This window comes from Lathamus discolor, chromosome 5 (genome assembly GCF_037157495.1).
Source record: "Lathamus discolor isolate bLatDis1 chromosome 5, bLatDis1.hap1, whole genome shotgun sequence".
Taxonomy (NCBI): Eukaryota; Metazoa; Chordata; class Aves; order Psittaciformes; family Psittacidae; genus Lathamus; species Lathamus discolor.
Genome location: NC_088888.1, coordinates 75,424,301 through 75,496,389, shown reverse-complemented (window position 1 = coordinate 75,496,389; position 72,089 = coordinate 75,424,301). Strand labels below are relative to the sequence as shown.

Here is a 72,089-nt window from a genome sequence, read left to right as displayed (position 1 = left end):
AATCTCTTTGTCCTTGCTTGCTTACGGTCACTGATACACACATATTCATGCAATGCATTCAGAAAGGAAGATTTTGTCCATGGCTGTCATGAAGTCACCCACCACCAGTCCTCCAAAAAGCTGTGACAGCCATTGCGTATGTCGTACTAATACTTACTTGGCCTTGCATCCTTCACTTGTGCCAGGTCTGTCTGATAGAGAATTTTGCCTTTTCTGAATCTTTTCTTCATTATTACAGCCTCCAGAAGTTGTCAGAAAGACGTAGCAAACTGTATCCAAGCAATGGACTTTATTTTTGAAAGCTAGAGCAATGGATTTTTTTTATAATTTTTTTTTTTTTTTTTTAAGCCTCTGAATCATTTTCACTTAATCAAATAAGCTTTTGAAAAGCAGTGGTCATTTTGCTTTGGACACCCATTGTTGCTGTTCAGAAAATCTCAGCCCTTTTCTCTGTGTTTGGGTTGCAGACTACCTCAAGGACCTCCAAAGATAATAGCCTCCTTCCTAGGAAAATCTTGCAAAACTCCAAGGGCTTGTGATAAGTTAATTTGGGTATCTACCTACTTCTCCAGTAGTACAGAAATGGTTGCCTTGGGTCCAGATTTTAAGTTTCCTGTCCAGCTGATAACTGGTGTTTGCTCTTGCATGCCTCATCCATAGAGAATGCTGGACTTCAACTCAGCTGACCATTTTCAAGCTCAGAAGTTTTTCTCTTCCATTTCTCACTTTCTTTCTGTCCAAACATGCTTCCCATGCAAGTTACATTTACTTTTTTTCTTTTCTTTCCAAGTTATAGTTGTAATTTCCATTGATCCTTGGGTTACTGTTTTTACCTTTTTTTGATAAAGTTCTGTAGCATCCAAACTGTGTAATGCTCTTTGGAACACTTCCATGCATCATGAGTTTGGAAGAGGGGCTTTATCTGACTGTTCAGTTTGCTTGCTTTTTTATTAATTTCTGCTTTACTCAGGAACTTAAGAACTGGGGCCATATTTCAGGTTTCTGACAGCATGCTTTGAAATGTCAGAAAGCCACTCTCTGAAATATGCCAGATTGACAGCCACGAGATTGCTTATCATGTCTTCCAAGTATCATAAATTTTTAGTCAGACTGGTACACTTCTGTCTACCTGAAATCTTGGCTGCAATTGGGAATAAGTTATCACCACAAAATATTATTACATTGTACTGAAACAAACCCACTTGTTCACAATCCGGCATCTAGTTTGCTGTAGTTCCTATCCAAATAGTATGGATAAGAACAGTGATGAAGAAATAGGTTTCAACATTTTGTACTGAGGTTGTCTTGTAGACCTGCATTAGCATTGCTGGCACAGTCTGAGAGCCTCCCTAACATATTTTAATTGCTGTTAATTAGTTGAAAGGAAACAATCCAAACAGCAGCATTAGAAGGGGAGACCTCACCTTAGAAATGAGATTGAAAACAAGAAACTGGAGGAGGGAAATGGCTCATTCAATATGTTTGTGCTTTCTAAATTCTGGTTTCCTATGGAACCTCAGCATCATATAGACAGCTGTGGAGAGCTAAAACAAAGCAGAGCACTGAAGCTGTCTTGTGAGCTAGGGACTACCCCAAATATGACATAGCATCTCCATATCAACTGCATTTCGCCATTTAAAGCATGTAATGTATATAAGGGACCAGAAAAGTAACAACTGTTTTGCCTCTATTTTTAAGCTGCTGACTGAAGGGGATCCAAGACATCTCAATGACTCTGAATGACTTATGTATGTACTCTTCAAAATTCGTGCTGTTGAAGTCAGATTTACAAATCAACTTATGAGCAAATATCCCATCCCATTTATCAATGTAAATGTGAAGTGGTAATGCTGTAGTAACAAGCATATCTACCCTAACCACAATCATATATTCAGTTCTATAGATCAATAGCTTAGTTTCACATAGCCATATTTCATGGGTTTTAGTAGCTCTCTCAACTCAAGAATATGGTCCCTCCACACAGCTCAGGAAAACAAGGTGGGATCACGTCTGTTCCATGGGATTTGCTAGTGCGCCAATTGGCAAAATTTCTGACACCTTCCAGATCACCTCAGCCCTTATACATTGCTTCATTCCATTGTGAATAAAATCCAAGATACAAACAGATTTTGCATATTCTGATCATTTTGGACAGCAGGTCTGCTTCAGTTCTCACTTAGCAAGAGGTGCTAGAAACCTGCATTCCCCTCTGCATCAAAATAGTTGACTCCACATGGAAAACAGACACCACACTATCCTCCTCAGCAACCTAAAGTCAGAAAGAAACCATTGCTGAGAAGCAAAGTCTTGACTAAGGTACACTGCCAGTGTATTTACTGGGTTTTTTTGCTTCACAGACTAGAGGTGCTCAAAATGTTAACAAAAACGCAAATGTGGAAAACTTTCCAGGTTCATTTTTCATCAGAAATTTCCGGGCCAGGCTAAGTCTATCAATCAGAAGATTTACCTATGTTTGAAACTTTCCAAGCAAAGCCCTCCTGTAGAGTTATACATAACTGAAGAAACAAGTGAGTTCGGATAATTTTAACATAAGGAAGTATCAAACTCTGTTACACCAAAGAAACATCACTTTTCAGCTAAAAGCAAAGCCTGGTGCAAACTGGTGCATAATCAAGCCAAATAAGATATTCAAACACAACTACATAGTAAAATCACTAAGTTCTACACATATCTAGACAGTATCAGCATGCATATTGACTTTGGTAAGGACAACATAAACCGTCTTGATTATGCCAAACTGATTTCACTGGTTTGGGTTTGCCTGTTGATAAAACCATGTTTGTCTAATTTATTAACACAAAAGAAGGTAATTCGGTATTGGGGAGATGTGTTTACTTAGTTCAGTTTTTTTGAAGTGCTAGATAAGTGACAAAAATTTCTACAGCAGAGTCTAACAAAAGTCAAAACCCAAATGATTAAAACAAAGAAATGCAAAAGAAAACCCTATGCAAGGGGCACTTGAAGTACATCTCCTTGAAATTTTGCAAGTATGGCAAAAGCAGTTAAGAAAAAAAAAAAACCAAACCTGTGAAATTAGCTCTTAGGACTGCAACAATCTCTGGTCATTTCCCTTTTGCACATTTATGATCACGCATCTATGACGTGGAGGATGTCTGGGCTTGAAATACACTCTTGGTTTTCCGTGTCTAGTCCATGCTTTTTGCATGAAAAGTATGCATTGTCTTTGTAAGTGTGGGATAGCAATGGAAAGATGAATCAGGGGGAGGTAAAATGGCAAATTAGAGTTATGGGCGGTTTTGTTGGTGGGGCTTTTTTTAAACTTACTGCTTGTTTTTCTACCAAGTCTCACTGACTTGTTAACTGCTTAGGTTGCCTCAAGGGTGTCATCAATTAATTGAACTCTGGCCTTCAGGAATTTGATTGATAGGCAGGTGATTGAAACACAGACTGTCTCACCATTAATGACCCTTCCTAGAATGCTGGCTATTACTCAGCACCCCAGAAAAACTGCAGTGGTGATAGAAGAGTGGGTTTGATGTCTGGAGGTGTTGGTGTCATGCTTGCACTATGCTTTGAAAGCTTTATATTTGAGAACATAGGAAAGAGTCATAAGGCACACCGAAAGTTCCTGTCTTCAAAGAAAGCCTGTCTCTCCCCACACAGACAGCAGCTCCATAGCTCATAAGACCCTGGACTGCTTGTGATTCCTATCAGTACTTGAATATTCCCAGCTAATTTTTGTCAAGGCTTAAGGCTCCCTTTAAGGTCCTGGCTAAGTAATAATAAATTAAGTACTGAATAATCCCAGTAGGTGGGATTATCACCTTCTCCTCACTACCACTTCACAGCAAAGATGTTTATCTTGTCCAACTGTCAGAAAGAAAGTGTAAATATATATTGTTGTTCACATTTCTGGAACCCTGAAGACACCACAGGGCTACTGAATGAGACTGTGAAAATGATAGGCTCTTCAGAACCCATCTTTCTATCCTGTAACTGACCTGAAATTGTGTTGTCAAATATTGTATCACCTCTGGAGACAGACCAAAATAGCTTAAGTCAAATAAAAAGTTTTATGAGTAACGGTTGCACAAAAAAATATGTCTTTATCAACTCATATATGTCTTAGCAGCTTTACAAGTCATATTGAAAATTTGACTAGACAAGCAGAAAGAATGGAAGGATGTTCTTTCGTTAGTTGTGGGGTTTTTTGTAATTTAGTACCTACAGCTTTAAGAAAGCCATCTCCAGTAAATATTTGTACTTTGAATTACTTCACATTACCTACAAATGCCAAGTGACCTGCAGTAGAAGGTCAAACTTCACACAGCTCTCCAAGATCTGGGGATCCTGAGCAAGAAAACACTGTTCCACCCACTTTCAGCTGTGGCTGTTCCTGTTATTCTCCATGTACCGCTCAGTTGCCCTACCTGTCCTGCAACTCAAGAAGATAATGGAGATAAAATCATAGAATCATAGAATGCTTTTGGTTGGAAAGGACCTTAAGAACATCTAGATCCAAACCCCCGCCACAGGCAGGTACGCCTCACCCTAGACCATGTAATCCAAGGCTCTGTCCTTAAACACTGCCAGGGATGGAACATCTACCATTTCCTTGGGCAACCTGTTCCAGTGCCTCACCACCCTTGCAGTAAATAACCTCTTCCTTATATCTAACCTGAACTTCCCCTTTAACCCATTCCCCCTCTCCAGCATCCCTATAGCCCCCGTTCAGATACTGGAAGGTTGCTATGAGGTCTCCATGCAGCCTCGTCTTCTCCAGGCTGAACTGCCCCAACTTTCTCAGCCTGTCTTCATATGGGATGCACATTAAAGAAATATCCCTTGTCTTCTGTGTGCATAACACAATCTCTATATCTATATTCATAGAAGTTTATTAACTATCATGAAAATAAATTCAATAAAGTCAATAGTTTATATTTTAAATTGTTAGAATGGTCTCAGGCTTGGTTTCAGCTTGTGCTCTGTAGCAGTGGGAGTCGGCATAAGACCAAGATCATTCCCAGAGAGATATTAATAATATGGTTATGGGTGGTCTGTGCCAGCTGGCTTCACAGCCAGGGAATGGTCCCAGGCATATTTGAGTTGCTAATGCAGACACAGCCAGTGAGGGCAGTCTTGACAGAAGGCCCACTATGTCCAGAAGTGAGCAGGGCAGAATGTATTACTTTAAAATTTAAACATGTATGTGCCTACCGAATAAAACCAGGAGGTATACTTCATTCGCAAACCCCACCTTATTCATATTATTCTTCAAATCCAGATAAGAATCTGCCATTTTGATTAACAGCGACACAGTGAGGCTGTTCTTAAATCGGGACTGCATGATGGTGAAGACACTAAGAAAGTGCTCTTCTACTTTCTATTTTTGTGTTCTGTGCTCTAAGAAGTAAATCACACTGTATTCTAAAACAACAGCAAGAAATATGGTACTTGTAATCATTATACCTATGGATTTAATGATTTAAGTAACTAGCCATGAGCCACAAGCAACCAAGAAAAATGTTTTTTTCCCCTACAAGAAAGCATTTTTATAACAGATAAACACTGCCTTGAGCTCAAATTTTCACACACTGAGCAGCAAATTGAATTATATAGTGCTGGAGAGATGACTGGATTTCTTAATTATTTCCAGACTTGGTAACTTTGGGAAAAATGAGAGAAAGAGAAGAGTGCATGGTGAAGGAGTGGGGCAGGTCATTCCTGGGGAGTAATAGAAGGCACCCACACATACATATAACCTTGCTTAATTTCCCAGAGAAGGATAACATGCATTTTTGCTACTGCTACTGAAACGATGGAGTTAATGTATACGGAGGAAAGGGCCTTGACTTCTCACTATACCTGAACTGTAGCAAGTCCCATGACCTGTCCTCTTGAGAGGCAGAAAAGAAATCGCTGTCTTTCTCACCTATGTGGGATAATTTGGGAAGAAACTCTATTTTCTTCTTCCCTTTCTCCTTCCCTAGTTTTTTTTCAGAAAGTACTATATACTATATACTATATTATAACAGCATCAAATGCCAAATCCCCACATTTGAAAGGGATTTTAATAGTCAGACCCCTCATCTCCAAGACAAAAGCAATACATTTCTCATCATAGATTCACATAGGGAAACTTTTGACTTACAAAAATTACTGATACCAACCTTTGATTTTATGGTTGAGCGTTCTTGATGTGAATGAGAGGTCAGCAGTCTTCTCCCCCTCATTGTTTTTTCTGTATACAAGGACATACTGAAGGTTTATGATGTCACCTTTAACCCAAGTTATAAATACACAATGCTGAGATCATAGGGGACATTAATTTCCTGCTCTGACACTCCACATCTTAAAAAATCTGGGTGAGGCATAAACACAAAAACCAAAATTCATCGCAATTTAAATCCATTTGCTCCTGAGTTAGTCCTGCCATGTTGAAAAATGTAGAACATTTATTATCAACTAACACAGTAAAACCGGAAGGCAATGTTAGTGTAAAATTCTCCTCTTAATATCCATATGGTTGATCACAACAAAACGGACTCTTAATTCTCAATATAGAGAATGTGTTTAAATGTGTTTGCAGTATGGAGCACATTTAAAGGTTGTATACTGCAAATACTTGGCATACTTTTAGGCAGGAATAGTCCCACTGCATTCAAGTAAACTGTCTGTATACGCAAATTTAGAAGTGGGGGAAAAAAAATGTTTCAGGGAACCCCAGAGCATGTGGTTTTGGTCATCCCAACTCTATTTGCAAGTTTGGGTGTGGAATGTTGAATAGATTTTTCTGTTAAATTATTTATCCTGGCTTAATTTTTGCAGAAAAGAGATAGTTGGGGTTTTTTTACACATTTTTTCCCACAGTTTTTTCCTATAGCTTACTTGTTTCCCATAGCTTACTTGTTTCCTATAGCTTACTTGCATGTACCTGAGATTTTGTTTGGTTTAAACTTAATGTTTTACTCAGTATGGGGTTTTCCAGCTTCCTTTTGAGGAAAATTTATTAAATAATAACAAAGCTATAATTTTCCGTTTGTTTACACACCCCTAATCATTACACCCTAAGTGCTTGACAGATTGGAGCCCACCTAAGTGAATGAAATGATCCAAGTGTCATTAGGTCTTGAGTTCTCACTTCCCACTGAGGGTGCCCAGCAGGTCTGAGAGTCTCTTGATCGTTTATATGCTCTGAGACTGAGGGAGAGTAGTGTTGGTCCAAGTTTTACACTAATGATGGTTTCCTGAATACAATTAAGAAGCTTTGTACTTTCTGAAAACCAGTCCTAGAAATTATTTGCTTTAAGGATACCCATACCTGCTCCAGATGCAAAGTTTAAGAGATTCTGTTTTCTTTCCTGCTTTCAGATTCTTCCTTGTTACAAAATAATTCTGCAAAATACAAAAGACAGACAACCACTGCTGAAGTCTCAGGGTTTTTTTAATGTTCCATATTTTTACAGTGTCCTTGTCTCTTTTATGAGGTATTCATTTACTCTTTGCCCACTTTTCTAGTCTGTGCACATTTTTGTCACCTTGAGAGATTGTTGAAGCTGATTTAAAACACAGAATAGAAGTGGACTTTGATTTTTGTAAAGTGTTTGCTCCTCAGCCTGTCAGCAGACTCCTCTGACATAATAGCTTCACTTTGCATCAGTAACCATTTCATGGTGGTGATGAACATCTTGTAGCGGCCACAGAGAACTTGTAAGATACCGGGTGAACAGATTTTCAAACATATTTAAAGGTAAGAAGTCATGTAAAGCAGTCCTAAGTTTAGTCTTCTGTTTGGGAGATAATGTCTTACATTAGATTGATTACATGCAGCCTGAAAAGTGTGGCTCACGCATCCACTCTTGCTGTGCGCTGAAAGATAAAAATCCCATTTGCTGTATTTTATATTGGTGGTCTTTGACACTGGTAATGCAGATCTGTATGTTCCTTGTAAATCACAGATATAATGACTGCCAGATAACAACTCACTTAACTGCCGAATGAAGTGTTTCTTAGCTGGAAACTGAGCTATGCCATGTTCATGATGTAGTGACTTAAAACAAGAGCACAGGGGGAGTCACTCATTTGTATCCCTGGTGAAGCACACACACGCAAAACTCTCTGTAGTGTGATATTGTAGCCATGATCCGACAAGTCTGGTTAGCCAAGCCTCTGTCCTGTATTCTACCTGAATTTGTTTGTTTGATCACGTTTCTCAGCATGGTATCCAAGTACTCAACATACATCCAGACAAGTTACAGCTCCTGCCTGCAACCGGAGAGCAGCACAAGACCACCTTTCTATCAGGGTTTCCATTCAAGTAGGTAGGGCTGCCATCAAACCAAGACAGTGGTCACTTCTGAGCCCACAGTTGTTACTGCTCATCGCTTGAGGAAGAGTCATCCTGCTATAGTAACAGGGCTGCCAGGGCTTCTTTCCCTGAAAAGTCCCCTCCTGCTAGCTTCCCTTTGTCCTCCTTCATAAACTATTTTGGTATCTAAAGACACAGGTATTACCATCAGGTATGTTTGCAGCACTAACATAAACCTACACAATACTCTAAATCAAAATTTTTCTTTCTGAGATCTGATATATTAATTATTTTCATCAAGACATATTCAGCCCTGCCGTATCTGCAGCACTTACACCTAGGCTCCCATCTTTGCTGAAGCCCTCACACCAGTCCTGCCAGCCAGGGAGTCAGTAGTCCTGAGCAAATACATAGGTCTCCTTCTGCAGGCTGCTGAGATGGGCTTTCCAGGTGAGCAGTAGTTCAGGCAGTGCTTGAAGTAATACTTATGTTCTGTTCTTCCTCGAAGTGCTGTATGTCCCTTTCTTAGAAGACAAGGAATGCCCCTTGAGAAAATCCCCATTCCTGCACTGTCACCCTCTCTTCCCTCTGGTTGTCCTGGGGGCCATTCTCCTGCCAAGTGCTCTCTCAGCCATAGAATCCTGGAATCATGGAATCAACCAGGCTAGAAAAGACCGTGTGCAGCTTCTCCTCAGCTTCCTCAGCACCAGCCAGTCCTGGGAAGAGGCCTAAACACAGCCATCACCTCAGCAGCACCCACACACAGCCGTCTCCTAAGAGGGGCTCACGTGCACCCATATCCCTAGAGAAGTCCAGATGTGGTTGTCTACACAGCAAGGCCCGTATGTAGCCATCTCCCCAGAGAGGACCAGACATGGCCATCTCTCCAGCAAAGCCCGGGCTGCCTCTGCAGCCATGCTGGGTACAGCTTGGCTCCGTGCGCCGCAGCACCGCTCAGGGTAGGGCACAGCAACGCATCTGGCAAAGCTTATAGCCAGACCCAAATCTGCAAGCATGCACATTTCGTGGGCTTATTTGAAACTTCGCTCGAAGCGTCACACATGGAACTGCGCAGGAGTTGGCAGCGGCGGGTTATGTAATATATAGTCGTCCATCTGCTGCCTCTGCAAAAAGCGCTTACTCAGATGTCTGCCGGGCGGCAGGCGGAGGCCGCGCTACCCAGAGGCTGGCTATTAAAAACAGAGCTATTACTTATTGACAGTGACAACAAACCAGTAAAAGCTCTCTGAACCTCCTTTTTTTCTGGCTGCCAAGCCTATCGTGACCGGGGGGAGGAGGGCAAGCCAGACAACCAGGGTAATAAAGCCTGTCTAAATGGGTTTCTTTGTATGTCTTCATCTGCCGACGGTATTGCTCGAAATGAAAGCAACGGCCTGAGCACGCCAGGCCTGTCGATGACCTCTCACAAAGCAGATCAGAGACTCTCATCTGAGGCTCTGGGGAGCTGCTCTCCCAAATCGCATGGCCACATTGAGAGATGCTGAAGCAGGCTGGGACTGTTAGCCCTATCCTCTGCAGTTCCTCTCTGCTCCCCACCTCAGCCAGCCCCTAACACAAAGCAGACAAATATTTATTTGCCTTAGGTCCTATGGTGGGAGTGTTTAGGCCCAGAAGGTGACAGATGTGCAAGTTTGTTTTTTAAAATGCCAAAATGTTTACAGAATAAATACAGCTCCTCAAGCCGAATATTTTTAAACATGGTTGTCATAATGTCACATTTGCCAGCGCTTTACTGCAGAAGCAGCACTGGGGGAAAATGCCTGTAACACTGTCCCAGTAATGGGAACTGCTTAAAGTAAACAGTTTTTCATCAGTGCTATACCAAGAACTGGAATAATAAATAGAGATAGGAGGTAGCCCCACACTTCAAATAATTTGTGGAAACCTACTTCCACAAACTCAGCCCGTTTCATATTTGTGCAGTTGCTGACCATAAGGATGGCCATAACCCTTGCTGTGTCTTGGACAAGTGCCGTGCTAATCACTCCTCACATCATCTCCAGCTTCAGGAACTGAGATCACTTGACACTGCACAAGTGTCCAAACTGTAATGAATTTCTTCAGCTTTCAGGGCAGCCCGCTCAGTTGACTGGCAGGTCAGTACAGCAACTGTCTGCCTGGGTGGCAAAAAGGGGCTTATTTCCATATCTTCTGGAAGTACCAGCACACAAAACAAGGTAACTTAAAGTTTTTATGTAAAGATAAAATGCGATAAAATACACCAAACTGGGGTTCTGTTCAGAAGAACTTTAAAGTTTACAATTGAACATACAGAGCTGAAGAACAGGAAATCAAGAGTCCTTCAAAAATTAGGCTTTTTCTGTCAAAATTGTTATTGCTTTCTCAGAAGATGTGTGGTTACTCTCTTATTTTCTGATCTTGACAACAGTAGTCACAAATCACTCTGAAATCACAAGTATGACCATGATATTTAAAAACAACCCCCCCCCAAGTAATAGTGCTTACTGTAGAAGGAATCAGTATTTGCAGTAGATTTGTGTACATTTATTTCTGCTCTGCGCATTGTTTCACAAGGGTGTATGTGAATTTCCTCGCCACACGACTGCCATTCTTGAAAATGCCATAAGCCCAATTAATTCCTGGTGAAATTTGGCTTGCTTTGATAGCAGCCAGGAAAAGCTTCTTTGGTAGCTTTGGAATCAGTCACTGAGTAACTAAAAGCTATACTGCAAAACCCACAGGAAGGATTTTTCTAAGTCTTCACTCCAAGAGGATTTCCTTGCTAAGATTTCTTATCTTTGACAAGGGTAATGCATTTACTCTCTGCTTTTTCTGCCCAGAAAAGTATGCAAAAGGAATGAAGATTTCAAGGACTTCTTGTAAGGTCATGTCCATATACATGGAGGTCATGCATGGCCCTGCAAAAACCCACATCCCTGCATCCACTCCTGGTTCCTTGCAGAGCCATCCGTGTTCCCCAGAATACCAACTCTCAGAGTCTCACGTTGTTTCGCAGTGAATCTGGGCAGCAAAGCTCGGAGATGTTTTACAAGGAAACCATATAACTTACAAGAAAAAAAAGACATGATGGATGTTATCCAAGGTGCATATTTACTCCTGACCCCACATCTAGCCTGCCTTCTCCTCCTACTTTGTTTCTATTATGTGCTAATGATCTATTTAAACAGTGGCAGTAAGTAGCAGTACCTAAGAGAAACAACAGTAAGCAACAAGCTTCTGGCACATCCCGGAGACAGTTCTCAAAGGTATGTGAAATGCAGACACATTTGAGCCCCTAGCCTGGGCACAGAAAATCTTGGAGGGTAATATTATCTTGCCATGTGTCACTTAGGAACCAAAAATGAATATCCCAAAGACTTTGATTCCTGGCACTTAGGGGATGATAAATATTATTATTATTTTTAAACTAATGTTATTATTGGAAAGACATTAATAATTTGAAAATAAGATTAGTGTTGAAAAGATTTCTTTGTTTTGGCTTTTTTTAACCTTTAAATCTGGATAGACTATTCCTGGACAAGTATTTCAGCTGGAATTTTATTTTTCCTCTATTTACACTGTGATCTATCCAGTACACACAGTGCAGAGCTGACTTTGCCTTGGGATACCATCTACAGTATTTTAAATTTAAAAGGTTTAAAAGAATGAAAGGTAAAAAGCTCCTACCACAGGAATACATGATGATCATATGCCATTCCTTGAGAATCTCTTACATATTCCAGTGGTTGTGGCCACCATACGCAACAGAAGTGTGGAACAGGTGTAATAAAGAAGTAGGTAACTCTGTAGACTACTCTGTATTTCTTGGAAGTAAATGTTTTAAAAATGTTATTTTCCTTTTTTTTCTAGAGTGAGTTTAAGATAGTATTTCAACACTTTGTAGAAATATCCCTGTGCAGCTTTATAATCAGTTCCTAGTCCCTTACTTGAGAAGTGGCTAATTCTTGATGAACCACACAAACCACAATAAACTACAGAGAAATGAGAACTAATTTGAGTGCCTTTCACTGGCTTTCATCTTCACACAATAACCTTTAGGGTGTAATGTATCCCAGATCTGCATGATAAGAGTAGATCAGACACCTCAAATTGCTAGAGAAAACATAATAAAATAAAACTAAGCAGAATAAAATGTGAAATATACATACAGATTTACATATTTTAGAATACTAGTGTAAGGAATATTAAATGGGATAGAAATAAAAATGAATGCAGTCCTGAGACCAGTGCATTTAGATCAGCAACACTAGTTACTCATCCAAATAAAGCCTTGTATATTGTCTTATGAAGTGTGAAGAGAAAAACAGCAAATAAAGACATAGTGGTAGATATCACAAATGAAACTTCAGAAAAGAAATGTCTACATTATAGGTTTATAGATATAAATTATTTGTTGGAGGGTTCCCAAAGAAAATGGGGCTTAATTAAATTGGAAGTACATTATTGTACACCTTAAAGACTTCAGAAATTAATGTGCTTGAAAGGTGCAAATGACAATTCTATTTTTCTCTCCTCTTCTAGATAGATAGTTCATGCGGACTGGAAAGCCTCCAGCTTTGTGGATCTCTTCTGGCACAAACATGTAGATCACAATTTCAAAGTGTTCTTGTTAGAAGTTCTATCTTCTCTTCCAAAGTATCACAGGTATGCTTTCTGCTATTTAAGCACAGAATAGAAAACATTTTTTTGTATGATTTAGGTCACAAGGGAGACCTGGAAAAGATCATTAATAGTGCTCTCTGTCATGAACACTCAGCACTGTGTCTCAGAAGCTTTTTGAAACCTAGAAAATCAATTTGTCTATCAATATGTATGTTGGGAGATAGAAATTATAGAATGATAAAAGACGTTTTTTAACTAAATAGATAAATGGATTTAGCTAGTTGAGAGGGGGTTTGCATTAGTATAAAATGAGTTTGCTGAAGAAAGCAAAGCTTTGGGCTCGTTGTGAAGGAAGCTAAGAAGGAACTGAATTCATGAAGCAATTTTTGAAGCAACTCCCCTTAACAAGTGTCATTAACCAGAGACTGGGACTGCATAAAGGGCCCACAGAAAACTAATCTGTAGCTGCCAGGATGTTGAGATGGAAGAAATACTAAGAAGTTAGGGATCCTTTTTGTTCCAGCCTTAAGGAGATGGGAATTGTGATAAAGTTTCACAGGCATGAAGTCATGCAGCAAGTATGTTCAATGGAGTAACTACTTTCCCAGCTTCTGAAACATGAAAGGAGGCATTTGGGCAGGAGGAGGTAAATCTGCTGTGGACCATCCAGCAGTCCCCACAGCCTGCTTGGCAACATCATAAGTGCATTGCTCTTAACAACAATCTTTTTCCAATACTGACTTATAATAACATATTTGGCATGCATCAGGCCTATAATGTGCTGAATACGTTCTAAAAATAAGACCACGCAAGCCTTGCCCCAAGCGGCTCAATATCTAAGATGTCAACCACTAGGTTAAGGGAGGAGAAGAGGTATAAAACCTTTAAAAAAATAGTATCAGCTACTTTGGCGTGTTATCTAACCACTATTATCTGGGAATTTCTTGCTCAGAGGCATGTTCAGTGTGAGAGAGAGCCAAGCTCCAAGCACACAGAGGGCAGCACAATCATAGTCTGAACAGCTGCACAATCTACTGTGAGCGGCAATTCATTCTGACATCTCACAGGGACAGAAGTAATTTTGTGGGAGGACCCTGAAGAGAGGCACTGTCTTTCCTTCCTGCTCCTGCCTGACCCCAGATACTCAAGCAGCACCCACATATGGCCAGCAATGTGCATAGGCCCTTGCTGGATATGGGACTTTGGCTTAGTATCTCCTCCTCTCCTTCAATGATATATGAATCGCAGCCAGAGTCAGGCAGATTAAGGTCCAAAATCTTCATTCCTCTCACTCAGAAGCTGTTCACATTTATATAGCACCTCCCTGTTTGTGATTAGGATGCTTTACTGAGAAGATGGAAATTTGAGCTCATGAAGACTGACGAGGGCACTGAACCTCCCATTCAGTTTTCTATTCCATGTACAAGGGCTGTAATACTTGAATACTTCCAAATGACAAGCCGGACTGGCAGATGCTGTCATTTTTTCAGGTACTGGGTTTGGGTGAGAGGATGCCAGGTATGCAGGTGGCCATCGGTGACTCCTTGCAACCTCCAGCCAGGCACCTACTTTCTGAAGGGAGGAAATTGTAACCACAGAGCATTGCACACTTCTCTCTTCTACTGGAAATTTCTGTACCTGACTACAGGAACTAGATTCCTCTCTAAAGTCTGGCACTTAATTTAAAAACACCTAAATATTTTATAATATCTAGCTATTGTAATTTTATCATATCTAGCTCTTGTAGTTTGAAATTGCATGCACATATTGCATATTCTGAAGCAAAACTTCAGAAAGTTTTACTGTTTCCTTTTAGCAAATCATACCTTCTAGACCATGTCTCTCAGATGTTGTTCCTAACAACATCTTGAAGTGGAAGACATAAGTGTGCCTGCAAGAAGTGTGCAGTGCTTACTTTTGCTGCGTAACACACACAGGTTGGATATACAGAACTGTGAAATGAAGCACAAGCTCCTGCCAGTACACAGAAATATCAGCCAAAGATCATGAGCTTCATAGGCGTGGGTGACGTAGTTCAAAAATGTTCAGAAATGTTCTGAGGCACCTACAGGAAGTAATCAGTTCCGTACCTTAATTCTGACTATCTTTTCTTCAGATCTGTCTTGATGGACAAATCTTACTTTAGAAAGCAAATCTTGCTCTACTGTTTTTATGGCTAGCCATTCTCAGCATTTCAATCTGAAGCACATGGGGAACATTTTGAGTTTTTCAGTATTAATTTTTAATGAGCACAATCAAAAAATCTCTTTTGACCAGGACTACATGGAAATGACCTGTGGCTAGCTAGGAGTGTTTTTGTTGTTACTATTACTGTTACTGTTACTGAAAATCAGAGAAAATAAAAAAGAAAATTAAGAGGTCTGTGCTTGGTATCTTGCCATAGATTTTGGAGAAAGCTATAATGTACATCTATACCCTAGGTTTTCAAACTTCTGGAATCCTCCTGTCTTCAGAAATAGCAAATGAACTCCAAGTATAAAACCTCGGAGTTTCAAGAAGAAGGATTAATAAAAGTAAAATTTGATTCCTCATAAACATGCCATTAGATTGAACCTGTCAGTCTTCAAGTATGTTTTTTTCTTCTGTTTGGCAGGTAGAATGAGTGACAATGAAATGTATTACGAATTTATGACCTATGGGTTTAACTGATAGACATGCCTGAGTAATTGTTTCTTACCCTTTCCTAGGTTTCCTTTCACATAGGCATGGGTGTTAAATGTTTCAGATGTTATGAAATTTTACACAGGCTGGTGGCTAATGAGTTTTAGAAGTCGTTGTATTCCTGGGTTGTCTTAAAAGCCTCATCTACCTCCTACAGTCAGTGATGTTGCGGTAGGGACTCAAAGGGAAACAATGTGAGTTTTGATGTGTGCTACTTAAAAAGAGCATAGCCATGCTAGCATATTAACATGCAAATTCTATGTGTGGGCCTGCCAAAAAACATAAGTGTTCCATCCAAAATATATAAATACATTCTGCCTCTCTAAAGAGGCATCATTTTAATCAAATGTACATTTGGAGCACTGCTCACTAAGATTTTATACTCTTCTTTCCAGTGTTTATATTAATATGAAACAAATTGCCAAGTTTTCAATAAAAAGGCAGTTATCTTCTTTTACTAATGGATTGAAAACAGGACATTTGAATTTCAGTTCCGCATCCAAGAGCATAGGTGCCCCAAGTACTTTTTTCCTATTTCAATGTCTAGTTGTAATGTCATATAGACAGAAACATATATTTCTCTCTATACATAAAACAGCTGGTGTTCACAGAGGGGATCAGGAGGATGTAAGGAGTTTGTTAACTTCCGTTTGCATTGCAATGTGGCACCTCTTCAGAGTACCTCTAATGAAGTATGTCAACCTCTCAGAGAGCTGAGAGGTTCCTCACAACTTCCAGGAGATCTGAAGATTTGACAGTAAGGCAATATATAACTTGATGCTTGTGTTTGTTTATCAAATTTGTATTTTGAGTCATACAAATCCTAACAATTATGTACTTGAATGTCCCTACTTTGCCAACTGTGATTCATGGAAGAGGTGATAGGATTCAATTATTTTGTGCTTTTAGAATCCTAATTTGTCCATGCAATTTGCTTTGCTGACTAAAGCAACCACATGGCCCTGTATGAGGTGGAAGACTGACATGTGGAAAAAATGTGGGATTAATATGATGAGTGGGACTTACCATTGTCTTTGTATTAGGATTTGTGTAGATTTAAGTCTTCCCCAAATCTGCTCTAAGGATTTCAAGACAGGGGTTCCGTTGTGCTGTTGGTACTTCTTTTTTATTCATCACTAGAAAACTGATGAAACTTCACTAGATGCAGAAAAGAAAAAAATTAGGAGTAGGAGTCAGAGAGCAACCTGGGTTTCTTGCTGCTTTATAGACTTGCTAATTTTACGCATACCCCTTTATCTCTTACGTTCTCTTTTACTGGTGCTCTTCCTGAGTTTAGGTGACAGTGCACTGCTACCTCAGGATCTGCCCAATTAAAGGACAAAACCCAAACTCTTCCTTCATATGGTCTGAGAAGCTTGCTTGCTCTCTCCCAGTTTTTCCAAGCCTGGTATGAATCAGTACATACAGGAAAAGATGCATGACCCTCCTTAAAGGTGCTGAGAATGCCACTTTACCTGACATGAAGACACTGCCATCTATGACAACGTTTGTTGAGGAAAGCTTAGCTCCCCATTGATGCACAAGAAAGCCCATATTGTTTAACGGCTTAAATAGCTGTTTAATACATTCAAGCTTGCTTTTGCTGTTGTTTGTTTTGTTCGTTCTTTTCAAGAAAGTTAGGGCTAAATTCAGACCTGGTGTAAGTGTATACAACTTTATTTAGATGCGAAGAGCTGCAGCCAAACCCAGCAGGACTGTGTTCAGTCTGTGGAACCATGTTCAGGCAGTTTTCCTTGTCTATGAGACCATGCTGTACTTTGCTTTGAAAACAATTCTTCACATGCATGTGAAAGCATATTTCTGTGATTCAAAGGGGTTTATGACACAGGGCAAACTGAATCACTAGAAATGGGAACCTGATGGCAATTCCTTCGGATATTTCTTCTTGAAAAGCTGAAAAATTGGCAAATGAACTAAAACCACGCTTAGACAGTAATGAGGGAACTATAGCAAATAAACTGCATGTGAAAATGATCCATGGTCATGCAGTGTGTACACACAATGAAAGCTAAGATTTATGTATATACATAACCATTATATGACAACACAGTAAGAGCTGTGGCATCACAATGTTAGTTATTAAATTATTTGAATTTCTGGTAGAAAAAGGCAAAGTAGTGCTGTACTGTATCGTGTAACGTATTAGGGTAAGATATGGTGACCTAAAGAGGATGAATGGCTCACAGGACAAAACATTATATCCACATAACTAGCTGCAAACCTTTGAGTTTAATTCTTATGAAGTAAAACTGATTCTCAGTATAAATCCCTATCCAGAAGCAGTTCTAGCAAATGAGACCACGTATTTTCTACACACACAAACAAAAAAAAAAAAAAAAAAAAAAAAGGACTGAATAAGTTTGGGCTGTTTCAGTTGTTTCCCTTTGTTTACCAGCAGCTCCTAGCCCTATCCATCCTCTGATACGTGCTGCTCTCAGGCCAGCCTAAGCTGCTTTTCTCTCTCTTCATCAATAGATGTCAATAGCAAGCTTCCTACTCCCAGTGACTTCAGCCATTTCAGGGCTCACATCAAGAGTAAGAAGTTAGTGACTCCCTTCCCAGCAAGAGTTCAGCTTGTTGTGTACTTTCAGTTTGTCCTCAGAAGCTTGTTTCTAGTATGACTGGGCGTACTTCTGTATTTTGTGCTCTGAGACTCTGAAATTAAGCCAATGTTTCTGAGCTTCGGTCATCTCTTGACGCGTAGAATCCCCAAATCTGACCCAAACTCAGTGAATTCAACAGCATTTTGCAGATTTGCAGAAAGATGACTCAAAGTCTCCTCTCGATCTTGATGGGTGCTAAAGAAAACACAAGCAATGAAGCTGGTCAGAGCACATGCTGACATCTTTCTCTGTTTCTCCTGCCTGTCTTTGGTTTTGGTTTTTGATTTCCATGCATAAAGCGTTCTGTCTTAAGGACAGCAATTAGCTACATGCAAAATAACCTTGCTGAAAATTACTACATTCTTCAGTCATGTACACTGAATGCGAATGCCCTTTGCTTATACATTACTGTATTTACTTATACATTACTTAAACATTACAGTAACAGTGCAGAGAGTCAGAATCTGAATCTGAAAGTCCTCTGTGGTGATGTTGCTTCTAATACCCTCTGTTTTTCCTTCCTTCCTGTCTTCCCTTCTTATGTTGCAAAATGGCAATCCACAGGTGATACTGGGCATGACAAACTTCAAGAAGCAGTCTGGTAGTAAACTGTATGTGAATCTGCTAGATAACTTGCTTTGCCACTTTCCCCTCAGTGCCAGCTAAATATAGGTAACCAAGAAGGTGGTGGTAGCAGCAGCCAAGAGAGCAGGAACAGTGATACGCTGGCTCTCTTGTATCAGCCAGGGATTAGGATTGTGAGGACAGGCACCCATCAGCTAAGTGCACTGCCTGCATTTGCCTGCCATTCACCTGCCCAAAGAGCAAATCACAATCATGCCAGTTGTTCACAAAGGCATCAGCAAATGTCAACATGTTTTAAGTGCAATAGCCAGCGGCCCTGCTAAAGCTAGCACATAGCTGTGATAGTAGGAAGCCTGTGTCATAATCTTCTTCTGAGCAGTTCCTCTTTTTTTATTATTTTTTTGGATGGGAAGTGTAAGAGTGAACTCCCAAGAGTTATGGAGAATTCAACTACTGATAAATGCTGATGTAAAAAGAGTTAATGTCTGGAAATCCAAGGAGCTCACATCAGAATAGCTCTGTGGTATCTCCCAGTGCCCTCTTCAGATGTATTTGCTTTAAATGTTTTGTTGATAGTTTATTTAGGTGGGGGGTTCCTTTAAGCAGGCAATCTGTTGAGTTCTTGTATTTGAGGTACAATGATGTTTTTTTCAGGATAGACCTTCAGGAGAACCTAAGCAAGAATTTTGCAATATATTCTCAATTTCCCTGTCTTCAAGAATTCTTTACAGAGAGGCAAGGTGAAGAGATACTAAACCCATTTGTGGCATTTTATTCTAATCAGGTATTCTTCTGGTACAGAACAGACCATACCTCAGTAAATCACCTTGCATAGATCACCAAATAAAAGAGGCACAATTTTAGACCACATGTAAGTCACTATTGTCCCCCATTTGGTCTTGCAATGCAAGCCTTCAAGAACAGACTCAGACTTGTCACAAATCCAGTCTTATCTCCCTGATTATTTTATGGAGGCCCTGTCTTCTGCAAGGAAGATCAGGCTCAAATTTCCTGTGACTTCAAAAAGTTCTTCATTTCAGTTTGATCAAGCTGATTGATGTCTGAGTGTGCACAGAAGGTTGCCATTGTAGTGTTGTCCTGGGTTCAGCAGTAGCAGTCAGTTTTTCTCCTTAGCAGCTGGTGCAGCACTGTGTTTTGACTTTCAGCCTGGGAACAGAGCTGATAACACCGATGTTTTTAGTTGCTGCTTAGTAATGTTTACTCTGACCAAGGACTTTGTGAGTCTCATGCTCTGCCAGGGAGGAGGGGAGGCCGGGAGGAAGCAGAGACAGGACACCTGACCCAAGCTAACCAAAGAGGTATTCCATACCACAGCACGTCATGCCCAGGAAGGTAACTGGGAGTTACCCAGAAGGGCACTCTCTCTTCTTGGTCGGGCTCATTTCTGAGGGTGGTATCGTATTCTCTTCCCTTGTTATTTCCCTTATCATGATTATCATTATTGGTGGCAGCAGCAGTGGTTTGTGTTACACCTTAGTTACTGGGCTGTTCTTATCTCAGCCCGTGGGAGTTACATTCTTTCGATTCTCCTCCCCATCCCTCCCAGAGCAGGGGTGGGGGAGGAAGGAAAGAAAGGGCGGGGGGGGGGAGGAATAGAAACTGTGTGGCTCACTGGGTTTAAACCACGACAAGTGTCTGAAAAAGAAGGGATCAGTTATTGTCAGGTTGATCTGTTCTCTGAAACAGAAAAGAATTGGCACCAAGCTGGAATTCCTCATTTGGAACCAGACCTCTGGCCTGAGGAGTACTCAAGCTACCATCAAGGGATTTTGAAGGAGTGGGCTCCAGATTGGTGTTTGCACTAACTGGCAGCCCTGAGCACCGGCTCAAAAGTGGGCTCTTCCCAAGAAAGTCGATTTAACAGCTGATTCTGCTAGGCTGGTTGTAAATTCTTAATCATACGTGTGACTCACTAACTTTATCTATAAAAGAAACATATTTCTTTTCAGGCCCCTAGTGATACAGGACTTTCCTGACTGAATTCTTGCTTGAAGTTCAAAAGCTTGCGTTGAATCAAGCATGTTGTAGCTAAATACCCAGCCTGAGCTTAAAATTTTCTGGAAGAAAACATTTATCACAATAGTTATTTCAGTGGTAATTTAGGTTTCTGCCTTTCAGATAGTTTTTCTTGAGCTTCCAGTCATTGAAGGATTCTGTATATTTGCATCTTTCCCTTACCTGTAGTTTCTGTCTGATAAGCTAGAAAGACAGAGCTCTAGGGGAATCTGAAAGTTAACACGTTTTCTAGATCCTAAATAACTACTGATAGAACTTTGAAGGAAGCAGTTACTGGTGGTAGAGTCTGTCTTTTCCTTCTCTTCCTCTTTCTTTCTAATATTGAAGATATGAAAATCTTCAGATTACTTTTTCATTTTAAGACAACAGGAAAAAGCAAAATATCCTATCTTTTCTCCAAGCAACAACCCAAAGAAAGTAGTATTTGATTATGTATAGTTTCACTAAAAGACATTTGCAGCTGAAAAAATCTCCTGTTTATGGCTGTTAAACAAGAACTGGTGGAGTGAAGCTCCATAACCCAGGACTTCCTAACAATTTTGGGGTTTCTCTGTGATTGACTGAAAGTTAAGCACAGTTATCATTAACATGGAACATCAGAAATGTTGGGGTCAGATTCTACTGCAGCAGACAACACTGGCTAGGAAAAGTCCAAGCCCAAACTTCACAGTGGCACAAGGCTGTGTTATTTCTTAAAATTTCCATCTCTGATGATGGTTTCTGCCACATGAGTTCTATCTTCACTCCTGTTTTGCATCACACTATTCCTTCGCATGCACTTTGGCTAGCAGGCATCCGCTGACTTAAAGATGTTCTGCAGGGATGTGTTCTGTCTGCCTGCCAGCTGAGAACTCCTTATCATCACAGCCTGTCAAAAATTCCCTTGTGTTTAGCAACAGTTGTTCTTGCTGCTCTTCTTTCTGGTCGGTAGCGTTGTTATCTCTCCTGTAAGAACAGTGTTCACGTCTGTCATTTCAACAATTCTGAATTTCTTATTTTTGTCAGGATTGATGGCAGTGCTGCTATTCCTGTTTGTTGTACACTCTCCAGAGCTGAGTCATTCCTTGTGTTCCGTGATTGCCAGGCCAAGTTCCTTTCATACAGGGGAGAGGCTTGTAGAAAGATTGGATAAGGAATATTGCCCAACTAATGCCTTAATGTAGATTTCTATGATGTGACTAAACAGTGTGTCTCAAACCATTTTGAGATATAAGATGATTTTATTTTAGTAAAAACAGCAAATGGAAAGAAACAGAAGTTTTATAGTGACCCATGGAAGCATTCCTGTGGCTTTTCCAAGAACAGGATTAGAAGCACTGGAGTGATGTGATGCAGAAAAGAAATATGAAGGTAAGTTTATTGAGCATGGAAGGAAGGATTCACACTAATTTTCTTTATTTTTCCATGTAAAAATTAAATGCTCAAGGAAATATTTGTGACCATCAAACTATTCTCTGATTGTAAATCATTATTCAGCTAAACTTACACAAGAATTATACCAGAGACACTTGCTGGGGTTCTGTTGGTTTGGGAAGGGATGGACAGTATTTTTACTTTTCCTAGCTAAAAGTTCACTTGTCCTCTGAGGTGTAACCAAGCTAACAGAGATCATGAGTGACAAATAGAAGAATGCAACTGCAGTTTGACTAAGCCACAGCAGAGGTCCATCTAACTGAATGTCCTGTCTCCAAGAGTGCCGGCAGCAGATGTTTAGGAAAGGCAGCAAGAACAGGGCAAGTCTGCAGTAATATTTCTCCAAACTACAACTTCAGTCCCCACTTACTCGTAGTTTAGGGAGCATTCTAGTGTGGAACTACTCTTTTTGTGTTTATGTACCTTCAATAGGGTTTTATTTCATTTCTTCTTCCACTAAGTTTTTCAACCCAAGTAACTGTTATTATCTGAATTACCCAGTTGCAAGGTGTTCCACAGTTTACCATTGATTTATGGAGGAATATCTCCTTTGTTTCTTTCATGCTTGCCACCCATTAGTTTCATATAAGGTCTCATTTTTCTGTTTTGACTGGCTTTGTTTTGGAAGAGACACTGGGTGTCTGTCCTATTTCCCTTCCGTAGGAGAAGCATGATTTTAGAGAACAGCTTTGCTCTCCTGCTCTCCTCAGTCACTCCTCACAGAAGCTCTGCCCTACTTTGACAGCTCTTCACCAGACCTTTTTCCAGCCCTGTTATGTCCTTCTGGAGGCAGAGAAGCCAGAACTGCATGCACTTCCAGATATTACCGACACAGACCACATTGTGGTATAATCATTTGTACCTTTTGTTCTCTGTTTCCTGCCAGTGCCTAACATCTGATTCATTTTCTTCACTGCTTCTGCACATTGAGATGATGTCTCCATGGAAGTGCATATTGTATCATGAAAGACAGTGGCAACAGACCTTGGGGCCCACCACAGAATAGGTAAGACTAGAAAGGGCAGGCTTAATGCATTATTTTACATTTATCTACATCAAATATCTTTTGCCTACTCAGTTACTTAATCTTGTCACATCCTTCCTCGATCATGAAGAGGCCCTTGTCCTTAACACCCTACATAACTTACTATCATCAGTGTACCTTTGTCACCTCATTATTCACTCGTTTTTCCATATCACTTACGAACATACTGTACAGCACAGGCCAGAACACAGATCCTGCAGAGCTTCACTCATGACTTCCCTCCACCTTTCATTCCTCACTTTTTTTTTCCTATCTTTTAATCAGTTATTTAGTCATGTGAGAGGTTTGATTTTCATCCCACAGCAGCTTAGTTTCTCTAGCAGGCATTGGTGAGGAAACCTTGCTGAAAGCTTTTTGGATTTTCAAGGGCAAAACAGCTGAACCCTCCTGATCTGTAATCACTGAATATATTAACCAAAATACAGAGCTATATTTTAAAAACTGAGATCACTTCACATACAATTCCCCTTCCCATGATCAGCTCTGCTGTGTCTGCTATTGTCTGCTTAGCTGACAGAAGACAGTGGTACTTATTCAGCTTTGGTAATACCTTTTTCTGCTAACCCAAATGGTGTCACAAGCTTGGCTGTTGTTTCAAGCTGTGACTTTTCTGCTCCAGAGTTTGATTTTGTATAAGGCAATTGATAGCATGGTTGACCCAAGGCCGAGAAGTGTGCGGTTTTGTTGTTTGAATGATACTTCCTGGCAAATAAGCATATTTTCTGCCTGTTATTTTGGCCATAAAACACACCCTGCATAAAAATCCTCATTGAAGTCAGCTTTGAAAATACACATACCATGTCATAAACATGTATTTGGCTAAAATATTTTTGACATGTATATCCAGTCAGAAAGTTATTAAGAAATATTCAACTTGATATTATTTGAAATGAGGAAAACACTGAAGCATGAATATCAGGAGTTTCAATCAAAATTCCACTGGGACTTTAATTTGGGATTGAAGCTATACAAAATATTTGCATCTGAAGCAAAATCTGCAAATATTTGGATTTTCATCAGTTCTGCTTGGATGCAAAACTGTCAGACACTGCAGTTTTGGCAGTCAAAAATTGCTTTTCCTAAATGTTAACTGTGTTTCCCACCCATTGGAAAAATTGCAGAAGACCCAGGGGGCTTCTAACTCGTATAAAGCCAAGTGCCAAAGAAAAGATCTTCTCCAGGGGTTCCTTGTTTCTCCTCAGGGGTAGTCTGTCACCTCCAAACCTATGCTTCATTTTCACAGAGGAATAATTCCTTATGGCAACTTTCCATGATTCTGCCTTGGAACAGGGCAATTCCCAGCAGCCATGGATGCTGCGGTCTTACAACTTTGTTTAAACATCTGCTTAGATTAAGAAAATATTAGCACAATACTGGGCACAATGGTCTTTCCATAAAAGGACTTTTAAATGCCTTTACTCACAAAGTATTGTTTTCCCTAGTGCACAAGGGAGGGAATCGATGGCAGGTGTAAAATTTCTCTGTGTGTATAGATTTTTCCAAAATCCTTACGAGGAAAATGTCAGAGACTTGTGTCATAGCTTCAGAGATGCAAGAACCTAATTCCTGAGGATGAATGTTTGGAAACCTTATTGCACGACAGAGATACTGACTCATTCTCCCTTCTCAACTTTTCTCACATATAAGATCTATAAGTAACCGTTTGTGCATAAAGTACATCATAAAGTACATCATGTTATGTAGGTTTATTAGCTTTAAAAACATTTTTATAACAATAAATTATTTAGTGAAGAGTGTTAAGCAATTAACAAGGGAAAACCCACCTGCTTTTCCTTTTCCTGATTTTTGTCTTTCTAAGACCTACTTTATTTATACTCACTTTACATTTCCAGACATTTAGAAATTACATCTCACTCACAAATAAAGTTTAGAAATTAGTTCGTTATTCAGTGTTGATCCCTTCAGCAAATGATCCTGTAAACATACATAGGTTGTGAGATTTGCTCACATTAACTCTGTCCTGTGACTACCATTGCAAGAACTTTTTTCTTTTCATTCACGCCTTGGACTCTTTGGCTGACTAAAACAGGAAACATTCCTGCCTCCTGCCTGAGGAGATGATTCCTGAAACTGCGGGGTTGTTTCCAAGATGATCATTCAGGAACTCAATGCAACTGTGTGTGCATTAACACCCCTTCTTCTCTGAAAATCTTCTCATTGGCACAAACACACATGGGAAAGGAGCGAAAATGCAGAATCTAACCACACACACATCTGTATCTAAAGAAATGCTTCTGGTTACTGCATGGATGAGCTATTTCACACCCACCTCTCCCCTGCAATGTCAGTAGAAGACTAAAGTAGTAGTATTGTGCAATGGAAGAAACAACATGAAGAAGCAAACGTGTAGATCCTGCCTGTATTTGCAGCAGATCTAGGCCAATCCAAAGCTGTTTCACTGGTGGTTTATTTTTTTTTTCAGGAGCTACTTGGCAAAGTGAAGATTTTGCATTGAAAATCAAACCTTATTCTCACTTGTATTTTAACTACAAGACATCCCTCCTGCTAAAAATAAGTTGACCCTGGCCTGAGCAAGATTTTGGACTGAGTTTTGTGTTAGTAATGAAATCTTATAGCCAGTAAGGTTTTAAGTTTCATTGTGAACCTTTCACTCTATTCTAACTTCATAATTCTTTGAACGCTTAATGCTGAAATATTTTTCCTTATCAGTTTATGTGTTTGTGTATGTATGTGTAAATATGTATATGTACTTATATAAAATAATAAGAAGTTATATATGTAAACATAATATATATAATATGAAGGCAAGATTGTGGGGATATTGGTATGAAGTAGAAATGACCACATTACTCATGACTGATAAAACTATGAATGCTTTGCCCAAATGAGTGCAAATACAATGTTTCAGCCAAGGAAAGTTGGTACAAGACTAAGAACATTATAATTAGATATAAAAGTGAGAGCTGTAATGGGAGTTTCACTTCAGGCTTAACTATAATGGTCACAACTGCTGCAATGTGCTTATTTCAGCATAGATAAGTATACAGGCCTGTTTAACTGCTGATGGGTTATACGACTGAAATAACAACTCTCCGCTTTACTATGACTACCATTATATTGATAACAACACAACTTTGTGTCAGTATGGAAGGGGGCATAGCTCAATCTTTTGTTAAAAAACGTCAAGAAAGAGAGGGAGAGACTGGCCCTCACCTAATTCAGAATCATACTAAAGCTCTTTGAGGTCTTTGACAAAGGAAAGGGATTTTAACTTTGAGCTGCTCTGCTCTCAGGTCTGTAAAAAGGCATGGAGCACCAGCAGGAGTCAAGGCCTGTTTTAAGAACAGAGATCCAGGAGAAGTCAGAATCATTAGCACAATGATTTTAGATGAGATCCATCCTGTCTAATTACAGATATCTTGTTATATCTGAGCTGGGCTCCCCTAGGTGCCCTTTGTAGTTCTGGGAGAGTTAGTGCTGCTGGTAGAAAGTAATTTACCTGATCTGACTTACATGCCTTCTTTGGGGAGACAAAGAGGAAAGGAAACCTAGAATTCCCAGTTTTCTGACATAGGCTATAAGGCAGTAACTAGACAATCAGTTCATGTGTTCTAGATACCTGTGAAGAATATCTACAAAACCTGCATATGTGCAGAGACTCCAGTCGTTGATAAATGGTAGCTGTTCAGTTCATGGCTCCCGGGCTGCCTTCCTGGTAGAGCTTCTGTTGTACAAAATGACATGAACACATAACCCAGGCATGATATATTCATGTATGCATTATATATTCACATTTTTCTCTATTTCTACGTTGTTCCATCCTCATTCCTCCCTTCCCCTGCCCCTGAATTCTGCCCCTGGAGGTATCTAAAAGGTGCAGGAAACATAATGATAGTGGTGCAGCTGAGCCTTAACCTTGGTTGTTCAGAAAATCACTTTTGTATGTCACTTTGATCTCTGGTTTAGGCATTTTATTAACTAAAAAGTGCAGGAGCAAAAGCAAAGGTGGCTTCTGCTATAAAACTTTACATGAGGAAAACGTTCCCTTCTACTTTTAACTGCTTTTCCATTCACACTTGTCTCTTATATTGATTCTTAGTTAAACATGGGATCCTGGACATGTTTTTGAATTTTAAATCTGAATTTCTGCAAGCATCATTATAGACAACCACAACTGTATTAAAACCACAGCATGGTTCTAATGAATTTTTTCAACCATCAGTATTTCAAGGTTTCAAAATATTTTTCTTTAACAATGCTAATCATCAAAATAAAAAAAAATAAATCTCTGCATTCACTGAAGCTTAATCGTTTGCAAAGATTGTAACTCAACGCCAGTTACAAATCTGTCTTTTAGTAGGGTTTGTTTTGGGTTTTTTAAGTAAGTCCTTTGTTTCCTTTTTCTTTTTTTTTTTTTGGCACTTTCTATTTGTGGAAGAAGGTATATGGAAGTAATGAACAGCATGTTAAAGAAAAGAAAGCAACAAGAATGACAGTTTTTTGGGCAAGTTTCAGCTCAACGGGATTACAAGTGGCAAAGATTTAGAAACCCTCCCAAATCATGGCTGACAGCAGAGAGACAAAGCAGTATCTGCTGAAATGCATTCATCTTCCCAAGACATAAGATGCTTCACATCGCAAAAGATTGCGAAGTGCGGTGCTACGCAAAAATTTTCCATTTTACTTCACTAGGATAAGACAGCACTGCTGCCAGCTAATAACATACCACATCAAATATACTCTTTTAATATGAAACCCTTTTAACATAACTTGGTCTTAACACCTGGTGCATAGAAACAGCAAACCCGAGAACAACAAGATCTTAAGAACATGTGGACAAAATCTGCTCATGTGCTGGCATTTTAATTATGTTTGCCCTGACCCTTTTCCCATGTTCTATAAAACAGACCAACGGTATGGGGGGTGGGAGGGGGGAACCCACCTCAGTAGCACCACCTCAGCTAAAACAGATGAGTGCCATGCTCAGGATATTATTACCAAATAAAACCAAAACAAAACAAAAATATACTGGAAATGAATAAGGAAGCTGGAGCTGATACTTAAAATAATGGTGTAAAGACCTGTCACATAGTTCCTCTTAATAGCTTCAAGGACACCTTCCTTTGGCTTTTACACAAGGTCACAAGTAGTGTTACATGCTTTTATGGAGTCAGACTGTTTCTCTGCCCATCTTCCACGTAGAAGGCTAACGGGGTGAAATGGATTACAGGGATTACAGATGCTTGTGACCAAACACACTGCTGAATCGGGGGAAGCAGCCTCGGAGGTGATGAATTCCATCCCCTAAATTCAAACCTGAAAACAACCCCAGTGGAATTATTCCACGCAGAGCCTGAATGAAAGAGCCAAGGTTCAGTGTAGCCAGGGCCCTACAGAGAGCCAGGGCACCTCCCCAGGCATGGACACTATGCGAGGAACCCTGCTAGTAACATGCCAACGAGGGGTTGGCACCACTTTTCTAAAGGAGAAATTGGACTGCACATGTAATGATATCACACAGCAAATAGTGAAGGTGGTTTTTCTTAGTGTTCGAGTACTTTAACAGTCAAAGTTCAGTCTTATCATTGATAGCACTGATTTCTCCTGTTGGCAGTGTTTCTTTTCAAAAACTAATTAAAACAAGATGCTAGCAAGTCCACTTGGGACATGCCTTTCTCTCTCAGTCCTATCCTTCAACAGCTGAATAAGGTTATACAAATTGCATCTAGGAATATGAAAATCAATAACCAAAGGAACAGCACAGGGAAGGCTTATTTCCTCCTACGGTAACGCTTGAACTGCACACAATGAAGGGCTGAGCAGAGAATGTGTTCACTGCCCTGAGCCTCCAAACACTGAGAGGAGGAGAAGGTTAGCTGCATCTGGTGACCAAAGCTACAGCTATCCATAACACCTTGCTTAGAGCAGTAGAGAAGGAGTGAATGCCTGAGCAGTGCTGGGAGGTTGTTTGGGGGTACCCATAGGCTCCTCAGGGATGATCTACTTCAGACTACTGTAATGACAATTTGCTCCCATACAGTACTGCAATATCCTTGCTCTCTCTGCTCCTTACCCCCTGTCAGCAGGAGCAAGGTAACACCTGGTGGTGGGGTCCGCAGAGAAAGCAGTCACCTGTCCATACCACTCTGCTGCACCTCACTTGGAGTGTGAACCCACAGCTTCTCCAGTATTAACATAAAACCCATAAGCCTGAGTGGAGGAAGGAAGCTGAAGTGGCGGGGACTATGACAGATGTTGCGAAATGTCGACTTATTCATAACAGAAAGTCAGGCAAATCTTTTGAAAGCCTTTTTTTCCCTCCCCCCTCCTTTTTTTTTTTTTTTTTAATGTGCAGACTTCAAAGCAATGAATTGTGGCATCTGTAACAGCTACCAAACCGTGCCAGTTGAAGCCAGTGGAGCACAGTCTACAGTGATAGAATGCAAGTCATGCAATTATTTGAGTTTGCAGTCCTGGTTTTTGAAACAACATATGGTCTGCAGCAAGGAAGCCAGGATATTTTAAAAGAGCTCCTACAGGGTTTCAAACTTTGATTTTACAGAGGTGTGGGAAAAGAAGCAGACTCCATTCAGCCTCTGATATTTAAATACATGTGTTGTCGTTTTGCTTATTGAAGAGAGCTGTGCTGTGCTTTTGCATATGCAGAGTGTATTCTGGGTCTCCAAGGAGTGGCAGTAACATATAGGTATTTCACACACTTCCTCCTTTTTGTTGACATTTAGGGAAACAGGGTGCAGTACTGGACTCTCAGTGAATACCAAGTCACCTGAACAGGCTCAAAAACAAGTCTAACATATCAGTGTGAGAAAATTCTCAGTAATTGTTGCAATAAAACTGTTCATCAGAGTATTCTTGTTCACTGATTATTTTACACTGAAACCCTGTTGTCAGTGCAAAGTGAGGATCTATGGGGTCCCATCAGATCCTATTGGCACAAATCCCTATGACAAAATGGCATGAAACACTCTGGTTAAAGCATCTGCCGATCAGGTCAAAATGGGTGACAAGGATTCGCGCTATGTCCTTGCCTGATCACTCTGCACCCTGGGCTGCCAGAGTTGACAGGCAAGCCTAGCCCAGTTGTGATACCATGAGCTCCAATTTCTGTGTATCAACGATTTATATGTGCACATATCCCTTCAATCTACTCATTCCCTCCCAACCATGAAGTTCCTTTAGTCCAAATTCCACCTTTTAAAAGATGTGGATTTCCAAATCAGGCTTTTGTATCAGTGCCTTTCCCCAGGACACTGTCTTTCTCAGGTTTGGTAGCTATATTTGCTTTAATGAAAAGAAATCTAGTAGCTGCTCTGTGCCATTATCTTATGGCCAGCTACCTACATCCCTTCAAAAGCCCTTATCACTCCTGGATGTTGAAAAGCTAATCCTGGACATAAAGCAAGCCTTAGAGAAAGCATAAAAAAATCAACACTAGGCACAACCCCAACGCTGGTATAGAATGTTTCTGTTTATTAGATGAATTATAACTCAGTTTCCAATGTCACTTTTTTATTATCTGCCTTTTAAATCTCTTTTCTTCAGCATATACTGCCCAAGGCTAAGCTCCCAGGAAGTGTGGGGCACCTTCCCCAGCTTTCAACACCAGAAAGTACCCGTCACATCTGGTTTGAACCTACACCTGACACAGATCAGAGCTCTGACTAGTAACTCCTGCAACAGGTCCAGATTATTTGGCTGAGCTGCAGCTGCAGCAAAGCCCTTTGACCTCAAATACAACGGAATATATTAAACCTATTCTGAAAAGGTGACTTGGTTAGCTTCAGAGTGTGAGATCGTAAGTATGTATTTTTCATGAAGAGGAAAGAAACATCAGTCAGCTCAGAAAACTGGATTTGTTCTCACCAGCAACCAGGTGCTGATACTTTATGGGACTACCCAAAGTCTTTACCCCAGGGTTCTGTAGGCTTTCACCAAGCCTCCCTGCTTGCTACTCTCCAACTCCAGCAAGTCTTCCCCTACACACAGCATATTCCTCCTTGAACTTTCTCCTACATACTGCAGGAGTGAATAGATGACTCCAGGAGTCATCTTCTATGGAGCTTCAGCAATCTTCTACACCATGCCCATAGTCTGAGCAATGCAGAAAAAGAGTCATATAGGTGGGGAGGAGCAAGCAGAGCAGTTTTCTTCTGAGAGGCTGAGAGGGCCCAATTAATCGGCTTCATATATACCCTTATTCAGACATGCAGATGCTTTCTCGACTTTTTCTTCTAGTCTTCCTGGCATCTTCTTACAAGGGAAGGTTGAGGGAATTAAAAACATATGGCTCAGCTACAGAATCACTGAGGAAAGCTATGACAATGCTTTCTAATATCTGAAGTATATAAAAATCTATGAAGTAGTGGCATTACTTAGACTCATAGAGAATGTATAACTATCAAGAATGGGATCGTAATTATTGAAGCGCGCAATGCAAGAGTGTTTCCTAACATGAAGACCTACAGCTTATGGAGTCATCCTAAAAGAAAGTCATCAGCAGCAAGGTCTCAGTCAACTATGAAGCAGAGAATGTTATTACTGACACAGAAATGAGTTCAACATGATTTTCCTTCGGCCCCCCGGAGCCCCTAGTGCACACAAACTTCGTACAGAACTGCCAGGTATTTGCAAGGTCACTCCCTATTCGTACTGAATCACTGCTTTTTAAATTGTGCCCCCATTCTAACAACTTCATGCCTTTTTCTGAATCATCGAAGATTTAACTCAATACTCCTGCGTCAGAAGCCCTCTTGCTTAGCATAGTATATTTGGGTGTAGTTGATAAATTTCATCCTCTTCTAATTGCTACAGAGAAGGAATGGAAAAGTATGCACTCAGAAGTAGTTTAAGTAAGTTCCAAACCATTTCGACAACTGTTTAGATTCTTGAATCTGGTCTTAGAGCTGCTCTATGGCTGCTTATACAATAGAAGCTAAAGCTTTGCATTTTGCAGCCTGCAAAAAGTCATGCAAAATATTCATTTATATTTGATTTGGTTTTTTGCAGCTGATAGTGATAAGTGGAGAACCTGGTTCACCAGCCATTATGTGCCTGGGAGAGATTCTGGTCTCTCAGGAGAATGATGCCACTCAGATGAGGGCATACTTTTTCTCCTTGCAAAAATTGCATGTATGCAATGTGCAGGGTAGAGATAATTTGCACAATAGAAGAAGCTCTTTGCTCGTGCATGTAGACAATCTGTGTGTAGCAGATCTTGTGTTTATACAAACTCTCAAGTAGCAAAAATCCCAGCAACTACAGCAACAAAAAACAACTAAAACACAGTCCTTCCAGATGCAAATTTTGTGTGCAGAAGCACACATGTAGTAGTGGAAATCAACCCCTCATGGCTCCTTTCAACTTCCTTTGAAGTCAGTAGCAAAATTCCCATTGAGTTCAATAAGAACGAGAGGCAGACCCTGATCTAGTAAAAAGTCCTTATGAGGATTTATAAGCTCTTTATACTAAACATTATTCCAGTTCTACATGAAATACATTTTGACCCTATATCGCCCACAAAGCTTTGTGCCTGGTTGAGAATAATGTGACACTTCTACTCGGCTCAGCTGGTGACTGTCACTCAAAGCCCTGGTTGTGCAAATGTAGGAGGGATTCCAGGTCACCTGAGCAAGTTTTGGTTTTCAGAGAAGAGCCACTAAAGAGAGGGTGACAGCTCAAGTAACTTGCATCCAGCTATTTAGGAGCAGGTTAGGTCAAAGCCATTTCTGGCCACTGATCCCGTCTCTCATGACAACAGACGCATGTCCCTGCTAATTCTGCTCAGTCTTGTGGTAGCCTTGGACACAGCCCGTCACAAGGGATTAATACCAAGACTGGAGAACCTGGCATGAGGAGATGGAATTGCATTAGAGCAGTTCTGTTTCACTCCCTTCTGATCAAGTCCAGAGAGTGGTGATGGGCAGCTATTCCCTCTGCTTGAGGTCCCTCAGCTGTAAATTCCCTAAGGGATCATGCATGTTGCTTCAGCTGTTCTACATTGATGTGAAGTCTCTCGAAATTTGTGAGACAATTTGGGAAAACTATTATCTCGGTACTTCGTCTGTTTTCCAACTGACTCAGAAACCGTAGGCACTGGGCTTAACCAGTACTGACAGGAGTCGTGTTTTAGGCAAAAGCCAGCTGGCTGAAAGTATACCCAGAAAATACGGAAAAGATGATCAGCAAATACAAACACTAGTGGGCCTGGCAGCAGCAAGAACCTCAAGATGGTGATTTACACCTCTGTCGTTTCTCAGTTTTGTGGGATCCACATCACGCTTTGGGCCAAGTAGGAGAAACTCTGGAAATTCCAGGCAGCTCCATAAAACCTGCTACTCACAACCTGGCTCTAGAGGAGGGAACCCTCTTCTGCACAAATGCCAGGGTTATGAAGATGCAATAAGCAAACAAGTCAACTCAGTGGAGACTGTGCAACACTGCATCTCAGCCCTAGGAAAAACACTGCTCAGACTCTCATCCATGGTTCACATTCTAAGCATGAAAACATAAACTTTATCTACCTGATGAGAATTTCACTACACAGTGGACAGCAGGACAGAGACCAGCAGGTAATGTCTAGTATATGGTTGATTCAGCTTCAAAAAGATGGATATTTCATGGTTTAATGAAAAATAAATTTTCTTGGATCTTTGAAAAGTTCCCCATTAAATTGTACCCAAATACTGAACAACCTACTAGAGGAAACGGATATTATCATGTTAGACATGGAAGCCCTTTGACTGAACAGAGGCAAACATTTTGTGGAAAAGTATACCTCAGTAGGCTGGATTCATTATATACTAGTTATTTTAGCTCAGGTTAAAACATATGAGCCCTTAACGGGTTCAAGGGCACAGTATTAACCGACAAAGAAAGTTTCTAATCGAATTTGGCCTTGGGAAATTCTCTTATATATGCTTTCTGGGTGATGTTATTGTTTTGGGGGAGCTTATCTATTATCTTGCTGGGAACAACTATCCACTTTAATAAAGTGCCTAAAATATTGTAATAAACACACAGCTTATATCAATAGCATCATATTTCCCCACACAGTATTTGTGTGTGGTTTAATTAGATGGAAGGATTACAGAAAAAGTTTGTGTCATAATGACTCTTTAAAGCAAAACCATAGATCAAAGTTCATAGCTGCCAAATATACAACTTTCAAAACAAGCTCAAGTGCTGCTATTAATCATGGCTGCTGGGGGATTTGATGACAAAGATTAAACTGCTGTAAAGGATACTGCTGTGCATCAGATTCTTGCAACTGTCATCAAATAGTCTGCCAACTATTAACAGGTCAGAAGACTTGTCCAGCATTTACCATGGGTGGCTCTGTCACTGCAGTTGGTGAGGCCGTTTATGCCACAGTGACAACCAGTGACACCCCCCCAGATAGACATTTGTGAGCTGTTATTTTTTACACTGTGTCTGAAGTCTTAAAGTTTGCCTGTAGAGCAAATGAGAGGGAAACTGCAGTACCTCTCACAGCACTGCATCTTCATGGGAACATTGCTTCTGTGGAGCATTTTCTCTCTTATTTTCCACATGTAGTACCTTTCCTTTGCTTACTGCATGTTAAGAGTGCCCACCTGTGGATCTGAGGTGTTGTAAATTCAACTCCTAGTTTATTTCTCAGCGACCACTCTGCATAGATAAGCCCTCAGAGAGCACCTCAAGGACCAGCTTTCGTCCCATTTCCAATTACGCCAACTCTCTCTCCTTCCACACAGGATCATATAATATCCCTGAGGGAAGCTGCAGCACTCGCTTACACAGAAACATAATATGAAGAAAGTATGTAAAGCATACTTTTCAGGGCAGGAGCCAACAACCTGTGACCCACCAGCCAGTGCTCTGTGGTGGGTCACCAATGGTCATTAGACAGCATGTAGAGAGTTGTTAACCTACAGACCTGCAATATGCTGCTGTCGCTGCTCATATGTAACAGCGTGCTTGAGAAATGGCCTTCCTGAGGTTCAACTTTGCAGAGTTTGAAACTGGTATGAGTATTGCACCGAGCTGTCGGTGTAACAGATGTGAATGGCAGTCTGATGCAACAAGCAACTGGAGATTCAAATCCAAAACCACAGATTTGACTACAGTCTTCAAAGTTTAGGGGAGTTACAGATCTGAATCCAAACTTCACAGCTGCGGCCAGCTATAAAACAAACTTATCTATGTAATGGGTTGAATCCAAACTACATTTGAATATCCTTCATCTCTGGGAAAATTTGGAGACACACACATCTGGCTGGAAATTTTTAAGCATCGTCTCATCTTTGCTAATAGTATATTTTTATTTAAAAAAATAAGAAAAAAAAGGAACAGAATGTTAAAGACTTAAGACGGCAGACATTCAACCTTAGATTATTTTAAGTAGTTCAGCCTTTAACTTACCAAACAAAGGCCTTCATTCTACCCAGCGCTTCCTAAGTTAAAGGTATCACGGATCACTTCATTCCTTAACGTAACAATTCTGTCCTCCGCTGAATGCAAGGACGTGACATCAGACAGACCATTTTCAAATGTTGCAATGGTATATTTTGCTGTCTAAAGGTTCCATGCTCACAGACCAACCCTCATTTGCCTCCTCTTGATTTAAATTTCATTTCCAAGGCTCCACTCTTTCCACACACAAATAAAAACCCTATGGGCCTGAAACATTCAATACGACAACCCCCAGACATTCGGTCCTCTTTCCCTCCCAAAATGTTCAGGAAATTAGTATACCCTTTTCAGTTATAACAAAGAGAAGTCAATGCCTGCTTAAATTAATTGCTTTTATATTCATTGTAAGAAACTATTTAATTACCACCACGAGGATGTCTGGATTGCATGGGCTTGGCCCATAACTAGTTATCCCTGAGAACTGGTCTCTTAACAGGTCTTTGGGGTCTGTTTAACACTAGTGAAGCTACACTTCTGTGTAGGATTACTAGACCTGCATAAATGGCACTTGCTTGCACATGTTTGTGTGGCACTGACAACGCCTTGCCTGAGAGGCAGATAATCTGTAGTACACACTGTGTCAACAAGGCATTTGTTATACCCAAACAGCAATCTACTTGTTGATATATCAAAGGGCTTTGTGGAAATCCCTGGAAACATTAGTGTCCATATTGCACATCAAAGAATACAAAGACTATCCGGGAACGTTTCCCTGAATAGGGACCCATTTTTCTGGTTTCTGCCATCTTATATTTAAATATGGCATCTGGTTTTCTTCTTACTGAGAACCATATACCGAGTATAGTAACCAGGAAAGGGTGGGGAGGTGTTTTCCTTTGGGTTAGTGAAAAATATTGCCTGAGGAATGGAAACACTGCTTTGATTGTGATACAGACTCTATTTTTATTACTTTTCTCTGTAAAATACAATAAAAACATTGTGGTAAATATATAGTCAATTATCTGCAGTGGAAGGGAATACACCATCCATTGGCAAGGCTTCCAGGGGAGGGAGCACCAAGTTCAAGCCTTGTCTTATCTTTCAGTGTGAGACAGACTGTGGCTCAGAAACTGCAGGAGCACAGACTTAAAAACAAAATATGAAGTGTGAAATGCAAAAAGCCAGTTATCCACCTGAAAAACACTTGAAAGAGCCAGAAGAACATCCCTGGGTGACTACAGCTGCTGCCTGGGTAAAGCACTTGGCAACAGAAAGGTATGGCTTTGGGTCTGAAAATGTGGTATCCATAAAGCTCAAGTCAGGGGCAACATTACCACTGGCCACAGTAGGGTCCAGGTTTCCTCCAATATGCTTTGAATTTACTCTTGGCTCTGTATTATAGCATCCAAAGAAAACCTGGTGATGTGCAAATGAACATGAAGGCACAGCATAGCCAAAGTGGCTATAGCCATATTCACTGCAATAGCCCAGCTTTTGGGTAGCACAATACACACAATGTTTTATATTTCTTGACTAGCTTTTGATGTCAGTCCTCGTTTTAGCCTACTAACTCCTATCAGAGGTGCACTGAGATACATTTGGAAAGAACTACACATTGTGGGTGTCATCACAGTACCTGTGACATTTCATAGATGTATGGTAGGATTACATGGTCCATTTCTGCCACTTCCATTTCTCCTGCCATTCTTTGCACAGAACTGGAGCCCAAGCATACGTCTTGAAACTTGGGCATTACCTCCAATGTTTAGAAAGGCCACAAAGGAAAAATCTGAAAATGGATCTAGCTTCTGGAGGTTTAATGTTGATTCTGATGGACTGAATGATGTGAGATATCAATTATTTAAGGATCACAAACCTTTGAACATTAAATGACAGGCAAATCAATTTCAGGAGAGTATTTCCTTTTGTATTTTATTGATAGCAGTACTGATCTTTTGACTTACTGATGATTCTCAAAAGTGTCTACTTTACAGATTCCAAATTTTAAAATTGATATAAATACCGTGGCTGACATTTAGTAGGGTTATTTACTTCTCTGTGGGTAATGAGTCTTTGCTGTAGAAGTATACTTCAGGGTAATAACTAACAGTGGAGTAAGTAGTGACCTCTTCCCATGCAAACCTGTCCAGTACTTTTGCATGCACAGAGCCTAAAAGAGGGGAGCAACTGAGGAAGCGATGACATTTCAAGAAGGGACAACCTTTCACCCAGCCTGCAGCAGGGTAAGTTTGGCAAGGAAAGACCTAGAAAATTCCTGTCTAAAGCTTCAATATTAGCCTTTTCAGATTAAGAGGATTCAGATCTGATATAAAAAAATAGATAAAACTATCCCTATTTGAGGGCTGTATCTTTCTCCACATCCATGAGATTCAGATTCTCATTTGCTGGAACAGCTGTCAGGGGTCTCGGCACCAAATTCTCTGAGATAGTTTTATGGCAAATTCAACACTGCTTTGCAAGAATAAGTGGTGACTACATAGGACTTACGTGTTTTTGGGTAACAAACACCTTTTCAAAGCATGGATAGAACAGCACTGACAAAAAGCATTTAAACCAAGGTGAATTCTCCAGAAATGTTCACTTTTTACAAGAGTGTGTCATCTTGGTAGATAAGTATTTTGAATTAACTGGGTAGCTGAGGAATTTCGTGGAACATAAGTCAGAACATGAATTTTCCTGTAGTTTTGTTGTATTAAAGGCAAAAGATTGAATCTGACGATCACATTAATGAAGATCTCAACTGACAAGTCAATATATTTTGTCAGCTGAAGTGCAGTCAGCCCTCAAAGACCATTAGCTCATCATGATACATAGCAGTTATAAAGATAAAAACTTGGGACTTTGAAGTAAATTTAAACATTAGTGTCATGAAAGCTTGACAGTGTACTCAAAAGAGTGCAACAGAATAGTAATTTCGTATGTGAAGTTGGTACATGAACTTCTACAAGCAGATAATCTTCAGCTTTTTTAAACACATCTCTATACAAACTAATTAGATATCTTTACAGGAAAAACATACCCACAGAATCTCTGAGCTACTTCTAACAATGATTTAAGTTCCTTCTGTTGAACCGCTCCCAGTACAGACTTGCTAGCATTGGTGCCAACACTGTCCATGATTTTCAAGTTTTTCCTGTTGTCCTCTGTTGAAGTAGAAATGAGCTCTCTCAAGAGTCTGATTATGCCATTCTGAAAAAAGGCTCTTCTCTTATTAAAAACAGAAGCTTTCATTCTCTCTTGAGGTCAGATATTTATGATCAAGCATTTCATGCCTACTTCTCTTGCCCTAATTCTGGTCATTTGCAACAATGCTGGTGTTAAGTGACTATGAAAGCCTAGTCTCTACAGCGATCAGATTTTCAGGCTCTGTGCCCTACATCACATGGAATCATTTAGTGCAGTACAATAGGAAATAAGACCATTATGCATAACAGTATTTCGGAGAGGGGGGAAGAAGTGTTGCTCACTGATGAGTTACAGTATACCCAGCTGATTAAAGGCTGTGAATTATGCCTTTAGGAATCAGTGGATTTTTGCATTTAGAAGCAGCAGCACAGAGAGGAAATGACCGAAGTAAGAGCACAGAGAGAAAATATACAGGGTAGTTCAAGTGCCTGGTCACATGGAAGTGCTAACTTCCCAGATCTGGTTGATATAGGGCAGCAACTGTCCTTCCAGCTGGGATAATCTGGGCTACGAGCAATCAGAAAAGTTCCCTTACTGGCTAATGAGTTTATCAAGCTGCTCCATCTCCTCTTCCCACATAAAAACCTTAGGGCTCTGCTATCAGCCTCAGCATCTCCTTGTACTCAACATCTGTCATGACCTTTGCATACAAATAATAAAGAGGTTCAACGACATAAGGTTAAACTGAACCATGTAAAAATTGTGGACTAGTGGGATCCTTGCAGCTTCTTGTGTCTGAATTTCAGAGCTTACCTTAGAGTCATTTCCTTTGGTCTTGCTGAAGATGTAGAGGAAAGAAAAAAGGCTCAAGTCCCTCAGTTTTCCAAATGCAGTAAAAAGTGTTTGAATACACACTTTAATATATTTTCTGTGGCATTTTTGTAAAATACAGATAATTATAGATATAATGCATATATAGCATTTACTATATTGATAAAAAGCTAGTCTTTTCACAATGACACACCAGTTAAGTATTTACAATATGATTCAAATTTAAAGGAACAAATTTTTTCTAACAATATTGTGTGGTTATACGATAAGAATAATTTGAGGAAAAATAAGAGACCAGTTCTAAAGAATTCCCAGATGATGAAGCACATACTGTTGCCAGGAGTACCTCCATGAACATCCATGCACAACCCTTTTTTTTCCCTTGCAGGAACAAGCATGATTTAGCTCTTCCACATTTCTACCTAGTCACATCCCTTAGGATGACATGGAAAATTATCCTTTTTCAAGTACAGACTAATTGTACTATTCTTCCTATTTGAAGATTTGTCCAACTGCAACATTTCAAAGTTTTGGCTAGAGCACACACATTTCTTGTTAATTTAAACCAATAGAGCTATGACTATTCACATAACTAAAATGTTGCTCATCTTCTACACATCTTAGAACCCTCCCACAGATCACAAGTGTGAGGTTTTTGAATAGCATTTTTAGCATCGCATGGTTTTGCTAGAAGGTCTGCCTCAAATGACACTGCAAGGCCAAAACTAGCAGCAGACCTCTTTGTTCCTCTCATATACGTACACTACCTCGGCATTCATCTGCAATGTACTGTCCACAGTACAGTAGCTGTAAAGATGATCTCCATCTTCAATGTACTGTCATCCTTTCCTGTGAGGCAGAGAAGTGCTATTACCATATTTTACAAAAGAAAAAAAGTTAGATACAGAGGCTGAGTGAATTGCCCTAGGTCACTTGGGAAGTTTGAGACAGCAAAGCAGCAAACCCACACATCAATTGCATCCTCGCCTTTCCAGCTTTGAATAAGAACTTCCTACATGTCTTCTTTAACATAAACAAAAATGTAACTTATAGAAATAAAGCCTTCTCCTGGCATAGGCTTAAAGAATGCTGTGGTTTCTCTATTGTTCCCAAATACTAGAAGAAGATAGCGAGAGGACTGTTTCTGCACTCATTATCTCCATCCCACTGAAGAAATATTAGCTGCAATGAGTCTTTCTTGAAGTGGGAGTGGTTGAGACCACTGTTTGCCGGAAAAGACACAGGAACTCTTGAGAAACATAATCCATCTTCACCAAAAAGAAAAAAAAAAATCTAACAGAGAAAAACATAAAATATGAAAGGCCTTATTCTCCTTCAATACTGACCTGGGAAGCATTTTCAACTACATTTGTACCCATTTTATAATGCCTTTCCATCACCTGCACAACATAAAGGAGACTTAGCACACTGTTGACCTGTTCTCTCAAGCATTAAAATCTGCTCCAGAACCTCCCCGTTTGAGCTCCAACAGGAGGGTAGCTGAGAGGCAGCTTTTGCAGCAGGAGGATGCACACCAGGGCTGTGCAGGAGCAGATGAGGGCAGAAATTCCACCATGACAAGTGTCTACCCATGTCCTTGTCACTCGGGAGGATCCTGGTCAGGAGCAGGTCATGATCTCTGTTCTCACAAGCACCACTGGGAAGTGAACCTTTCCAATTCCAGGGCAAAACCTTACTATGAAACAGAATAGCAGGGAGGCAGCTGCAACAAGGTTCTGCTTCCAGAAGCACTTGTGGGCAAACAAGATCATCTGCCTAATTGGTACAGGTGGTGTATTTCTGAGATACTGAGGATGGAGGAATTTTTGCCCTTATTAAAAAAACAAAATACAAAATCAAACAAAACCAAACACAACACACACAGATGTGGATAAAATCAATAATGGAACTTCTCATCCTCCTTGCCTTCCCCCGCTCCGTAAAGCAAACCTGCATTTTCCTTTAAAAAAAGTAAAAATACAAAACCAAAGATACATTAGATTATCCTACTGTCCAGTAAATGTCTTATAGGCAATATTTATGCAGGAAAAAATGCATCAAGCCCTTCCTTTGACAAAAATTAAGCACCCTAAAGTTCATTCTGTACTAAGGAATGCCTCTTCTGCTGTTGGTTTCAATTAACTCCATTCACCACTATCTGAATATGTATTATTTATCTTCAAATACCTAATGATAACTGTAGGCTAATGCTGAAAGAAAATCCTAGAGAGAATGCTGTGCCGTTGAAAAGCTGAAAACAGTGTATCATGAGAAGGCAAGCTAATCTTTCTGTTTACTTTGTAAATAATCCATTAGCTAAACCTCTATTTTAGGCTGGATGTTTGATTCTTAACACTTAAAAGTCCAAATACCCATCATATCCCTTGTAACAGAGAAGAAACTTGTAAAATGCCTTTGGTGCATCAGCTTATCATTGTGTCAATGTTTTAAAAGAAACTCACTAGTACTCTAGGAAGTGTTAAGTGGGCTTGTCTGTGTTGTTTAATACTCCAAGTGTTATTTCATTCTTTAAAGGGGTTAGAACAGAGGAGGGGGAAAGGGGAGGAAGTCTTACTTAATTTGTTGCATATGTCCCAACGTGTTATACAACTAAGGGTATTATACCAGAAAACTAAAGCAGTCTACGCCACAGCAAACTCTGTGTAACGCAAAATAGGAGAATAATCTGGCCACAAGCAAGTCAAAAATTCAGTGAAACTTCCTCTCATATTATATATACACACACACTTTACAAGCTATACCGAGTGTCCTTTCATATTGAGAAAGAAATATATTGTAGACACCAAACATACTGTACTTTTACTTAAAGGTTTCATCAAACCATATGTGCAGACACTTGAGAAGACGAGAGTGTTAAGCTTCCTAGGGTCCTAGAGTCAAAGAAATTCTGCTGCCCCCCACTGCTAAGTAAGTGCACTCCTTCCACAGGGGGCAACATCTGCCGATCCGTCATGGTTCCACTTGGCGAGGACCCCAAGAAACTTCCTTGGGAAGAAACGATTTTCTCAGGACTGGCAGCCAGTTTAGGGGATGTGGAAAAGTTATATCCATAGAGCGCACAGGGACTGTGCAGTCTAAACGTGTTGTAGGAGCCTTGGTGGGTTTGATTAGTGGTAAAGGCATTGCCGGATGGGGATGGCATGATGTACTGGAGCTGTGGAGACATCCCTGAAATCTGCATAGATAAGCCAGTCTGTGGGCAGCTGAATGCATCCCCGTCATTGCCACTCATAGACATATTCACAGTTGTGCTACTCGACACACCAACATAGGAGGGAGTCCTCGGGGGTGCAAACGTCTCAGTGGTTTGGTTTGTGAGCCTGTTGTAAGTTTCAGCCAAAGAAGTGCTGTATCTGTTCAGGGTCAAGCCTGAGCGGGCACAAGCTGTGTAGTCAGCTGGAGCAAGGCTACAGAGCTGGCTAGTGTTGGGACTGAGGTGGAAGGCTGGAGATGAGCAAGGGGAACCCGGTAAAAGGTGAGGGTGGGTAGATGGCACTCCAGTGCCAGATCCCTGGAGCAAAGTAGAGGAACCTGCGTTTCCTGGAAGAGAATGTTACAGAGTAAGAAGCATGTTGAGAAAGGTTCACTTCCTAGGTGACAGAACAAGACCATTGCCTTCTATAACAACCGTTGACATGAAACACGACTCACATTCATTCAAAAAATATTGTACACACATGGGGGGTGAGAGGGGATAGGGTGCATGGCACATGTGTATTTTTAAAGAAACAACCTGGCCAAGAAAGAGGACAGAAGTTACGCTTTTGCAACCACTGCTCAATACTGGGAGCTCCTGCCCAAAATATTAATTATTCGTTGACACTGGAAGAGAATGGTATGGCAGTTAAGATGTACCCAAGTTGAGTATCACACCACAGGTAGCCTTCTTAAAGATGAAGAATTTTGTGTTGTTTATGCCCATGCTACACCCTGGAGTGCATTTCGGGCACTATCACTGTCAGAGCACGAGCTAAGGAAGAGGATCCTTAGCTCAAGCTACCACAGTTCAACAGCTTCAGGGAAGTTCACAACTTCGGAGTAGAACTTCAGAACAAAAAACTTCCAACTTCAGATGAAAAATACTTGGGAACAAAACTTCAGAACAGCAAATGTAGGCTGAGTACTGTGCACAACTGCTTCATTTCTGGAACAGGTAGGTGGAGGTTTAGCTTTGCAGCAAGCTGTTTGCAAGCTGTTCATTTACTAATATCAGAACTTGATATCAGAATATGACAAATACCAGTGCTGAATACTCCTGAAAACACACTGCTTGCTACAGGTGAAGCCTTTGCTCGGGACTGAAAGTTTACCAATTGCAAGAAATACTTCATTTTCTTAGAGATTTTACCTCCCAAAAAAAAGAGCACAGAAAACTAATTTGGGCTTTTCATAGCCTCTGAGGCAGAAGGCACTTAACAAGGAAAACTTTCCACTTTGTGAACCACATTAACAATCAAACAGCTTGATGCTGCAAAAAGACACACACTGTTAGCAGGTTTTCGTGATAGCTGAGCTAATAAAAAAAAGAAATACATCATCAGTGAACTCTGCCTCTGCAATGTTGACAGGACACCACAAGCTCAAAGCACTGTAAGACACTGCCACATTACAGAAATCCTGGTGTAAGGCATACTTATTATTCTTCTGATCTATGTCAATGCCTCTACTACCTGAAAATGGTCACTTCCAGCACTAACAACAAGGACAAATTTCTACAAATTTCTAATGGGATCTTTCAGCAATTCTCTAAACCACCCTACCGTCCAAGATATAAATGACTAAAGATTTTGCAAGGATCCCATTTCCCATCCTCTGAACATCAATAGCAACTTCAACAAGCTCCTTAATGTCAGGCAGCAGCAGAAATGGAAGCAGAAAGTTCACGGCAGCAGTTCCTCTACTTTCGAATAGTGTTGCTACAGAGAGGGCAGTACAGCTGGTCTGTATCCTAGATGGATTAACTTCATAGGGAGTTGCATTTTAGTCTGACAAGGTATTTCAGGTCTGATGCTGACTTCTCACTACAGGCCTTTTTTATGAGGACCATCTCACCCCCAAGCTCTGACCAAAATCCTGCCAACCTTCATCCAATGTATTTATGTCTTGGCACAAAAACTTTGTAATTGCCCACACCAAGCATTGATGCTAAAGACTTCTCAAAGGAGTGGGCTATGGAGAAGTTGACAACAGCAATTTCTATGTATTACTGTATTTTCTAGATTTTTGCTCTGAAGATGTTCAGTGACTTTGCAATACATTATCAAGAAATCAGGAAGGATGTTTGTAAAACTGATAGCAGAAAATGTGAAGAACCAGGAATAATGCATCTGATTTAGTTGGGCAAAGGACAAGAGGTTTTCTATATGCATTGGGGTACTTTGGAACAAAAGTAATTCAGGAAAGAGTTCAGAGACTTCTCTGTCTGTCTGAAGAGGCCTCTTTCACAGCACTACCTGTATGATGGGGAAAGTGGAAACCAAGAGGTTACAAACTGGGGAGAAGGAAAAAGCAAAATGAAAAGAAGGTCCCATTTTTCAAGCTCTAGGATGCAGTTAAAGTTTGTTTGGACTTTACTGAACTACTTTTACGTCTTTAAGAATCAAGAAAGCTTTCCAAGAAAGAAACCCAATTAAGCTTTCTCCTATTTGCTACTATTACTTAAGAGGATATTTCTTCTCTTACTCTTTCTTTTCTCTTAAACACACAAGTAATTCCTACACTGGAGTTCGAATGTGTACAATAGAAGTGATCTATAAATAATCTTCACTTTGTGTATCTACCCACAGCATAACACTAAGGAATAGGTTATTCCATCGTTAAATAACTGGAGCTCTCCTCCACATGTGACTGATTTATCTTTAAAACCTAGTATTTTTATTGCCTCAGCTGTTAAGTTAGCATTAGTTTTCTACCTTAAAATAACTCATGAGAAGTGATGGCCTGCACTGGGGTTGGTTGGCTGCTTTTTCTCTGCAAGAGACACACTTACCTAGAGTTCTGCATAGCATAATAGGCAAAGCTTTATCTTAATGCTTTTTTGTTTTGGAAGAATATAAAAAAAGACAGTTACCTTGTTTGGGTATCCCAGGTATATCTTCAAAGGTCAGTGTTCTCAGTGAAGGCCTCCAGAATGCGTAAGACTCTACCAAAGCTTCCAGTCCCATTCTATTTAGAACAAAGACATGATGACATCATGAAAGCAAATTGTATTATGTCGTGTTTCTGGATACTTTACCTCAGAAACACTGGTAACATTTCAGGATTATTTTGATTTTTAGAAAAGAGCCTTACATCCTTATCCATGAGATCACTGTGATCTGCAGCCACTGGAATGGCAGCAAGCAAAGAGTTTTACAATTCCTCAAGTCCGGCTCTCTATTTCAACAGTTTTTGCCTTTTGAGGAGGGTTGTTTGAGCAGGGAGACTTGGCTAAAATGATGTTGGATGTTTTCCTAGTATGACATTTCCTTAAGAGCAACTGCTCTAACCGCCAGAGGGACGATCTCTTATTTCTGCCTGGAACAAATGTAATCCACTAACAACTTCTATTAAAACAGGATTCTCAGTTTTACCAACGAGTGGGAAAATCACATTTACAAGTATGGGTGTTCAGCTTTTTGCTATGAACATGTACAAAGCTGTGTTGTGACTTGATTACTATGTGCCTTTGGAAACTAAAAATTTTCTGTCATTTTCTGTCAAAAGCATTGTGAAGAAACAGAAACAACTGGGCAGACAATCATGGCAGACAGTATTTAGAAGAATTTCTATTTCCTGAAGGTAAAGGCTCATTTGTTTTCTGACATAATTTTATGAATAATGCACCTCAGAGGTATAATTCTGCTGTTATTTTTGGCTCCTGGGGCCCAAAGGCTTGTTAAGTGCCAGCATCAGGCACACACCAAATACAAGTGCTTCCCTTTGAGCAGCAGCACTCTGTAAACTCGAATTATGCAAATAGCCCAATCTGAAACTACCGACATGTTCTTCTGATGCTGCTTCTTACCCACTGCATTTCCAGCAGGATCACAAATGTACGTCAGGAAACATTTATTAAGTATTTATTAGCTGAACCTGGACTAAAAAGATAGCCTTCATTTTCGGCAGTAATGGTGAATTTTCATTTCTAGTTAAAGTGGAGATAAAAGCTACCTCCTGGAGGAGTGTAGCCAAGGCGATAATTTATACAAGATGCCTTCGAACAATTTCCACATTTTATCACCACCCTAATTTATGCTATCAAATGGCCAAGTTTATTTAAGAAAACAGTTATGCTTTTCCTGAAGTATTTAAAGGGAAAATTTCTGGTCCTTTCCCGAGTAAAAGTTTTTATAGGGTCAAACTTAAGGCCTAACTGAAGAATGAAACTATTCTCAGCACATAAATTCTGTTGCACTCTGCAAATGCACAGGGAATGCTTTTAAAAGGTGAAGCTACTGATTTCTGTAAAATAGCCTGTAGGACTGAATGGAAACGATCTGAAAGGGAATATTTTTAACTAAACAGAACTATTGCATGCAGCAGTGCTGAGTAAGGTATCTGCCATAATTAAAGCGACATTAAAAAGTTGGATATAATGGTACCACAGCACTGTTTTTCCAGTTTTGTTGCTGACTAAAATGTCTCGGTAATAAATATACCAGCTAGAACAATGAAGAAAATGGAATCTTAACATTTAATTTCAGTATTTTGTAATAGAGTAAAATAAAAATCGAATGAGTAAAACCTGTAATTTAAAAATGAATTCTGCTCAACAATTAAAACACTGAGCTGCATTCCCAAACACGCTTACTCAGTACCACAGAGACTATCAAATAAAAGAGCAATACTGGCTGCAGTAAACCAATGCCAGTTTGCAATGGACAAGAGTTTGCAGAGTTACTTCCATAACCAGTGTGTTTGTAAAATAGTTCAGAACTGGGTTTAGACGAGGTCTTAATGCTTTTAGTATAACAGAGACTGTCCCTACCTACAGGACTGGACATCTAATCCATTGTCTCTCAATTTAAATATCCTGCATTTTTTCTAATGCCCGAACCAAACATTCCTAGCAGATAAACAAAAAACCCTCTCTGGATATCCTTGGTAGAAGACAAAAATCTTACAGAGCAGCAAACGCAGAGTGCAATCTGAGAAGATACTTACAGTGAATTCCTGTAAATTTTTATAAGTACCCCAACCCCTTCTATAACTGTTCATCTTCTAAAAAAGATTACTCTAATTTGCTGTCCAGTCTCAGCATTTATGTAACTCAGGTGGAAGCACAGAGCAAGCTTTAATGCTGCAGACTCTGCTAAAAGAGAAGATCATTAAAGCAGCAACCAAAAGATACTCTCTGAACATTCCTACCAGCTTCCTTCTCTGCAAAGCTAGGTCATAAATATAGCAGCTGTAGACACTAAACATGATGTGGTCACTGGAACTGATGTATAATATGCACCACAATTAAATGCTGCTTTTTTTAGCTGAAATGATTTAACATACAATTCATAACAAGCTTAAGTATTTTGCATTAAACAGTCTTTGGATAAAATAGCTCATCAGTGCTGCCAGCAGGGACTAGATCCAAGTCTTCACTTTGCACTACTCAGATTCCCCATTGCTATTGAAAGATTCATGAATCAAGACAGAGCAAGCGATTAATCAGTCCAACTGCAACAGAAGAGGTGGAAACCAGGCTTATTTCAAGGTCATGTGTAGCCTAGTAGGAAAGGCATTCACCTAGGAAGTGGATTTGAAACTCCTTAGGTTAAGGAGATACTTGAACACAGGTGTCCCGGCTTCTAGGCAAGTGTACTGAACATAACGTTAGTGCATGACAGGACTTGGTTTCTCCCCCTTGAAGGGAAAACAACAAGCCATTCATCCATACTAAATGACACTTACATGCAAGAGAACCTGGGCTTATAGTTTGACACTGGTATCTGCAGTTTCTCTCTCTAGCCAGGAGAAAGAGGAGATTTCAGAAGCAGCCTGAAATCACAAAGCTGAGTATGCATTAATTCCATCTGCAGCCTTCACAGGATGCCGCCGCTACCACCAAAAGGAAACTTGAGTACGTAAGTCAAGCTGAGTGCCAACCCCTTCTTGACCTAGATGGTCAGAGGAGTAGGAGCAGGAGCCCACCACAGAGAACTTTACTGGGAAGCCTAAGCACTTCCTCAAGGAGTCTAAGTCCTCAGACTGATCTGTCTGTAAACACAGGTATTCTCCTCGACCAGCCTTCACAAACCAACTGTGTCAGCAGTAACAAGGCCACCTCTTTCCCCAACACCTACCTGTTACGTCCTGAATCTCTAAAGCCTTTGGCAAATGGATTCCTATCAATCTTCAGACGAGTTATCTGTGAATATGAGTAGAGATATCATTACCTGCAAATTCACCTACATAATACACAAAATTACTTTCCTGACAGAGTTAAGCTGGCAGTGGTGTAGAAGCACCTTGACATTTGCATGGTCTAAGATGGTTGTCCTGAAACACAGCAGAATAAGGGCCAGCCTTCCCATCATTGTTTCTGCAAATCCCCAGAGAAACTAAGTAAGTATTTAATGCTACCAAATGGCACATTGGAATTCTTGAGAAAAATCTTCTGGCAAATATCTTTCTTCACATAAAAGAGTACACTGCCTAGTTGTAATAAAACTATATTAACTTTTATTTCTGTACAGGTCAAGATGGAAATCTGAAAGAGATATTATCCCTAGGCTATTATCTTCCACAAAAAAAAACAGCAACCCCCCCCCAACACTTGTAATTTATTTAAATAAATGGGATAGGTGTCAAATAATTATACTTCAGTATTTACATGGCTCTGTTCTCCTTGTAAAGACAGCATATTTCCTAAAATAAAGCTGCAATCACTTCCATGGAATTATTAAGATGTCACAATGCTAACTAACTGAGATATCACTATGTATGTTAATACTTAAACAAGAGGTAATAAGGGACAAAGACTGGAGTGATACAACCTGTAGTTTACTTTTGACTTTGAATCTGTGTGAACCCAGATAAATTGCAATTAACAAAAAATGCTGACTGCAGCTAATGAAAATGACTGCGACTTTCTTTAGACCTCAGCTTTTCTGTTAAGGTCCTGGGAGTTTTGAAATCACTGGAGTCAGGAGCAAAAGTGCTTTAAAAATTGTATCCAGACATGCATCCACAGTTAAAGGAACAAAAAACACCTTTGAAAATTAGACTCCTCTTCACCCTGTGTTTCAATGTTGTATTTATAATTGAGACACTATGAACTATGTTTATGTATTAGACTGTGCAATCCCCGTAACAAGAATGACTTTTCCAATGCAGTATCTAGCCCACATGGCCTAAAGTCGCAGCTATAGCCTCCAGGCACTGCTGCAATACTACTAGTGAAAGCCACTTATAACACAAAAAGTGTTTAGACAATGCTTTTTAATAGGTGGTATAATAAAAGTATCCATTATTCTCCTCTCAGTGAGCACCTCACATTAAAAGTGAGCATCTCTCACTTTTTACCTCTTACTTCTTTGGTCTACTCTGAAAAGCCTGTAAAGTGTTAAGCAGAAAGTCAAAGTTACCTGTTGATTTTGGTACGCTGTGACAGTAGTGAAAACTGTCTCTGGAAAGGAGAAGGCTTTCACCCCTTCTCCTGAAGGGACAGGCTTGACGGGCGACAGATCATCTCCACAGTCTTTTCGGATGACGTGGACACGAGGCTGATATTTATGCATAGAGTGTAGGATAATCTATGCAGTCATGAAAGGAAAAAGATAACATTTATTAGAAAGGACACCCTGCTGTTTCAGGACTAATAGCTTTTTGGAACAGGTTATGGTATGTGTTTACCATGCCACTTACTGGAAATCAGATGTTTTCTTTAACCTCTGAAGGTTCTTATTACAGTAGTCTAATCCCTGTGCATTCATGTTATTGCCAACCCTAAGCATTTAAAAATGACGACTCAAGAGGTCCAAATTCAGAGACTGGCCCAATTGAGACTGGCTCAAAAGGAAAAAAAAAAAAAATCAGGAGTGAAGTCTTGATCCCACTGGACTTAGTAAAGTTTCGTCACTGTTTTCCACTTGAGCCTGGATGTGATTTAACAGGATTAACAGCAGCAGCATTTGCTTTACGTTTTTGGAACCTTCAGGATGTGCTCGAAGCATTTTTTTTTTATCGATATACCAAAGAGATAGCCTGGAAATGTCTCCTGTGTTGAACACAAGCTGAGACTCTCACACTCTGAAGACGCAGAAACTTGGAGTATAATAGTACTGAAATCCAAAACCTAAAGTGTTAATAACCCTAGATTTATAATACAGACAATGAGTATCAACACACAAACTCTTCCAGGCATACATAATCTCAATTAAGAATAAACTATAAATGAGAAGCATATGAACTCACAGTGCATAAAATTATACACAAAAATAGCTCTTGGTGTTGCTCTGAAATTTTAGATGAGATTTAAAATACAGAATGTTTCCTCTATTTTACTCCACTTCAGCTAACCACTACTAAAATAGAAGACTTCAAGGAAAAATAATAATTGGAAGCTCAACTATTATTGTTGGAAGGCCTGAGAAATTAGTAACTTGATAAATAAATAGTCTATGGCTACTGGCCTGTGGAACCACTAATCAACATTCAGAAGAAGCTTTTTAATTTCCTGCTCTTGAGTAGCCTCAGAATGTGCGTATACTCGGGCACTCGACAGAGCCCCCATGCCAGACACCGTGAAAGTTTATTCATCCAAATGACATAGAGGACATTACATTCATCTGGATAAACTAGAGCTTGGCTAGTTTAATACAGTTGGTCCTGGCCAGGTGACATGACCCCAGTACGGGTAAGCCAAGTTTCTGGATAATCACAGGGTTTATTAGCCTGTAAGTAAGGTTTTGACAATGACATCACAAGCTCCAATTAATTTGCTCAGGGAGTGCCCTACGGATGTTCTCATATGAAGCCTTTTCCCAGTTTCTGAAATCTTGCACAGAGCAAGATTTTTATCATGCAAATGTGTATTCCCTTTTACAACACTCCTTTCAGTTCTCTGCTGGCAAAGATCTACAAAATGAAAATGCAGAGAGGACAGCACATTCCTGACACTGTTTTCCTGTGAACACCCAGTGATACCAGGGGATATACTGGTGCAACAGGAGGAAAAGTGATCAAGGGAAACTCTGTTCTAGTGTTCAAACTCACCTCTATTCTGTGCCTTGCTATTTGCCTGGCTGCCACTGAACGTGCCATGTTCTGCTCCCAGATGGATTATGTCACCCCATCAGCTCTGCGGTGCAAACTTCCACTTGCCTACACAGCAGACTTAACTGTACACAATGATAACCCAAGCAGCTATAAACAACTCTGCTCATGTATCAGAACAAGTGAAGTCACAGCAGCACGGACATGAACACCTCCCAGTCCTTATCTGGGTGACTATTACAGCTAAACTGATCCTTGTCATCTCCTAAGAGCAACCTGGCTTGGCTCTGTGCTACACTGAAATTTCCTGCACTGACACACCACTAGATGATTAGCAGATCCAGAGCAAGAGTTTTTTGCTTCTTGATGTTGTACCACATCTTGTACAATAATACCTTTTTTAACTATCAGGACTCTGAATTCTAAATAAGTAATACATAACCATAGAGCCCTGGTGAATTAAAGAGCAACACTGTGAAGATAGGACATAAAAGGAGAGGAGATGCAACACCCTCTCCCAAACTGTTTAGCTCTATTACTCTAAGCATTACCTAAAGCTATGTGAAGAAAAAGCTAAGGAAAAGGAGAATATGGCTTTTCATTCTGTAGCGCTTGCCCATTTCACAGCACAAATGGGATTGATCAGTTTATTTGCAGAAGCAGCAATTTTCCCCTTTTACCCTTGAAAGCCAACAACAGAAAACCCCCAGCAAGTCCCACCCAACACCAAACATGAACTGGAATTACTTTCAACTCACAGTTGAAAAGCCTGCCCCTCTCTATAAATCCCTAACAGGAAAAGACCAACACATTTGTTGGGAAAATAAACCTCTCCTGCCAAAGGTAAAATTATGCTTTGATTACAGCACTTTGACCACAGCACCATTACTCAACGGAAGGCACAGGTAGGCAGAAGAGGAAGGCAACAGCCTGGCAGAGCAAAGGCGGCCAAAGTACCTGCTGGCACACAAAGGTGGGATCACCTTCAAAACATGGCTTTTCAGAGGTGCTGCTGTGATGAGACCTCAGAGCTCACCCTGAGCTTGGGCACTGCTGTAGCACTACCATCACAGCCAAAGCAAGCAAAAGTCCAGTACTCTTTCATGGGGGAGATGCCAATCCCACAGCAGCTCAGCAGCTCACGGACTACCCAGTCACCTCCCCACCACCAGTCTGATCTTCACCTCAGTGCTGGTTTTGCTCAAAATCCTTCTTTACTCTCCCTGCAAAGCCCATGCACTCCTGCTTTCTGCAGTTAGGGGAGCGTGTAGGGCTAAGAAGCACAGATTTCCTCTTCATAAAAGACAAAAACTGCAAGTGCAAATGCTGATGTTTCCCAGCTTTTCATTGTGACAGAATCATATAACTACCCATTGACTGTAAGCAAAGCTCGCTACTTGGAGCCAAGTCTGGGCAGAGTAACAGTCCGCCTCTTTTTCCAGCCTCACCCCACTTTCAAACGGGAAAAAAAAGGAAACCATACCCAACCACCAAGGAACAATTAACAGGCTAACAGACTCATTTTCACTAAAAGTTAAAAGATGTTCTATTGCATCAAAAAATACTCAGTTGAAAAGCACAGAAGAGAGCATCAAAAATATTGACTTTTCCTCTCTGCTGAAATTCAGATTAAAAACTGCATTGAAACAGAAGAATCAGCCAGCTCTAACCAGCCGGAGGGAAAGACAGCTTTTACAATGCAGCACTTACTCCACAGATGAGAGGGGAATGAGAGGCATTCACAAAAAGTGACCACACCACTCACTCTTCAGTGTCAACTGCAAAATGCAGGTTTACTTTTCCTCACCATCACAACTCAGATGAAAGACACAAATGCTACAGCATGCGTCTTAATGCCTTCATAAGCACACAATCTTTCCAAAGCAGGGAATTCACCCTGGGACTCCTTTTTGAGATCAAACGCACACAAGGAAAACATATCCTTACAAAATTTGCTTGATCTCCTCAGCCTGCAAGTGGAACCCATGCATCAGAGAGTGTCCTACGTGCAGATGTACTTCAAAATCTCCCCGCAGAACAGATCTCTAAAATTACATCGTCACAAACTCCCACTCAAAATACTGATGAAAATAGCAGCAGGCAGCAAGGAGCCCAGAAAGCATTCAAACAGCAAAAAAAGTCGTCTTGGAGATGACTGATCTCCTTTCACCAGAAGCTAATCCCAGGGCAACGCAACACAAGGGGAGCTGGCTGCCATGAACTATCACAGTATAAATACTGCACAGAAATACTACCTTAATGTCTATTTGCAAGTACTGTCCCCATTCCCTTGAACATGGGTCACTTCTCTCACCGATTCTGAAAGTTAGTACTCAGGAATAGAATCATAGAATGGGTAAAAGGGCTCTCGGTGGATCTCTTGTGAGCTCCTTACCTCAGTGCCTGCAAGATCAAGACCTAGCCCTGGGATTTTAACGCAAAAATTCTGCAAAACCTATCGCATCTGAGGAGCATAGGAAGAATAAAGGAACAATTTCAACACAGATTAAAGCCCCAGAAACAGACAGCACAGAAAGCACATCCAAAGAACAACAGCTAAAGCCTACTAGAGGAGTGGTGGCAAAGCGCAGAGACCCCACCGAGGTTTCTCTGAGCTGCTCTGCCTAAGCTGAAGAAGATGGCAAAACCAACTTCCTAATAATCTAAAATACACTCCATCACCCACACAGGGTGGCAGAGTCAGAATACTTGATGTAAAAGCTAATATTCGAGGTACAGCCTTGACCCCTTGCTCTTCTAACCCCTCATCCCTTCCCTGGTAGCCTCTTGAGAAAAATGGTTCCTTCCTGCTTGTGAGAAACAATTGGATTTTTTTTATATTCATCGCAAAATATGATTATTCATTTTCCACTATTGCTAGAGGCATTCAGAGGCTACATAGCTCTTTCAATACAGCATTCCACACTACCATAGCTTTAAAAGAAAAAATGTACCCATTGGAAGAGACACTTTTCTGCTTTCTGCTTTTGCCTTTTCTGGTAATTTTGAATGACATGTTTGCAATTTCCAAGATCTGAGAAATATGAAATTATTTTACAGTCCTCCTTCTTTTGTCCTTTTATTTTAATACTTAAATTTCCATTCTGGGGAAAAGGGGCACTGCTGTAGCTCTGAATCAGTTCAATGTGTCTCAAATCACTGTACTAGGGCTTCGCATCACTAGTTTACAAATCAAAACACTTAACTAAAGACCAGAAAATTTATATCCCCCCACATTATAAATAATGGTGTGCTGCGTACACTACACAGGTTTCAGTTCAGAATGAAAACAAAGCTAAGATCTGGGATGGAAAAAACACAGTAATACCATTCTCTACATAGCTAAGATTTTATCACAGAGCAGTTTGGGACTGCAAGTGCATGGGTGGACCCCAGTAGCCACGTATCGCCCCTCTGCAATGAATACAAAAACCAGCTGGCCTGGTCTATGTTGGAAAAGTGACATTTTATCCATTTGCATCTGCTTCACTTTTTAAAGCCCTTATAATAGACTCAGGACTAGGAGAAAGCAACTCCCACCCAAGAAGAGTCACAAATAAATGAATGCTGGAGAAACTAAGGGAACTACGTGTGATACCCTTAAGCTGAACAGATGCTGCCAAGTAAGGCTCTGTAACTATAATTCTGGAAAGAAATAGTATAAAATGTCTTTCTTACAAGCCTAAAGAAAAGCAAACTTAAGGTATGCGAATACCCCCACATTGTTTTTTTAAGGAAGAACACAAAATTGTGAACAGTATTACATGAAAGAGAGACTTATTATCCCTGTTATCTCATTCGCTAGCTCAGTACAGCCAGTCTCCTCTATTCCTGCTGCTGTAACTTAAAAGTTGTAGCTCCTGCATGATTTGACCGGAGTCTCATGTTAATATCCTTTGCAAACACAAAGGAAAAAAAAAAATAATCTCATACTTAAAGCTGGACTACATATTGACAAAATACATGGCTTAATGTCACAGAGTTACAACTACACTGAAAAATGGATGTAGTATCTCTGTACTCTGTGCCAGGTATGTTTTCTTTCACTCCCTTCCACCAAGGGGAAAGTATCCTGGTTAATAAGTCGGGCTACGCTAAGGACAATGGAATCCACATCCTGTCTCAAAACTTGCCTCCAAAGTCTTAAAACTCTACCACTTGGAATTTGTTTCTCCTTCTGAAAGGAGGCAAACATTTGCCCTTTATTACAGGATTTTGCAAAATTAAAGACTTCAGTCTGACTAAAAACAATTCTCATTTTTTAATTATTTCCTAAGGTGTTGAGTAAAACTATTCTGGGGATTGCTGGAAAGATACTGGCTTACATCTGTCATGTTTCAACAGTTTTGAACAGAAAAGGAAATATTAACATAACACATTTTGTCACATTAGATAATGTCATAACTAAACAATTTAGAACTTGCAAACAGAACACTCATACTGCATACATCTTCGCCAGTTTTTTCCAAAGTAATGAGCCTCAGCTGTGAAAGGGTCTTGCTTCATAAGGTATGTAATAAATCATTATCAGAGTGAACCCAGCTCCCATGTTGTTCGTTTTTGACTGCAATTATTAACACCTCATGGGATTTCACACAAATGTTTAGGTTAAGAAAATAGTTAAGCGTATTTTTATTCACGTGAAGTTATTACACACTATTAATGTTTCTTCTAGCCACTTGTGAATTTAAGCGTCCTTTTTGATCGAAGCAGAAGTTCCAAGTAACACGCTCGGTGGGAAAACATGAGAGCAATTCTGCCCCTTCCTATTAGGCAATTTACCCTTGTAAACCCTTACTTTGCAGAAGGAGTTCTGTTTCTGAGGAGGGAGTAAAACAGCAGGCTCTAATAAGCAGTTAATTATCAGAGCAGAAAGTAAGCAGATTTTAGATCTGGATGGTAAAGTTTCAAAACAGCTTTGAAAAGTCAAGCTTATTTCTGGCACCCTGTAGCTGTATGTCAGAGTTAGGGCTGAGCAATGCGCCTACATATAATACTGCAGAAGCGAAAGTACTCACATGCCCTTGATCATCCAGCTCGTTATTGGTAAGCTTCAGTTTGTCAAAGCTGATCACTTGTCTCATCCATGTCTCCCCAGAGGCAGGTGAATCAGGGTGAATATAAACACGAGGCGGTACCGGGGAGTCAGCATTACCAGCTACCATCCACTTGGAGCTATGATAAACATACCTATAAAAAGAAAACAAATACCTGTAACCCCAAATCTCAAAATAATTTAGCAGACCCATTCCATATTAATAACTTAGGGCCTATTCATACAGCAAGAACCCAGCAATTAACAAAACACAAAAGGACAGTAAGTTTGGGGTTTTTTTTAGCTTCAAGACATAGCTCTGGTATCTGGAAAAGTAAGGCTAAAACCCATGCTCTGATCTGACCTTAGTTTTCTTAATATCAGTAACAGTCTTAACACTATGATCCACACTGAGCTCTAAACTGGTGTCAGTTCACTGATTGCTACAGCTGTGCTCTGAATAGGCATCAGCAAACAGCAAAGAATCCGGTCCTTCATTTATCAACTAAGAGTAGTAACTCCATATTTGGGAGATTTAACATGTTGAGTCTAATAGAAGAGTCTATAAATAAAGCTATTGAAGCAAAAGAATATAATGATTGAAAAAATAATGAAACTATGTCAAACTATGCTCTTGCTGTTTCTGCAAGACCATATTAATTGTCTCAAATAGTACTGCAGAAAGGCTTAAAAACGAAAAAAACACAGCCCATATTTCATTTGCTAGGCCAACGCTGACAAACTCATTTTCTAATAAAAATAGGGCCTACTTCGGTAGAAAACTTATGTTGAAGGCAGATACTTAACAGGGCAATTTAAAAAGCACTAATTGAAAACTTCAAGGTATTTTTTCCAAGTACAGTAAAATTTCAGTACTTCAGCTATATTTTTTAATAAAAACAAGACTGACTTTATCAGATCATACGTTCATATAATTCAGTTCCTTATTAGAAAAAGACTAACAACATCATTGGAAATGAAAACAAAATTATCCAATACATGCATTGCTCTGTAGAATTTATATCGACCTGTAAAACTAAGATGTGGAATGGTGGTGAAATTCTCTCCTGGAGACAAATTCACAACCCAAGATCACACAGTCAACTGATGTAACATTTTTCATTTATTTTGTATTTGTGGGTCTATACAAAATACATGCATTCCCTACAGAAGTAAATAATGTCTTATATATACATAAAATATTTTGAGCTTTAGCCCAACAGCTTAAGCTCCACAGTTTAAGCTTCCAAATATTTACAAGTTCCGATTTTGTTAGCCATCTACATGTAATTTTCTTCATTTCCACACAGTTTTGCTATCCATTATTACAGCTGAAGACCAGGCTCCATGCGGCTGCTGTTGTACCTTTCAACTTTAAAGATCTGCAAGACAGTCTGTGAAGCCACATCAACAGCTGAAGTTACAAAGCTGAAGTTACATTCAGCAGTAAAAAACAAAAAACATTTAAAAAAACAACAGACTGCACAGCAAACAGCGACAATTGGCAACAAGTAAAACACATAAAGCATCAATATTTAGTGGGAAGATTAAAGCTGCAGAACTAATCATGATTAGAGAAGTTTAAGTTTGCCACTGAAAAATTACTGCCCTTCATACAGCTAGTGTTCAGTTACTTCAGTTATCTGGGCATCACGTATCATACTAAGCAGACAGTGCAGCTCAGCATGACTATTTTAAATCTAGTGAGGTTTAAAGAACTCATATTCAGTATACCTGGTTTTAATTTTTAATGTTAACATTTTTATTCAATTTGGAATAACTACCTTGCTTTTTCTGAGAATTAAGGAATTGCTCATACCTTCTAGGAATTACATGTTTAGATTACTAAGAAAACACACATGTACAACACAAAGCTACGAAAGAGCTCTCATTAGAGCTGCACTGCACTGTTCTAAAGGTAAAAGCATTTTTTTCCATGGGGCAGTCAGAGTGCCTCCTTTAACTGTATGTACCAGACATTCTCAGCACTGGTATCTGCACCTTGCCGAAAGCCACAACATCTAAAATGGTCCTATGAAATGTCTCATATACCACACGAGAAAAGGACAAAATTGTGGTCAATGAGGTAAGGACACACAAAAACCACCAAGCAGTGTTTGCTTAGGAAAGAAAGCAGCATTCATGCAGAAGCAACCTTTAAGTCTTAGTCTGCTATATTCCTCGTTCTGCAGCTAAATCCACAGCGGTTTTCCCTACATTATACTAAGTATAGGGTTGAAACAATCAAACCAGCAATTCGTGAGGACCTGATTCTGCCTCCACTGAACTACTTGGCCAGGCTCCTCCTGGCTCCTATGGAGCATGGGACCTCATCCTCAATGCAAGACCTACCAAAAATCCACAATTCATAGTAATAACTGCTGCGGGCCCAATCCTGCAAACATTTCTACAGGTCCAGTGGCTGCAGCAGAGTTGAAACATGACAGCCCTCAAAACGGTGAGGGTTTCAGCACATAATTCCTGCTCTTAAATATTTGAAGAGCAAATACTTTTGCTCCTCACATCATCCTCCAGACAATAATGCCATTAATTCTTTAAAATTAGAAGCATCACCCTTTGTGAATCTAAGCAACCAAAATATGAGTGATAACCAGCTTTTAAATTAAATTATATAATCAGTTTGAAACATGACCAAGAAAACTTGTATGTCGTTAAATCATAATTCCTATTAACGTTATTAATGCTGTTTAACGCTAGATAAATGTGCGCTTTCATATTTATTTGTTAACTAGAAATAACTCCCACTGGTATGAAGAGGAATAAAATATGAAAACATTTCCTGACCGCACCATAACTGTACTCTCTGAAAGCCAAAACCTGAGCATCTGCCCATAGTACACACACAACATCAGTCAAGCATATAAAGAGCTGTAAGAGAAATTTCAGTTGGTTTTGCATACTTTGTACTATTTTATTTTTTATTTTAATGCCCTGGGATGAAAATAAGAATCTGAAGGAGAATTAAATATGACTTTAGCTAATTTATATAGTGTTAATTCTGTCTTCCAACAGCTAAGCTCCCTATGGCTTGCATCGTATGCTTTTTGCCTTAAACTCACCGTACCTGTATCTTTTGTTATCCACTGGCACAATATCCATAGCAATGTAATATTGCTGATGTGGGTCTAAACCTGAGATCTTCACTCTCATTGCGGGAAACATCCGCCTGAACAAGGAAAGAGAGAGGTCATTTTTAATATGAAACAGACTCAGGACTCGCTGTTTAGGAAAAGTAACCGCTTGGTGGTATTTTTCACGTTCTTCCTTTTAGCCTACAGAGTCCTTTTGGACGATTATAGTTACATGGCCATGAAATGGCCCATTCGATATGTCAAAACAGATTTCTAAAGTGCATTTACTCGAACAATGCTTCATATGTTTTGGGATACGCTTTGGGAGTACAGCTATTACCACATCATTTCAACTTTATTGTTAGACAGTAAATCACTTGGGTTTGAGACTTGACTTTAGCAGTATGCTCATTTAAAGCCCGTTTGAGATATTACTTAAAAATCTATTTCTGGAGATGTGCAAACACCACCTCCACCCAGGCAAACCGATAGTTACAGAAATGCAAACTGCCACTGAAGTTTCAAGTGGCAGCAGCAAGAGGTGTTATCATTTCTAGAGCAGCAAACGAGGAAGCCAAACCACGGTGATATGATTCTAGCCTCGCAAGGATGCAGTTATAAAAGGCAGCGTGCCATGCTGCAACCCAACAATATGGTCTTTATTGAGACAGGACTTCCTGTCTGCAACTTACTAAAGGTGAAGTGCAAGAGCTACTCTGTCTTTGAAAGGTATAGTAAAACTTCTTTATTGAAAGCAGAAACGAATCTACGAGGTAACTTCTTAAAAGAAAAGAAGAGAAAAAAAAAACAACAACAAACGTTCAAGGTTAAGATTTTCTGCGGGGAAAACGGAGAAATTAACTGATGCAGTGGGTTCGACATCAAAATGGGCTTCTTAGCTGACGTTCGGCATGGCTTTTTTCATGAAAGTAAACTCCTGAAGCCAAAAAAAAAAATAACCCAAGAAACGTCCTAGTTATGAGCTAACTGCAAGCTAATGAAAGGTATTTCCCTGCTTTTTATAAATCTTGAAAACCATTCCAGTTTATTATTTCTGCTGCTCAAAAAAAGACAAACAACAAAAAACCCCAAACAAAAACCCCATATAAATTAGAAGTCGTTACTGGAAAGAAAAACCCCATCTCCGTAATTTCTAAACAACGGGGGGGTGGCGGGGGGGGGGCAAGCCGACTGCGGGTAACTAGTTCTCGCTGTTAGTTCAGCGCACCTGTAAGATAAAACAGAAATTCCCCGACTGGACTCTCATAAGACAAATGTTGCTTTGTGCTGTTTAAGACTGCGTTTCAATCATTAATAAAGCCTCTCTGAGAACGCAGAGAGCAGCATATGGATTCAATAAAATATGTTTTTGTAATTTCTAATAAGTTCAGATACTTTTATGCTGCCCAGGTTTTTACCATGTGTATCCATCGGGAAGGCGAAAAGTTTCCCCTCAGGAGGACGCCGCGCTCCCAGGGCTGGCCCTAACGAACGTGAAACCAGGAACGCCGCATGCCCCCGGTGCCCGTTTAACATTGCCACCTCCTAAATCTGGAGGGTGCCCCCGGTTTCTGCCCGCTTCCATGTGCCCGCCCGCCCCGGCGAGCGCCGCGGGTGCCCGTTACCTTCCCGCCTTGGTGATGATCATCTCGGTGCCGATCTCGTGGAAGCGCTTCCAGAGCTCGGCGCCCTGCAGGTCCACCCGCGGCGCCTGCGGTGCGGCCAGCGGCGATCCGGGCCTCGAGCCCTTCGGGGAGCCGCCGGGGGAGCCGGGCGGGGAGGCCGCCGGGAAGCCCTCCTCGCAGCCGCCTGCGGAGACAGCGGAGGAAGCGAGAGAGGCAAGGGTAGCGGGGACCTCCCGACCGGGGAGCTTCCTCAGCACCAGCCGTACCCCGCCGACCAGCCACCGCTCCCGGACAACGGGCTGCGCCGGCCCCGGGCCTGGGCCGCGGCCTTGCGCGCCGGGACTGGGGGCGACCAAGCTCAGGGGGGCCGCGCCGGGCCAGCGGGAGCACAGCGGCACGCAGCCCGCAGGGCTCCGCCGGGCCGTGCCGGGCACACCGCCGACCCGGGCCGTGCCGAAGCGGCGGCGGGTCGGTGGTGCGAGGCCGGCCGCACATTTCGTTGGGGCGCGATTAGTGTGACCGGGTGCGGCCGCGGCCTTCTGCCCCGCCGCGGGAGATGCACCCCTGCCCGTGTGCAGTAAATTGCGGACTCACATATACATACGTGCGCTATTCATATATATATGTACACACATAGCTGCGCAACGAATACATATATGCATTGTAGAAGCGCCTCTCCCCTTCCTCGGCAGCAAGCCCCAGCTGTTGCTCCACCGCGCTGCGGCGCGGACCACCCGCCGGCAGCCGCCCGCTCCCCCCACCGCCCCCCCGGGGCCCCGGGATGCGCCTGCAGTTCAGCCGGCAGCGCCGGTGGTGGGGAGGCGGGTGCCCACGCCGTGTGGCAGGATAGAGAGAATAGCGGGGAAGCCGGCGTTGAGCCGGCGGAAAGGGCCTCCCGCCCGGCAGCCGGACGGGGGGCGGCCGCGGCGGCGGGGCACGGGGTGGCACTCACCGGCGGGGCCGCGGGCGGAGCAGCCCAGCTCCATGTCGCCGCAGGTCCTGCTGCCGGCAGCAGCCGGGGAGCTCTTGGCGCAGCAGCCGCTGCCCCCTTCGTCCTCCGCCGCCTCGTCCTCGCTGCCCAGCTTCCTCCGCTTCGGCTGCCGCGGCGGTGGTGGTGGTGGCGGCTGCTGCTGCTGCTGCTTCTCGGCCCCGATGAGCGCCTCCACGGAGAAGGCGTGAGCCTTGAGGCTCATGGTGGTGCCGGGCGAGGACCGCCGCTTGTCGGCCATGCCCGCCCCCCTACAGCCCGCGCATCCAGGCGCGCCGCGGTCGCCGGCACCGGCACCCGCACCCGGCCGCCCGCCCGTCCTCCCGACCGCGCCGGCAAGGGGCTGGGGCTTTTCCTCGCCTTTCTTTTTAAATCCGAGTTATCAGCCAAGTTGTTGTTTTGTTTTGCTTTTTTTTTTTTTTTTTTTGGGGGGGGGGGGTGGGGAGGGAGAGTCGATTTGGGTTGGGTTTTTTTAGAGGAAAAAAATCTGCTCCTTTCTGCAGATGCGCTCCTTCTCTCCCCCTCCTCCTCCTCCGCGTTCTGCCCCTTCTGATGGGCCAGGCAGGACTGACATGAGTAACAAACGCTCTGCGGACACAAATTAGGGCTTGTAATTGAAATTTGTTGCCTTGATCTGTCAGCACTTCCAGGCAGGAGACCGGTGGGAAGAACTCGCTCATTAGTGTCACTGCGGCGGCGGGGGCCGGGCGGAGCCGCGGGGCGGGGGCTGACGCGGCCCCGCCGCCCGCAGCCCAATCAGCGCCGCCCCGGCGCTCCGGCCCCGGCCCCGCCGCCCTACCCGCGGGCCCCCGCAGCGGCTCACGGGCGACCGGGAAGAGGGGGGCTCTCCGCTGTCCCGCGCCAGCCCCGGCCCGAAACGGCCCAGCGCCCCCCGGCAGATGCGCCCAGCAATAAATGTTAATGGGGATACCCCATCTCCCTCTGGGATCGGGCTGGCCGGGAGCCCCAGATCCCTCCAAAACGCAGAGAGAACGGGGAGCCCTCCCGGGGCGCTGCTTTTCGGTTGGGGAAACCGTTCTGACTTTAAAACAAAATGACGTTATGCCCTTTCTTGCTGTTAGGGTTCAGTAATTATCAGTTGTGTTTAGCTGCTGCGCTCGGAGGTTCGTCGTGTTGTCGTTATTCAAGCACCGTCTGCGGAGGGGGTTCAGAGTGGCGCTCATAGCTCCCTCCAAACCCAGCCAATTAGGCGCTGAAGCGGCAATAAAACCAGAATTAAACCGAACTTTGTATGAACGTCGATGCGTCCACCCGCAGCAACTTTAATAATAATCATATTCAGGTGCATAGAATAGTTACTGGGAAAATCCTTTCGTATCTTTCCAGTGCGTAAAACTATTAAAGATTTGGAGCCAGATATTCTTTTCTTTGCATGCCCAGAGAAATGAAAAAGCTATTGAGATTTTTGTTGTGTTTTCTTCTTTTTTTATTTTTCTTTTGTTGCGTTATATACTTCCCCCTCAACCCCCTCCCCCTTTTTTTTCGCAGAACTAAATGGGGTGACATGCTCTGCTGAAGGAAACAATAGAAATCCTCCTTCTGCAAAAAAAAAAAAAAAAAAAAAAAAAATCGTGGCAATTTTCACGGTTTCGGGAAATCGGATCTCTTCTCTGTTCAGGGTAACAGACATGAGAGAAATTGGTGGTGTGCTCCGTCTGTGTTACAGCCTTGGAGGTCCCTGTCGAGTGGCACAGCTGAGATTTCTGATCGTAATCTGAAGAGGAAATAGCTGCCATTTAGGAGACGTAACCGTTTCCACTAGCGCAATTTACCTATCCCTAAAATGCAAATGTATCCCTACTTTCAAGAGCTGCTTCGTCAGAGAACCTGAGGAAGGGGCTGATTAATAAATACACCCTAGAGATAAATCATCCCTGCAGATAAGGTTATCAGGATTAAAACTTAGATGTGGTTTCCAGACCTAAAATATAGGTATGTGACAAAGAAATAACTGATTGAAGAGGAGAGAAAAAGAAACACCCCAAACCCCCCAAAACAACAACCAAAAAAAAAAAAAAAGAAAATAGAAAGGAAAAAAATTAAAAAAAAAAAAAAGCCAACCCGCCGGAGGAGCACTAACTCTCTCCACATTGGAAGAGATGGCAATTTGTCTGAGAAAAATTCGTCACTACAAAAAAACTTCCCCTGCAGTGGCTGTCGTTCTGAATCGATAGGAGAGCAGAAAATGCCTGATGCCTGTCACCGACGAACACTGCTGTGGAGCTAGTTTATCTTTACATTAAATCTGGGACGTATTAACTGTTCCGTGGTCTAAAGTCTGTCTGCTCTGCCTGTTCCAGCCGTGATTGAACCTGAAGGAAATCAGATGTGCGAGAGTGATCGAAACGTGCTAAGCTAGAGGATCGTGCAGGAGTTTAAACGCCGCCGCGGTGGGGATGAGATCGATAGGGAGAGGAAGGAAGGAAGGAAATGGATGGTATCTGTCCGAGGGCTCTCCGGCAGCCTCGCCGCCCGCCCATCTCCGACGGCAACTTCCGCGGCCGCGCTCCCGCCGCCCTCGGCCGCCGGGCCACCCGCGCCACCGCCACCGGGGCGACGGCTCCGGCGGTGCCCGCTGGAGCAGGTACCGACCCCGGCCACGTCGGCCCGGGGGGGCGCGGAGGAACGCGGGGGGAGGCGGAGGAGGGGGCGCTCCACTGACGCCGCGGGGGGCGCGGGGGCTCTAGGCCGAGCTACGCTGCCGGCGGAGCGGGGTCGGCCCCGGGCGGCTGCCTGGACCCGCCGGGGAGGGCGACCTGCCCCCCGCCGCCGCCGGGCCCTCCGCGGGGCAGCACGGCTTTCCGCGCCAGTGGGGACGGGGCCGGAGCGGCGGGGGTCCCAGCGAAGCCTCTGGGCACAGGGCTGCCCGTCCTGCCCAGTTTTTATCCCTTTCCCCCCTCCTGCAGCCAACCACCGCTCTTTCCCGCGGAGGAGACGCTGACCCCTAGTTCTGCACCGCTCCGCGGCGTGCGCAGCAAGTCCGTCCTACGGCGGATGGACAAATGGCCCGGATTGTTTTTGCTGCAGGAGGGTGGGTGCTTGTTGTTGTTGAATTATTTCCCCCCCCCCCCCCCCCCCAGCCAGATTTCTGTAGGTTGCTATGTGGCATGTTGTTTTCATTTCTTGACTTTTTGAAACAACTGCGTGGATTTAAATTCATCGAACAACCTGTGATCCATATGTTTGTTCGATTAATTTTTTATGGGATGATGAAAGAGAGAAGAATCTCTATATATAGTGATCTGCTAATGGAATAATATATATATCCGAAACACCTTTCTGGAGTTACTTTTATTTCCGGACTTTAAAATGCAGTCCGGGTTTTTAGGCAGTTGGGTTAGGCGCACATTTAGACTTCCTGGGGGTGAAAAAAAAATTAATGTTTAAACCGTTTTCCACCAGAAAGACATTTTCCTGCGCTCCCGCAGCAAATCTCGAGTGACAACTTAGGGCATAGTTGTGGCCGTGCTTCCCATTCACAATATGATTTCTGCAAATCTTTTTCAACATTAAAGCCTGGTGCCATCAGAGATTAAATATCCACAGCGTCCTTTTCTCTTCGAAGACACGGTTTTCTGTAACTTCCCAGCAGGGAGCCATAGAAGCAGTCACTAGGGAAAACATATTTATACCATGATCCGCTTCACCCCCCTCAACCCTCACAGTGAGCCTGATAGCTTCACCCTAAGGATGCGTGGCGTGCACAGCCGAAGGCAGCAGGTAGCTGACGGAGACTAGCCAATGAAACATTATCAACGGGAGCAAAATTACAGATGCCGGAGAGAAAATCGCGTGTAAACCCTGTTTCTGTGCATCCCGAGTGCACCTACGCCACTGCCTCTCTTCCTTGTTCTCTGCGGTTGCGGCTGAGAGAAGGACCGAGGGTGCTGGCTGTGAGTTGGTACTTCCAACTTCCCTATAGCAGGGTGCGCAGCAAGCCTGGAGGGACTCTCCCCGAGACACAGATCACATTCAAAACAGGCTCGAGAGAAGGTTAAGTGTGGCTTAAATTTAAAAGAGGCAGCGAAGCCCCTCTCAGCCCCCATGGCCACGGTGGGGTATTACAGCCCGCCTGTCCCGCTCTGCCGGGGCCCCTCCAGCCAGGCTTCTCTCGCCGCTTCCAGGCGGGCTGCAGCCTGTCGGGGGAAGTGGCATCAGACAAGAACGGCACTCCAGAGCCGCGGCGGGGATCTCCTGCGTTTTCCCACGAAAGGGCCGGTTCCTGCCCGTGTGTTTCACCCTCCGCTGGCGCATAACGAACGCAGCTCACAGCGAGGGGCGCAGGCGGCCCCGGCTCACCCCGCTCCGGGCCCAGGCCCGCGGAGCCCTGGCGACCCTGGTCTCAGCCCCCGACACTCGTCCCTAGAAACCGTCCGACGGGCTGGGACTGGAGGAAGCGGGGCCCCGACACCTGAGACTGATTTCCCAGGCTCGAACTCGACTGGCGGCTCCCAAAAGTAAGGAGCCGGCAGAGCCGACCCTGCCCAGCCTCCAGGATCGGGGTGCGTACAGCATCCCGCTCTGTGCAAGACCCGGGAAAACGGAACCTGGCCGGGGAAGTGAGGATAGCCCCTCACGGATCACAGCGCCGTTGGTCGGTGACCCAGTTAATCCGGACCGCTGTAGCTATCGCGGGTCTCCCCGAAGCCAAACCCAACCTGCCAGGAGCACGGCCACGGGGGCGCGACGGCTGCCCTCAAACAGCCGCCGTGAGTCGAGTTAGTCGGTGCGGTGTGCCACGTTTTGATTCCACTTCAGCACTCCACGGGGAGACCACGCACAGGGGAGGTGAACGGGTCGGGGCCTGCCTGACCCGTCCTCCGACGGGGCGCACGGTCCCCCGGCAACAGCGCATCATCCCCTGCGCGGCGGCTACCGGCTTTTCCCCGCGCACTGCACCGAGACCCTCGGCCTGGCACTCTGTGCCGGCCGGTGCCTCCGCAGCCTCAGGTCTCGTTTTAAAACTGGGGAAAAAAACGATATTCTCTGCCCGTATACTGCTGTTTAGTATAAATGAGATCAACGCACAGAAATAAATGCGCAGCCAAGCGACCGGCTTTCCAGACGGATGAAAATGCTGAGGAATAGCATTAAAGAATTGAAAACACAGTTTAAAGGCATCCGTGTGAAAATTATAAGTATTCTGGAGATCGCGTTTTATAGCGCTTAAATTACTACTTTAATTTGGAAATACGCGGCCACGAGTCTGAATCATTTTTAAGGAAATCTCCAGACTTTAATGAGATGCTCCCACTTACATTTATTGTTCGTTTCAGAGAAATGATTTTTTTAAAATAGCCTTTTCATTACTCCGGTCACAAAATAAACGTTTGCGAACACTACATGAGGGTTGAAGAAACCTCTGGCTTTACTTTTTTTATTGCTTTCCTATAAATTTAACTCGCATTTTCACTATTGTCTCAGGAAAAATATGAAAACAAGTATGGAATTAAATTAAGTCAGGTAGCCTTAAATCACTATAGTTTAGGGTAGAGCCACTAATTGGAAATATTTATGTTTGCGAGGCTGGGATTTCAGCAGTAAAAAGATACGGTGTATCCCAGTTTTATCGTAACAGGGATCTACGGGAACGTTCATATCATACCGTTGTAAGAAATGATATGTAGTTAAACAGCATTTTTTAAGCAAGGCTTGTGTCTTTTTATGGTAACCCTCGGTCTTTAGTCAGGGCTAGTTCTCATATTACATGAAATGTACTTTAAGAAGTACTACCTGCTCCAGCTGTCCAGGAAAAACTGAATTATGGAACTAGGAAACATATGGCAGTTGCATATTGCACGAGTAAGGTACATATGAAAGTTATAAATTTCTTTTTTAAGTAACCATTGTAAACGCATTTTTATAGGTTTCACAGTATGTATTACATCTGTAATTTTAATTTTTGCAATATACCTTTTTAAAGATACCTATGTTTTCTGTACTCCAGGGAAGGAAATGCAAAGAGACGTTTACGCGTAAAAAAAAAAATAAATAAAATCGCTGCGAGCAAAACAAACAAGCAAGCTAAATAAACGGGGAAGCAGAGCTTCCTTGGAATGGAAAGGACACTATGCCATCTATTGGCAAAGCAGTTATTTACAAAGCCAAGGGCACCCAAGCGAGCCTTTTCTGTTCTTTGAACGCTGCGCAGCGAAGCGTCGCCGTCGTAGTTTTGGTATATTACAAATGAATAAAGACTTTTCCATGTAGGTTCCAGGAAAAAAAAAAAAAAGAAAATAAAAAAAAAAGGAGGAAAAAAAGAGAAAAGAGCAAAGACAGTGAATTTATACCTCACAAATTAGGTCATTAACTCACAGGGGGATTTTGCAGCTAATTGCAAACTCCCTTCTTGGAGCGCCCGAATGGGAGAGGTTTAGCTTTTTCGATTGTTTTATTACTGAGCCATGTCAGAGAAAGCTTTTCTTTTTTTTTTCTTTTTTTTTTTTTCCCCTTTTTTCCTTTTCTCCTTTTTTTTTTTTTTCTTTTTCATTCCCTGAATGCAGGGTTACTTAAGGACTTCATGGCCACAAAACGGCCCAATAAGCTGCCTTCGAAGCTGACCTTACTAGTCTCCGCTTAGCTAAGACTTCCCCTGAACGGTAGGCGAGTTCTCCCGCAGGATCGGGCCTCCTCTTTCGCAAAACACCACCACGACCTGCAAGGCTTTGTTGGGAAGCTGGCAGGTAGGCGAGCGGCGGATGGCTGCCCGGGGCAGGTGGTGGTCACAGAAACCCCTCTCAATCCTTCCAGCCCCAACTGGCCGCCGCTTGTTCTCAGCGGCAGAAAAGCTTATTTCGTAGAAGAGAGCTACTAGTGCTTGTCCGGTTTCCATGGAGAGGAAGGAGAAGATGGTATTTCCCCACCAGCTATAAATAAACCGCAATAATGGGACAGATGTGAAGGGAAGAGTCAATTTTTCCTGTTGCAAGAGCAGATCAATTTCTGAACGAAAGTCCCTGCCTCTCCGCCTTGAACTGGCTTTCTTCCTGCATCTCCCACTTGCTAAGGACTTCGCTTTTCCCCTGCCATAATTAGCCCGGTACTGCTCAGTGGGAAATACGAGAGCCCTTTGTTTTATCTTTCAAAGTTATAATCTCCCTTTCCCTGTCCCGCAGTACGCGGCTCTGCGGTTCTCGTCTAGCTCTGTGGGTTTTTTTCGGGGGGGGGGGTGGGGGTGGGGAGAGGAGAGAAATTCCTGGGAGCACCTGTATTTCTCGGCTAGAAAGGTTAATATTTCCCCCACAGAAAAAGGAAAAAAAAAAAATAAAATCCCTAAAATAAAACCCAATTCCCTCCGTCTAAAACCAGACCCCAGAGGACAGGAAAATATAAAATCCAGACCCTACACTCATATCTTTTTACTGCTCTTCTCGGTGTGAACGTGCGAGTAGATGGTGTTTTACAAAGTTGTCTGAATTTCTTGAAAGGCCGTTCCTGTGTTTATATGCGAGGGGAATTGAAACGTCTCGTTGACTAAAAAGCACCTTCCCCGGCTAGGTTTTGCCCCAGCAACGCAACGCGGGGCCGGGAGCCCGAGGGCTTCTCCCCGGTCCCTTTCTCGCGGGGGGAGCACAAACCCTTTCACCGGGGCCGCAAGAACCCTCGTTCTGGTTTCCCCCGCATCCCCCCGCAGACACCACGGAGCCCAGGCGAGACGGGGCCCGGGGCCGGTGCTGGCGCACAGCGCACCCAGGGATGTCGCCAGGGCTCCCCGCGGCAGCCCCGCATCGTGCCGGGCCATCAACACGGCCCGCAGTGGCGCTCCCTCTGCACCGCCTGCCCGCTCTTTCGGGGGTACTCTCCCCAAAGCGGGGAGCCGTCGGAGAACGAGGCAGGAGGGTAGGCTTTAGGGGTGGAAAGGCGTTTCTGGAAGGGAAAGCTGAGCTCCATTTTTGATGAAGGCATCAGACAGGCTTCTCTGCCGGCAGCATCAGCGAGGGTGCCGGCCGAGCCCCGAGCACGGTCTGAAAAGATCACCTGAAAGAAGGGATTTGGCTCGTCAAAATTAAATTCCTCCGCAATCAGCCAGACCAAGATACTTTCAGAGGAACGTCCAGGAGAACATTTTCCCCGAGCTCCCTATCAGGTTTTGCGTACAAAATAGATCTTTGAAATATATTGCTGCTTCGATGTGCTGAAAGGAAGACAGTTATTAAAAACTGTGCGAGCACTCTGCTTGTAATTACCCGGGGAGCGCGGCGAGGGAGAGACGCTGGTGGGAACTCCAGCTCCGTGCCGCAAAGCGGGGCTTTAAAGTCACCCTCCTTTAAGGTCTGCGTGTGTAAAGCGCCTTGATGCCTTTTTAAAGAATAAACAAGCACTCGTGTGTGTGTATGCATGCACATCTACATAGTACAAATCGAGATGTATGTATAAACATATATAGACGCACAAGCACGTGCATACACTGAAGTCTTCCCATTAAATATAGGCACGCCTTGCGGTCGGGATTCTTTCGCTCATTTATTTCTGTAGATAAATGCAATTATTTCCTTTGGTGTATTTTTGGTTGGTTGGAGGTTTTTTGTTGTTGTTTGTTTGGGTTTTTTTCCCTTCCGCCCCCCCCCCCTTTTTTTTTTTCCTCCCCCCCCCCCTTTCTTTTTTTCTTCTTTTTTTTCTTTCTCTTTTTTTTTCTCAGTGGAAAGTGCACAGTAAGTGTGAAGTATACATCATCGCCCGAGGAATTTGTCTTGAAAAGTCCTCTCAGCCCCCTGGTGTTCAAAGACTGAAGGATGGTTATTGATTATTGAACTAGATCAGAGCCTGCACTAAAAGCCAGGCAAACGAAACGGACCCCAGGAAGGCCCGGCTCCCTCCCGCTGCTCCGCGGGGCCACGCAGCTCCGCGGCGCAGCGTTGCGCACCCGCGGATGGCCGGACGAGCCGCCTGCCGAGGCTCCGCTTAACGGCTTAAAGTCCGTGCCCCCCGCGCAGCCGCTGCAGGCCGGTGCGCAGGGCGGGGGGCTCCGCTCTGCCCGGCCCCTCTCGTACGGGTTTCCTTCGCCTTAGTCCTGTCTCGGCAGCAAAGCTCCCGCTGCGTCCTGCAGCAGTGCCTGGGCTGTGTGTCAGTGCTCAGGTTCCCGGACAGGACGGGCTGCAGAAACAGACCTTGCATGCATGTGTCAGTGTATATATGCAACTATGCACACACACATATGTAGGACTTCAGCTGGGTGGAAGAACACACGTTGTGAGCTCTTTGGCAGGCTTCTGAGTTCTCGCCACACTAATGCACTCCTAAATCCATCACCTGATCTGTAAAAAGCCTCCCTAAAGGGGCAGCAGAGGATGCTGAGGGTTGGGGTGGGGGCTGAGAAGGCCCTTGGCAGCAGGGCAAAGCAGGAACCTCAGTACCAGGGTGCAGTGCAGGACAGCATGAAGGCCTCAGTTAGCATCAGCCCCAGGACTCCTCTCGAGGGGATGTGAGGGGGTACCCAGCTTCCCTATGCCCCTGCCTGACCGTG

The 72,089-nt window shown here is 42.2% G+C and overlaps 2 protein-coding genes across 3 annotated transcripts; one reads left to right on the top strand and one right to left on the bottom strand.

Moving 5' to 3' along the window:
- Positions 1 to 42,446: 42,446 nt before the first annotated feature.
- Positions 42,447 to 62,915, bottom strand: TBX18 (T-box transcription factor 18). Of its 2 annotated transcripts, none has more exons than XM_065679148.1 (8): positions 62,556 to 62,915; positions 61,618 to 61,847; positions 59,986 to 60,087; positions 56,884 to 57,055; positions 50,236 to 50,403; positions 48,952 to 49,016; positions 45,744 to 45,838; positions 42,447 to 43,213 (listed from the first exon to the last, which is right to left on the bottom strand). In XM_065679148.1, exons 1-8 carry the CDS (start codon positions 62,844 to 62,846, stop codon positions 42,489 to 42,491), a joined length of 1,848 nt encoding a protein of 615 aa, XP_065535220.1. In that variant the 5' UTR covers positions 62,847 to 62,915; the 3' UTR covers positions 42,447 to 42,488. The 2 variants fall into 2 exon arrangements, with proteins under 2 accessions (XP_065535220.1, XP_065535219.1); XM_065679147.1 differs by having other exon boundaries at positions 61,618 to 61,801; positions 62,570 to 62,915.
- Positions 62,916 to 66,670: 3,755 nt separating this feature from the next.
- LOC136015956 (basic salivary proline-rich protein 3-like) lies at positions 66,671 to 71,634 on the top strand. The gene is made up of 3 exons (XM_065682607.1): positions 66,671 to 67,083; positions 70,124 to 70,465; positions 71,382 to 71,634. The coding sequence occupies exons 1-3, from the start codon at positions 66,671 to 66,673 to the stop codon at positions 71,632 to 71,634; spliced, it is 1,008 nt and encodes a 335-aa protein (XP_065538679.1).
- The last annotated feature ends 455 nt before the right edge of the window (positions 71,635 to 72,089 follow it).

What these genes read in the sequence shown, in the direction of transcription:
- TBX18 (XM_065679148.1), bottom strand. Translation starts at nt 62,846, where the DNA reads ATGGCCGACAAGCGGCGGTCCTCGCCCGGCACCACCATGAGCCTCAAG. An exon ending in AGAGATTCAGGACGTAACAG is followed by an intron (nt 45,839 to 48,951) that starts GTAGGTGTTGGG and finishes TGTTCTAAATAG; the next exon opens with AATGGGACTGGAAGCTTTGG. An exon ending in ACCTGGGATACCCAAACAAG is followed by an intron (nt 43,214 to 45,743) that starts GTAACTGTCTTT and finishes ATTCTCTTCCAG; the next exon opens with GAAACGCAGGTTCCTCTACT.
- LOC136015956 (XM_065682607.1), top strand. Translation starts at nt 66,671, where the DNA reads ATGGCCACGGTGGGGTATTACAGCCCGCCTGTCCCGCTCTGCCGGGGC. An exon ending in TCGACTGGCGGCTCCCAAAA is followed by an intron (nt 67,084 to 70,123) that starts GTAAGGAGCCGG and finishes TTCCCCGGCTAG; the next exon opens with GTTTTGCCCCAGCAACGCAA. An exon ending in TCGGAGAACGAGGCAGGAGG is followed by an intron (nt 70,466 to 71,381) that starts GTAGGCTTTAGG and finishes TTATTGAACTAG; the next exon opens with ATCAGAGCCTGCACTAAAAG.